The sequence below is a fragment of the Lissotriton helveticus genome, chromosome 8, assembly GCF_964261635.1.
Source record: "Lissotriton helveticus chromosome 8, aLisHel1.1, whole genome shotgun sequence".
NCBI classification, from domain to species: Eukaryota; Metazoa; Chordata; class Amphibia; order Caudata; family Salamandridae; genus Lissotriton; species Lissotriton helveticus.
The window spans coordinates 537,988,796-538,060,884 of record NC_136069.1 but is presented as its reverse complement, the minus strand read 5'-3'; positions in this window follow the sequence as shown (position 1 = coordinate 538,060,884).

Sequence of the window (72,089 nt, the reverse complement as noted above, 5' to 3'; positions counted from 1 at the left end):
AGCGGGGATTTGTGGACGTTGGCGATTCCTCCTCCAGGGCGGGTGGGGCAGTTCTTCCTGGAGATCTTGTATCCTTGGGTAATGGCGATGGCAATGGCGATGCACGGTCCCGAGGTGGTGCTGGTCCAGGTTTCGTAAAGAATGCTACGACCGGGGTAGTGCTGTAGAGGAGGTCCCAGATTTCGGTGGCGTGTTTGTGGAGGAATCGGACATTGAGGAGGATGCATTGCAGGGTCTTCGGTTCGGTTGTATTCTTGCGGGCGGATTGCGCTGGGTTAGTGGTCTTGGCGGTGCTGCAGGTGTGCCGGCAGCGGTGACAGCTGAAGGGTCTGTGGGTGTCGGCTGGTGATGCTAACTTGCAGTTCTTGTTGTGGCCTGGGTTGAGAGTGTGGAGTGCTGCTGCGTCGTAGCATTGGCAGTGCAGAGATCCAGGGTACCTGGTTCTGGTCGCAGTCGTGACGCGGACGGGCGCAGACAGGCTTGCCTTTGGCGCGCCAGCGGCCGCCATTAAGTAGGGGTCGGGGAGGGCTGGACAGCTGGGAGGCGGGAGCAGGGTGCTGGATGGGCAAGTCACACTGTTGGTGCTGGGGGGGAGGGGCCGCGAAGGGCAGCGGCGGCAGGGAAAACGGGTTAAAAAGGCAAAAGGAAAAAGGCAAAAAGAGAGAGAAAAGTACAAATAAGCCAGCAAAAGTGCAAGAAAGAGTGGAGAAAGACCCAGAGGACACAGGAGAGTGAAAGGGGGCGATCGAGATAAGGGTAAAAAACGAGTGAGAAACGGAAGAAGGACACAGAAGGAGAGTTAGGGGGAGCTTGAAATGAGGGGAAAACGACAGAAAAAATGCAAGAAAGAGTGGAGGAAAGACACAGAGGACACTGGAGAGTGAAAGGGGGAGATTGAGATGAGGGCAGAAAATGAGTGAAAAACGGAGGAAGGACACAGAAGGAGAGTGAAAGGGGGAGCTTGAAATTAGGGAAAAATGACAGAAAATGGAGGTTAAGACCCAGAAGGAGAGTGAAGGGGGGAGATAGCAGTGAGGGGAAAAATGAGTAAAAAAGGAGAGAAAAAGCGTAGCAAGAGAATGGAGACAGAGGTTCACTGGACCACCAGGGGTGAGGCGCAGGGAAATAATTAGTTGCTAGGGATCAATCATGTTCCATCCTTGAAACACCCCCTTTATGCAAATGAAACAAGTTTTGCACCAGAAATGAAGTCTCAATTGTACACTTTGTGCCAGTTGGCATCGCTTTTGTGACACAAACCCAGTAAAAAGTCCTAAATCTGCCCCTATGTTGCTTCCTCTTGCCGTGTTCTAGAGCTTGATGGGTTGAGGATCTCTCACTCTAACCTTCACAACATGCTGTAAAAGCATCTCATTTCCACACAGCTAAAAAGTGTTTTTTCTTTGCTCTGCATGATTGTTGTTCTCCAGCTGAAGGCTAGTGTTTTGTCTACGCCCTCAAGTAGTCTCTGTAATGAATCTAACTTCATCTCACGTACAGGCACGGCACACTCGTATGTGTGGCGTGATGCATGCCAGGCTGGTGGCACCTGTATGCAAGCAGATATTTCTACCAGCCTCCATACAACTTGTAAAACTGGCCACTACAGAAAAGTCCAAATTTCTCTTTTTTTATCTCATCTAGCTTTTGTGAGGAGCAGAATAAAATTGTGCGAGTTACACTTAACAAATTAATAATAAGCATATTTTATGTTGCTTCTAATTTAAACATTGCAACTCTGATCTTTACAATTTTGAGGGGGGGAATTTATCAAACAGTATATTCAAAAAGAAAAGTTTAAAAAGGGTAAAAGAGGATTAAAGAATCTATTGCCATTATGTCCCTGGCAGAACCCTACACTGTCATAGCCATATCAAATCAATCTTTACCTCTCAGTCCCTAGTTTAGAAGAGAGCCAACCTAACTTCTAGAAAATACCTGAGTAAACTAAAGAGGACCAAAAAAACAATTAAGCCTGAATGTCTGAAAACCATACATAAGTATGAACAACAAATCATAAAAACTAGTTCTGCATGAAATATTATTATGGACAAAGCTGTCTCTAGGAAATGCTCCTGTGAATGCTACATTTTAAAATACTCACTATTTTAGTCGTGATGGTTCCCATTAATTTATATATTTTTTTTATCTGCTGTCTGGTTAAACTTACATTACCTGAACTTGAGATATATAATGGATGCAGGATATTTCTGTCCATGTTGTTATGTTATGTTAACATGCTTATATAGCATTGCAGCTACCCTCTCGGGATTTCCCAGTGCTTTACCAATAAGTAAAGTTACTCAGGTCCAACTAGTTCACAGAACAGCAACGTTTTCAACTGTCTGCTAAAGGTAATCAGAGAAGAGCAGGATCTCAGATGTTCCAGTAAAGAGTTCCAGAGCTCAGAGCAGAGGTACGCAAAGGAGAGACTTCCCATGCGAGTCCATTTGATCCTGGGGACAGTGCAAAGGGAGAGGTTGCTGAAGCACAAGTGGCAAGTAGACTGATGCAGTTTTATCAGGCCATCGATGTGGTGGAGGGGCAACTTCTGCCCTTGATTTAAAAAACATAGCATAGTGCCTTGAATTGAATGCTTTTACCCACCTTTAACCTGTGAAGGCCATGGATGTGGGATGTAACCAATGCATGTTTAGGCAGTCTGTGAATCAAATTGGCGGACACATTCGCACCATCTGCATAAGTCTCATGGAGGTATGATAATTGCCCAATTGTAATAAGGAGTCACACCATGGAGGTGGGTATACATTAACCACCAATATCTTAATAACCTATTCACAGGTTTTGGGCCAGATGTAGGTGGCCATTTACCGACCGGTAACGGCCGATTTCGGCCGTTACCGACCGGTAAATGGGTTTTTGGTATGTAGGGGGCCAATTTTACCGATTCGGTAAATTTACCGAATCGGTAAAATACCGAATCGGTATTTTTACCGATTCGGTAATTTCCAGATGTAGGTGGGACTCTTATGAGTCCCAAAGCCTTTCAGATTCGGTATTTTACCACCCAATCCAATTGGGTGGTAAAATACCGAATCCAGGTGTGCATGCACACCTATGCCATGTGACAGACAGACATGCCCTTAGGGCATGTCTGTGTGCCACATGGCACACATGCCTGTATTTGGGGTGCTAGAGGGTGTCAAAGTGACACCCCCTGCACCCTGGCAGGAATCGGTATTTACCGATTCGGTAATTACCGAATCGGTATTTCCCATTGATTCCTATGGGCTTCACAGCCCATAGGAATCAATAGGAAATACCTATTCGGTATTTACCGAATCGGTAAATACCGAATATCAACGATTCGGTATTTCTATTTTTAAAAATACCTACATCTCCCACCTTCATATTTACCGATTCATAAATACCGAATTGGTAAAATTCGGTATTTATGAATCGGTAAATACGAATTACCTACATCTGGCCCATTATTTCTTGTATTATAGCTATATAGATGAACAGGCTGGTGAATGCAGAATCCAACATTCCATTAAAAATGTAATGTAATGTCGAATACTTCTGTCTTTTCAGGTAACTCAGGCTTTCTGTACATGTATATAAACAATCTATATTAGATGCACTAATTTCAACAGTTTTATTTTTCAAAGAACCATGACTTATTAAGATCGAAGAAGCGATTAGTAACATTTAAGCAACTTTGATGCGTAACCCGAGAACATCAACGCCAGGCAAGGCACCAAAGACGCTGGATCCAGTAGGCTGTGGGCTAACTTGAGTTCATCGTTAACCTCTGGAGGGAGAGTTAGCATCACCTCTCACCTGTGGTTCCTCTAGGCACCAGGAACTTATGACCCAGCCCACTAGTGGTTCAGCAACTTTTATGCCACTCCAGCCAGGCTCTCAGTTCTAGCGGGAGATTGCTGGATGATCCAAACCTTGAGGTTTGGTTGGCAGAACCATCTGCCGTGGCTACCCATTGATGCCTAACTTCCTGCCCACCAACCTTTTCTTCTCCTACCAACGACTTTTTTTCTAACCTAGAACTTCCCCGGCTGATACACCTTATATTATTGTTTTGGCCAAAGTTCCCATGTTGGTGCCCAATATTGTCGAAAAATACAACCAGCTTAAGAACAAAGTTATAGATTGGTTGTATAAATGTTTAGGCTACAGTTTGTCATTGTTCAAGGAAATTGTAATGGCCAGTAGTGTCCCCTGGGTTGACCCTTAATTTAAATCCATGGCTTGTGACTGTATTGTGGTTAGTTTCAAAAACCCATGTTCAGCTGATTTTTCGTTATCTCAATTGTCAACTAGATTGAAGTCACCAATAGGCATCTCAGTGTTTCCTTTGGGTTTCTTTTATAAGCCATCATGTTTACATTTCAACGGGCCTAACATAGCTACCATTTCTCCCATTACTAATGGTCCTTTAAATTCGGTCCCAATGTATATGCCTGAGGTTAATGTTTCTAACTCTAATTGATTTGCTCCTTTGAGTTCACAACCAGACAATAATTGGCTGTTTAATCCTGTTGAAAGGGGCTCACTTGCTCATCTGACTGACCGTAGGGCTATCCAGATTGATTGTCTCATTTCTTAGCTGGAATGTTGCTTGTCTCACCAAAAAGAAGGGCAAAGTGAGTTTTATAATGTTGTAGCTAATTTTAATGTTATCTGTCACCAAGAGATGTGAGGTATTGCTTCTGTTTTTTTATAAATGTTTTTTCTTCTTTTTCTGTCCCAGCTGTTCCCTCGAAACATGGAAGGGCTAAGGGTGGACTTCTTATTTTTGACTCTTTAACTTTAGAATATACAGTGTCCATGGTTTATACAGGGGCAACTAATTTGCCTGTGTCTTGTTGAAAATTTCTAATTCTTTTAGTTTACTCATAGTAAACTTTTATAACGTTCTTTCTCTGCCAGGAACTCCCAGTTTCAGAGCATCCCCTAAAGGCTTCTTTGATTCCTTGCCTAAAGCTTAATTAGAGAATAGCTCTGTAAGTCAGATTGAGATTTTAATTTATGTTCTTCTTTGAATCAGTGTTTTAACCAGTCGTGTCACATGCTTAATACATTTTTAGATTCTTTACACATGTTTGCACACTTCTGAGGGTGATTTTATCAATTCAATTCTAGCTGAGTACAGCCTAGTTTCTAACTCTGCCTCTGAACCGGATTCTTTTTTAGAAGGGAATATCCCTACTATTACTGATCGAGGTGCTAATAGGGTTACCTATTTATTTTACTTCCCCTTTCCTGATTGGATTTTTATTACAATCTTAGTGATCTGTTACTACTGTTATTGTGAATTCTTTTAATGTTATGTGCTGCTGTAAACACTCTATGTTAGTAAGAAAGTGTAATAATAACAAAAAATCTAACCCTTTAAAATGGTTTGATTTCAGCTGCACTGGAGTGCACAGAATTTTATTACAGGCTGTTAAAGCTGTCCCCAGAGACCGAAAATGAGTCTCTATATGCCGTACTACTCATAAGAGCTCTTTGGAGGAACTGACAAAATTCCTGAAGGAAGAAGCATGGGAACAGCTGTTGGTTGCAAGTTACCTTAGGGACAGTTCCAAGTTCTGGAAAATTGTACATCACCCACTGTTCAAGACGGCTTTCGAACCTGCTCTGCAGTCTACTGTCCTGGCTAATGTAAGGGTTGAACATTTTGAATCTTAATACGATTTGCCAGTTTCTACAAGTAGTGTTGACCCTCTCACTAATGCATTAGCCCATATTAGTTTTACATTGGATGAGGTCAATAAGGCAGATATTTGTAATTCTAACTTTACGGTCCTCGGGGATTTTAACTGTCATTTAGAGCAAATAGGAGATAAGGATACAGCAATTAATTAAAGTTATGGATACTTGTGATCTCAAACTTCTTAGTTCTGATCTCACTCATTGTGTAGGTCATACACTGGATGCGTTGTTCTCAAACAACAAAGATATCTCCAGTCTCGAAGTACTACCTCTGATTTGGTCTGATCACTTGGTCGTCTTCTTTAACATCAACTGTCCTGCTACCCATATAGCCCCAAACAAGAGGCTTCAATCTTCCCAGCACAGATCTTGGGAAAAAATGTTGACCAAGCTCAACTTGAGAAACTTCTTGTTAGTTCAAGTCCCTCTATGGAAGACAATCCCAAACTGGCAACCGAGACGTATTCCACCTGGCTCAATTCTGCCTTCTCTCAACAACATGGCCTACGATCCTGGGACCTCCTTTCTAGTGAACCTCAACGTAGAAAGCCTCCACACCAGCCTCCCACAAGATGACACCCTGGGCGTTTTGGAAAAAGCTCTGGAACAAACTGACTGGACGTACCACACATCCAGGAGATTCATCTGGGAATGTGCCAAGCTCGCGATGAAAGACAACTTCTTCGAATTCGAAGGGCAACTCTACCTCCAGAAATATGGCACGTCCATGGGGAGCATTTTCGCCCCCAGCGTGGCAGGCCTGTATGTTCACGACTATGAACATGACCAAAATGACCAACCATTTTCTAGAGGCAGGGCATAGTACCAACGACATGCGTTAGGTCATTATAGAGACCCTGGACCCTAACATGTCTAACATCCAACAGCAGCTTTTCCAAAAAGAATAGAGATGGATATATCGCTTGTCCAGTCACAAAACAGACTTGAATGACAACATACCCTGGAACAGTCTTAGCAGAGCCTAATGAACCTATCAGTCTATCTCAAAAAGTGAAATCCCTTCGGATCTGCGGTGTACCTCACACGAATGCAGGGATATTGCCTGTGGTAACCCCTACTGTACCATGACAGCCCTGCGTGGTCCTGAGCAATCTAAACTCAGGTAAACTCAGGTTGGCAGTGAATCAACATCTTTCCCCACATTCCCAGGCTGTGCCCATGGGTACACCACTAATTTAAGTTCTTGCACCCTCTGCTGTAACATGTAAACACATTTTTTCCAACAACATATCACAGATCCCGGAAATAAAGTTCTATAAACGGTACATAGATGATATTCTTCTGATCTGGGAAGGAGATACCGAGTCACTTAACACCTTCTGCCAATGGCTCAATACCTGTGACCAAAACCTCAAGTTCACACGCGTGTTTGACCACCAAAGAACCACCTTCCTAGATCTGGACATCTGGGCTGAAAAATGTGCCTTTGAAAAGCAAGACACACTACAAACCTACTCCACGGAGTTCACTACTAAATTTTTCCAGTTTTCACCCCGAGCCCCTTCGGGAAAATCTCCCTTATGGCCAATACTTACGGCTGCGAAGAAATTGCAATAGTTTGACTGACTTTAAAGACCAAGCAAAGGACTTGAGCAGACCTTCAAGACCGGGGGTACCCCAAACACATTACAGACAAAGCCAAAAAACAGGCCAGGAACCAGTATCGTGAAGCCCTCATTGAGAAACATCCACGAGAACCCCAACCTACTCCTCTGACCTGTGTCACGACCTACAACACAGTCTCCACCAAAATCTCAAACATTGTTAGAAAACATTGGCAAATCTTCAAGACTGGCAACCTTAATTGGGACCTCCCCTTGGTATCACACAAAAAAGCAAAATCCATCAAAGACGCACTGGTATCTACAAGGCTGACCCCACAACAAAGACCCTATAATACTATCCTAAACGCTTGGGGGCTCCTGAGAGTAATTGGGCATTTTGCTTGTGGCAATTGCAGTGTTTGTCCCCTGACTGAAACTACAAAAGAACTCCATCTGGAACTTGGAAAAACGAGGGAACTGCGACAACAAACCAACTGCAATACAGCACATGCTATATATCGCATCTTATGCCCATGCAACCTTACCTACATTGGGATGACCAAATGTAAATTCAGGACCAGAATCTGTGAGCATCGGAGCACAATAAGATGCAAGAAGAACGTGACCAAAATGACCAACCATTTTCTAGAGGCAGGGCATAGTACCAACGACATGCGTTGGGTCATTATAGAGACCCTGGACCCTAACGTGCCTAACATCCAACAGCAGCTTTTCCAAAAAGAATAGAGATGGATATATCGCTTGTCCAGTCACAAAACAGACTTGAATGACAACATACCCTGGAACAGTATTAGCAGAGCCTAATGAACCTATCACTCTATCTCAAAAAGTGAAATCCCTTCTGATCTGCGGTGCACCTCACACGAATGCAGGGATATTGCCTGTGTTAACCCCTACTGTACCATGACAGCCCTGCGTGGTCCTGAGCAATCTAAACTCAGGTTGGCAGTGAATCAACATCTTTCTCCACATTCCCAGGCTGTGCCCATGGGTACAACACTAATTTAAGTTCTTGCACCCTCTGCTGTAACATGTAAACCTGTCATGGTCAGACAGGCAGCGACAAAGCATTTCTCTCCACCATATCGCCCATGAGCAGGAACGGGAGAGATAGACCCATCTGTATCCTCAGTCCCCAACAACCTGACCTGGAATGAGCAGGGTGCGCACTTATGTTTTTTACCCAAGAGACTGCAATCATGTTTTGCTGAATTTTCCTGAATTTGCAAGCTATTGGGCTGGTGTACATTTTTTCATCAGTAACAGCGTTTGCCTATTTCGCAGACCAGCACCCCGATTTTGATATTTCACTGCAGGGGCCCCAACCTAGAATATCTCCCTAAAATGGCCACCACTGTAACTGAGCGCTTCTCAAGCGCCAGTAGTTCTAACACTCAGCCGTCTTGTGCATGCGTGCGCACACGTGCACCAGCCTCTGCTGAGTCACTGCCAGATCCGGACGTGTGCATCTACACGTACCGGGCATCACAGTCCATCAATATAAGCCGTTCCCCCTCAGCACTCCCAGCACCAGCCGGGACTACGAGGGACAGAGATAGGTTTGATGCGGAGGGACCTTCCATACCAAGTAAGACCATGCGTGCTCCAAGGGGATCCTCACGCAGCCCGCCTCTAAAATCTTTTGATTGACTGTATTTACCTTGTTCTTGATTACAGATCGGTCACGGGGATGAGCAATCTTCCCTCCTAGCCGCGATTTTCCCGCAGATTATCCCCATACATTGTAACTATTACTTATTTCTGTGCATGCTTTTACTACTGTCCATCAATATAAGCGGTTCCCCCTCAGCACTCCCAAGACCAGCGGGACTACGAGGGACAGAGATAGGTTTGATGCGGAGGGACCTTCCATAGCAAGTAAGACCATGCATGCTCCGAGGGGGTCCTCACACAGCCCGCCTCTAAAAACTTTTGATTGACTGTATTCACCTTGATCTTGATTACAGATCGGTCACTGGGATGAGCAACCCTCCCCCCTAGCCCCGATTCTCCAGCAGATTATCCCCATACATTGTAACTATTACTTATTTCTGTGCATGCTTTTACTACTGTCTCTGCAGTTTTTAGTCACTATTGGTCTAGGAGCATTAGCTCACTGTATACATTGACTCCTGGCCACGAGTGCAGACTGCGCCCAGGACCACTTGCCACAATGCTAGCGGCCCTTTCCTTCTTTATCTAATTACTTAAATTAAATTAATTTAATTATTTTGTCTATCCCGCAGACTGCACATGGTGCTCTTCACTAGTGTATATGGTCTCCATCCACCACTGGAGCCACCCAGCACTAATATGTCAGTCTATGAATAGCGCGCAGAGTTTCCCACTTTGTGCACACACCATTTATTTGCCCTTGCTTGCTACCTATCAAGAATTTTGATGCAGTATGCACAGTACCACCTGCATGCAGCCACACGCATGGGCCACATGCCAAATCACTGTGGTAGTCATAGAGATACCTGACTACAACACACCTTTTGCCACTAAGGTTGCATTTTATTGTTGCGAAAATTATATGTCTTATTATGTCTCTTCTTTTCTCTACAGGTACTTTTTCAAGTGTCATTGAGTACGCAGACACTTCCAACCATACACCTTAGCGCGTGTGTAGGTACCACAAAACGTTTCACATGGCACTATTCACCTTCCCACTCACTATTCACACACTTGGTCCTGAAGAAAGGCCATTTCACTTTTTTTACCGGCTGAAACATGTAGACCGCCACACATAGGCACCTGACTGTAAATAATTCCAGATTAGTTGCACAACACATATCTTTTTAACCATATCCAGAGCCGCCATTAAAAAAGTGTTAGGCAAGGATACTCAGAGATATTTTTAACTGTAAACAATTCACCCTACATCACATTTAAGCACAATGCCAGCTCCGCTGTAATCAGGCATCGTAGCACAACCGGGAGGCACTCGGACGCCCGGTTGGGACCCCAAAGATGAAGCATGACACCAACCAGGTTGGTGTGTGAGGGGTCTTTTAAGAACACCTAATGGGTCTATGTTTTTACTACTCACAGTGGTTTAATTGCACACACATAGTGGGTCCATCCACATTGTTTAAGTCTTCTTTCAACTTGCTCCAATAAATAAAGGTGGCCCTAGCAGAACTCGTCCGTCCATCCCTTGGTTCTCAAAGGCTTTCAGAATAGAAAAACAAAGTTGCAGACGTCAAGAGAGGAAATGGAGAGCCCTATATGACATATATGAGAGATACCTTTATAAACACTCTATAACTAAATACAAAGCTCTATTAGTCACAGAAAAGGCAGCCTATTTCTCCTCACAAATTGAAACCTCCAAAAACCCGGCCAACTACCGACCTATTTCCAGACTCCCTTTCTCAGCGAAGATTGTAGAGAAGGTAATGAACATGCAACTAAATCAGTTCATCAAGTATTCCAACTGTTTGGACCCTACACAATTCGGATTCAGATCCGAACATAGTACAGAGAGTGCTCTGATTAAGGCCACCGACAAGCTCAAATTCATCTTATACAATGGGGGATCAGCAGCCCTTATCCTGCTGGACTTATCCGCTGCGTTTGACACAGTGGATCATTCCACCCAGATATACCGTCTGCAAGCAAAAGGCATAAAAAACCTTGCCTTGAAATTACTTCCATCCTTCCTGTCAAACAGAGAAAACACAATTAATTTTGATGCCTTCTCATCCAGCTCATTTTGCTTGTCCTGCGGGGTTCCACAGGGATCCTCTCTTAGACCGACTCTTTTCAATTTATACATCACAGACCTTGCCCCCCTGGTCGAATCCTTCCGGTTTTCCCTCGCCTCTTATGCGGACGACACGCAAATCGTGTTATCAGCCTACCATGATGCCAACTATACTGATGCTCGCATACATGACTGCATGAAATGTATCAGCGGTTGGCTGAACAGACACCATCTTAAGCTTAATGCAGGAAAGACTGGGGTGATCTTATTCAGCAATAACCCTAACCTTTGGTCTGTCCTGAGTTGGCCTAGGGAGATGGGCCACCTTCCTGTGCCCACCAGGAAAGCCAAGAGTCTTGGCTTCATTTTTGAGGACCACTTACTCTTGGGAAACCAAAAATTAATGCAGTGGTCTCCTCCTCATATAACACCTTGAGAATACTTTTTTAAAATATATTTTTTTGTGCCTATTCCAGCCAGGAAGTCAGTGGTTTCCACACTTGTATTATCCAAAATTGACTATTGTAACAGCCTTTACTATATCTGAATAAGTTGAAGATTCTTCAGAATTCGGTGGCCAGACTCCTTCTTGACCTGCCTTGGCACCATTTGGTTTTCGCTGCTCTCAAGGATCTCCATTGACTGAGAGTCAAACACAGGATCAAATTTAAGGCCCTCTGCCTAACCTATAAGGCTCTCCATGATTCAGGACCCTGGTTTCTCAAGAAAGCCCTATCATGGTACATTCCCTCAAGATATTTAAGATCAGCAGGCTCTTTCAGAGCAAATACCATCAGATTGAAAAAATCTAAATGGGGTGGCAACAGCTTTGCGGCTAGAGCTGCGACAGTGTGTAACCTCCTTCCATTCAATCTCAGATCAGCCCCCTCCCTATCTTAATTCAGGAAGCTTCTGAAAACTTGGCTTTTCAATCAATAGGTCACTCATCCCCCTTTCGCTGCTTACCGCTTCAGCGCAAAGACACCCTCGGGTATTCGCTGAGCTTTACAAATAGTTTAACATAACAATAATACTATTCTTGTGCTCCCCGCTAATAAGGCTCCTGGTTCTGATGGTGTACCACTCGACTTATATACGTCTAATATTGATGTTAGGGCCCCTCTTTTAACCTTATAATATAATTCAGCTGTAGAATTGAATGTCCCCCTCTGTGATAATTCCTGTTTATAAGAAAATCAACCACCAAGACCCTAAGTGTTATAGACCCATCTTTCTGATTAGTTCTACAGCTAAGATTGTGGGCCATATTATATTGGACTGATTAGCTGATTGGGCCATTGACCAGAATGTCCTATCTGACATCCAGTAAGGCTTCCGGCAAGGTCTAGGTACTGTTGATTACGGACTCCATTTGTATATGATTATAAATATACCGTTGAATAAAAAGGGGCTCTACATGTTGCATTTATGGACCTTAGTACAGCCTTTAAAAGGGTCAACAGGGAGAAGCTTTGATCTATCATGTTGGACATGGGGGCAGACCCTCAGTAAGTTTTTTTTCTGGGTAACCTACATTTTCACTTGACAGTTTTAGTTAGAAATGGTGATGAGGTGAATGCACAGAGCACTTTAGGTCAAACAGAGGACTTTGTCAAGTCTGTTTAATGGCTCCATTTTTGTTTAAACTTTATATCAACTGCTTTGCAAAGTCACCATTAGAAATTGATAGAAACTTACCTAGGATTAGTTCTCATTTGACTCCTTCATCGCTTTACACAGACGATGCTGTCCTCATATAACAAACAGCCTTGGGTTTAGATGGGATCGTCTTGCACATTCTGATTGCTGCCTGTACTTTACTCACTGGTCTCTTTAGTTTAAAAGAACCTTTTTGAGTAAATAGGAATCATCTGGGCTTGCAAAGCTAATTAAATCACCTAGCACATGGCACCAATGGGCATTCCCCGATCTTCCTGACCTAAAACAGCTGGGATTAGAGCATGCCAAAATTACCATGTCATACATTATGGCTAGAGGCACCTTAGTAGAGTCAACTTGATTACACTCCACACTTTACTCATTGGCCAGTGTTCCAGGGAGGTGAAGCCACAGGAAATGCTCTGTGCTCGGTAGCAATCGGCTCTAGAGCAGGCAGCTCGAGGACAGCACGGAATAGGGGGGCATATTATCAAGAAAGGCGATACAGTTATCGCCGTTTTAGCGGCAGAAAACTGCCACTAAAACGGCGATAATGGGCTCGATAATATGCTCTATGGAATTCCAATTGAAACCCATGTTAAATGTCCTTCACATTTAACATGGGCTTCAATTGAAATTCCATTGAGCATATTATCAAGTCCGTTATCGCCGTTTTAGCGGCAGTTTTCTGCCGCTAAAACAGCGATAATTTTATCGCCTGTCTTGATAATATGCCCCAGAGTGAGTCGAAATCTACAGGATACAAGAAACCACAATATGCACTTTATTAAACTTACTTTGATTGCAGTCCCTGTCTTATTCCATGGCCTATGCCCCTATATGACTGGAGGGGGTTACCAGCAGCTCCTTCTCTCTAACGATCCTCGTGCTACTGAAGGCCTTATTCACGAAGCAGGACTTTCTCTTTTTCTGTTCTAGAATCGAATTTTAAAGACACACGCATATTTAGGAATGTACTAAATGATTAAGCTAAACAAGACATCTTGTATCGTTGCTGCCCGTCCGAGGATTTTGTCGCTGGAAGGGAGAGCCTGCGTCACCTGAGGACTGCAGAGGATTTAAGAGACTTTCTCTTCGTTAGCCTTGACCTCGCGGTACCCGCTTCGCGGGTCCCGCAGCGCCTCGTGCATAGGAGGCAGCAGACCCTGGACCCTTTGAACAGCTGAGGACAGGAGGCGCGGGCAGGTGAGCTAGCCGGCGGGGCTGCGAGCACGCAGGCAGGGACTCCGATGACCAGGAGCCCCTGCGCGCCCATCTAACACACCTGGGCTGCTCTCCCCGCTGGCCACGCCCCCCGCCCTCAGTCCTGAAAAAGCGGCAGTTTTTGCTTTTCTAATTGGAACCCTTGTATCGTTGCTGCCCGTCCGAGGATTTTGTCGCTGGAAGGGAGAGCCTGCGTCACCTGAGGACTGCAGAGGATTTTAGAGACTTTCTCTTCGTTAGCCTTGACCTCGCGGTACCCGCTTCGCGGGTCCCGCAGCGCCTCGTGCATAGGAGGCAGCAGACCCTGGACCCTTTGAACAGCTGAGGACAGGAGGCGCGGGCAGGTGAGCTAGCCGGCGGGGCTGCGAGCACGCAGGCAGGGACTCCGATGACCAGGAGCCCCTGCGCGCCCATCTAACACACCTGGGCTGCTCTCCCCGCTGGCCACGCCCCCCCGCCCTCAGTCCTGAAAAAGCGGCAGTTTTTGCTTTTCTAATTGGAACCCTTGTATCGTTGCTGCCCGTCCGAGGATTTTGTCGCTGGAAGGGAGAGCCTGCGTCACCTGAGGACTGCAGAGGATTTTAGAAACTTTCTCTTCGTTAGCCTTGACCTCGCGGTACCCGCTTCGCGGGTCCCGCAGCGCCTCGTGCATAGGAGGCAGCAGACCCTGGACCCTTTGAACAGCTGAGGACAGGAGGCGCGGGCAGGTGAGCTAGCCGGCGGGGCTGCGAGCACGCAGGCAGGGACTCCGATGACCAGGAGCCCCTGCGCGCCCATCTAACACACCTGGGCTGCTCTCCCCGCTGGCCACGCCCCCCGCCCTCAGTCCTGAAAAAGCGGCAGTTTTTGCTTTTCTAATTGGAACCCTTGTATCGTTGCTGCCCGTCCGAGGATTTTGTCGCTGGAAGGGAGAGCCTGCGTCACCTGAGGACTGCAGAGGATTTTAGAGACTTTCTCTTCGTTAGCCTTGACCTCGCGGTACCCGCTTCGCGGGTCCTGCAGCGCCTCGTGCATAGGAGGCAGCAGACCCTGGACCCTATGAACAGCTGAGGACAGGAGGCGCGGGCAGGTGAGCTAGCCGGCGGGGCTGCGAGCACGCAGGCAGGGACTCCGATGACCAGGAGCCCCTGCGCGCCCATCTAACACACCTGGGCTGCTCTCCCCGCTGGCCACACCCCCCTGTACGCCAACCAATTAGCAAGTGCCCTTAGAGTATATCTTGAACCACTGTCTCCGCTAAGCGGGAGCGCGCGGGAGCGCGCCCGGGAGAAGCCCGGGAGAAGGGCGGGACCGTCTGTGGCCGTCCGGGGCCGCAGGAGGCCGGGCTGGGCCAGGTCATTTATATCTTGCACTGGAGCTTTGTATTGTGATTATCCTAACTTTTATCTTTTGTTCCTGTTTTGTGATCATTTAATTAACCAGATTTGTCATGAGTCACTCCGCCCCTCCCGGTGTAGGAACATCTGTTCTCGGTCCATTGGACAAATTTTTCAAAAAATCTACTAAGGATTTAGATAGGGACCTTCTCTTAGCAGAGAGGAGAGCAGAACGCCGACGATCAGTTGAGCAGTTAAAGAAGATTTCACTGCAGTCACAATCAGTGTTAAATCTTTCACATGATATGACCACCCAAGGGATGAGCTCAATTGAGGTTGATACTTCTGATATTAATCAAACCCCAAATATATTTAGATTTCCAAGTATTTCCCCGCCTTGTGTTGATGTTTCTAGCGGAGATCACCTGGGTTGTCCGCCAGTGGATCAATCTAGTTTTTTGGTAACGAGTATCCCATCTAATAACTTCATTGATTTGGATTCCTGTCCCATGTTGCCATGTCCCATGTTGCCCAACATCCCATTGGTGGGTATAGACTCAGGCGAGTCTATATCTACAATGAGTAAATGCAATACTAGATCTAAGCCTGATGAGGCCAAAAGGGTTGTGCACTCTCCACCAAGGAAAAGAAGGAGGAAGGGTGGGGTAAAAAGGAAAGGATATAATGGCCAATTACCCACACCAGCCCCGTCCAAGTCTAACATTGAGTTGGGGCCACCATCCTCTGTAGCGCCAGTGGTCTCAGACATACAGGCGATGGAAACCCCGGAGCCACTCAGTGAAGAGGCCCATGAGGTGTCGTATGCCAACATAGAGAAGCTTATTAAATCTTACATGCTTCCTGTGCTGGAACGTGTTAGGACACTGGGAGATAAATTGGACCGCCTGTTGGCAAACATCGAACCTATACACGCATCGAGCGTGGATATGGCCAAAGGTCCATCGAACATACCATCTGGTCCACCCCAGGGTAGTGGCACTAATACTACCTCTTTTAGTAAACCCACTAGAAGCGTTCCTAATAATGCCATTGTTACTACTAATAAAACACCAGTCCTGGTAGCTAAACCCCCTGCAGCGGCAATTAATGCCAAAGCAAATTCCAGGGTAGCAGTAAACAAACCTCCTGGAAAGGGTGTTGTGTCACAGGTAAGGAACGGGATGGGTAAAACAGCTAACCCCTCTGGCATAATCAATAGACCCCTTCCCCATAAGAAAAATGTAGATCTGCCCCCGGATTCCACAAACTATGTCATTGTTATGACGGGTGTGCCACCAGTTGCGGAAGGGGATAGGGAAAACAATGAAAGTTTAAAAAACAAAGTCATCTTCTGGCTGAAAACAAATAGGCCCCTTCCCTCACATCTTAATGGGGACATTGTTACAGTTAGAAGATGTCGGTGGGTAGGGGTTCGCCCCAAGGACATAGAGGGGGACCCAGTCATTATTAATTTTAGGGACCATAAAGTAGTATATCATCTGTCCGATTGGTATGTGGGTAGCAAGGAGGGAGGGTTTTCCACGAGGAATCTTACATACTTTTATCCCGAAACCCTGATCAATCCATCGGATCAACCTCCTGCAAATAATTATAATAACACCAAAAGCCTCCTTAAATGGACCAATTTTTCTACTAACTACCATGGTTTCCAATTCAACCCTGAGGCGCAGTATCGTTCCTACATCCAATCTAACTACAATTGTCCCGTACAGACTCCCGGTTGGGCTAAGATCAATACCCAGCCCAAGGGCCCCCCAGTCTTATCCAATCAACCATTCCCCAATTTGCATCAGTACCCATTGGTCTCTATGCCACCCACTTCTATACAGACACAACAGTACCCAAGCTCCTTGCCAGATTACCCTCTTGTAAATAGGTCTACCCGGCCCCAAGAGCTTTGGAATATCCCCTTGAGAAACTTGTACGACCCACTATCGTGGTTGTCGACGAACGATTGACCAGCACGTTCGTCTGGGGTTGACGTTCCCAACCATGAGTGTTCGAGGGGGGGAGTTGCCCTGGGTACCTCCAACAATGTGCTTGAAAGTCTGGAAGTCCAACTCCATCATCCTGTGGATAGCCGTCTCGCCTACAGAGGAGAGGCAGAAATGTCAATTTTGATATCTACCCCTTCACTGCTTAATGACGTTGATACTGTAGGGGCGAGCTCTGGGTTAATGAGTCAGGCAGGGTCAAAGCGTCTGCTAAAGGATAGTCAGGCTGCCGATGTATTGGGGGGCGTTGAATCCACCTCCCTGTTTAATGTATCTTACTCTAATGTTGTAACCAATATGTGTGATCAAGCATGTAAAAAGGGGACTATCCTGGGATGTTGGAATGTTGCAGGAATTGATTCTTGTCTTTGTATCCCCGACTGGGTTGATCTTATTCGACGGGGTGATGTCTGGTCGTTCCAGGAGACTTGGGCGACCAAATCAGTGTATTTTCCAGGCTTCCTGAATTTTAATAAACCAGCAGTTAGAGGCCACAGAGGTAGGGCCATGGGTGGCCTCACCATATGGGTTCGCCAGGTAGCAGGTGTGTCTGTGAAGGAAGTTTTTATAGACTGCCCTGATATACTGATGATTAGTGTGAAAACCAGCAGTGGGCTGTCCATACTGCTTATCAATGTATATATAAGAGGTACGACGGGTGGCCGAGTGTCACCCACTCTAACTTGCTTGGATGACTTCCTGGGTTCAAATCAACTATCTGGCTATGTGGTTGTTATGGGTGATTTTAATACCTGTTTTGAACCGCTAGGTATCGAGGATGGTTTACTGACAGAGGACGAGGATTTGACCTGGGGGATTCCCCAACTCGACCTACCCCCGATTACTAAGTGGTCCCAGGCAGCTACATTTATTAAAGGTCTCTGTTTAAATTGGGGGCTGCGTGCCCTCAATGGACGCGTAACCTCTGATAGGGTGGGCAATAATACGTTTTTTAATGGTAGACATAGTAGTCGCATTGATTATATCTTAGTTGATATTAAAATGTGGCATTTAGTTCAGGACATGTCAATTAAGCCGCGTCCAGAAAGTGACCACGAACCACTAATAGCGGAACTAAAGGATTTTAGCTTTGCAGGGCTGGTCAATCCCCAGCCTAACCCTGTACAAGAGGCTGTAGTATTAACAAATGATTTGAGGAGGGTGCGCTGGCCAAAGGTTGCTGTGGATATTGAAGCACGTGAAAAAATTAGGATCTTGGTTTCAAATTCTCTTACGGAGATAGACAAATGTGATAACCAGGAAACGACAATTACTAAAATCACAGATATCCATGATGGCTTATTCCAGTCCCTAAAAACTCTCTTCGTTAAGTTGGTTGTTGTCAACAGGGGTAGGGGGAAGGGTAATAAGCTTGCAAACTGGTATAATGATGCCTGTCGAAAGTCCCAGTTGTCTCTGTTTAAGGCCCTGAAATCAAAGAACCAAGCCTTAATTAAAAATTGTAGGAAGGCTTATAAAGCTGCTAAATTTCGGGCTAAAGCTGCCTGGGACGATGAGCGCTGGAGCCTCCTAGCTGAGGCTTGTGGCGCCAGGAACCTTCAACACTTTTGGCACCTCCTTAGGTGGGGCCAGTCCCAGGATGATCGCCCTAGCCCAGCATCCATCGAACAAAAGAAATGGGTGACATTTTTTGAAGAACAATTCAGAAGTCTTGATACCTCGCAAGACTCCATTAGCTGGCCAATTACCAACGATACACTTGTGTTTACAGCTAAAGAAGTAGAATCAGTCCTGAAAGCAATCCCTAGGGGAAAAGCGCCCGGCCCAGACTGTATTCCAGCGGATCTATTCCAACAAGACCAAGACCTATGGGTACCGTACTTAGTACGTCTGGCAAATGCGCTGGTTATGGGCGCCAGGATCCCTGGCTCATGGGCAGGCGCTGAAATACTGCCCATTTTTAAGAAGGGAGATCGGTCGGTTCCTTCGAACTACCGGCCGATCAGTTTAATTGACGCGGTCCAGAAGATCATCAGTAGGCTTGTTCTGTCAAGGGTTCAGGCCTGGATCGAGGAATTTAATATCCTTACTCCCCTCCAAGCTGGGTTTAGACCCCGTGTGAGTACCCTGGACCAAGCGTTTCGTTTCATGCTTCTGCACTGGAAGACGGTTACCTTGGGCAAAGGTAATCTGTATGCCGCCTTCGTGGATCTTCGGTCAGCTTTCGACCTTGTCCCGAGGGCCGGGCTTTGGAATTGTCTCTTAGATATGGGCATGCCTCCAACTTTGGTGCGCCTTATAGTGAACCTCCACGCAGAGACATTTGCGTTTGTCCGATGGGGCAAACCGGGTGAGGTGACAGAGAATTTTCCTGTGGCAAAGGGTGTCAGGCAAGGCTGCGTCTTGGCACCCACTTTGTTTTCTCTATATATTAACAGAGTTACAAAGTACTACGACAACTTTTCCACGGATGCTCCAACCCTGGCAGGTATGAGAATCCCCCTGCTCATGTTCGCTGATGACACTCTCTTAATTTCAAGAACCAGACAGGGCCTGCAAAGTGCACTGTCAAGGTTCGAGAGTTTCTGCAGCGATCATGAGCTGGAGGTGAATGTCTCCAAAACCAAATTTATGGTTTTAAGGGGGCGCAACCAAATAAATGCAAGGGTTTCCATGGGGGATATCCCCCTGGAGCAAACCAAACACTTCACATATTTGGGTGTCACCTTTAGTGACACCTTGAGTTGGACCCATCAGATCGAGCTTATGACCCTGAAACATCACCAGTTGGGCGGAGCACTGATTAAAGAACATAAAGGGTCATTTACGAGGCCAATGTCCCCGCTCATCAAGATCTATGGTGGTAAGGTTCTTTCAGCCATCTTGTATGGTGCGGAACTATGGGGGGGCAGCAATTTGAACTCATTAAAACTTGCCCAAAACAAATTCATAAGACTGTCTACAGGTCTCCCACAGTCGACCCCCATAATACCCCTCCTGTATGATCTAGGGTGTCAATCGGTGGAGGCTCAAGCAAGATTCCGCCCCCTTGCATTCTGGCGCCGTTTGTGGACAACGCCAGAACTCCGCCATTATGCAGCAGCCTGTCTGGAGGTCAAAAATAGTCCTGGTGCCTTAAAAATAGGTTGGTTTAGAGACCTTAAGACTATCCTATCAGCTTTGGGCCATGGCGGTTTGTGGCTTTCGCCTGAGACTGCCAATTTTCCCTCCAAAAAGGATCTCAAAAGTTGTTATTGGGAATGGGTGACCCACAATATGTATACGGAAATAAATCCTAATAGCCTTACTGGATTGTTTATGGTGCACAAGGACATACCCAAGTTAGAGGGGTTTTGGGACATCATAACTAAACCCTTGGACCGCAAACTATTTTTCCAATTTAGATGCGGTTCTCTCCCCATTGGGGAGTTTACTAAAAAATGGGGAACTGAAAGGTTGGGTTTTTGTCCAAAATGCAAAGATATTAGGGAAAGTCTGGATCACTTACTGTATGTGTGCCCGTTATATTCTGCCCCCAGAGCCAAGTGGCTAAAACCTGTATGTCGGCAGCTAGGAACTAGATTGGCTGTAGAAGCAACCAGAATGTTAAAAACTAACCTGGATCCGCTTATTGTGGTTGGGGTCGCTAAATTCCTCGGGTGGGCCTGGGTGCTTAGAACCAGGTTTATTAATATTAATAATAGGTGACTGTTTAGCATTCTTTAACCTGATGATGCATTGTCTCCTATGAGTCTATATGTAAATTTTTGTATAATTGTACAAGAAGCAGATTAGCTTGTCTAAGGATTTAATCATTGTATTATCTGTTTTTATGTATATATTGTATTTTATGTCTTTTATGATGAACTAATCGAATAAAGACTTCTTGACTTGACTTGACTTGACATCTTTTGACTTCATGTAGTTTTAACTGTTTTCCTATAGGCTTTGTTATATTGTGATGGTTTTAAATTACGTGAAACACTATACATGTACCTATCTATTTATCTAGCCGTAATCCTACATGAGGAATTAGGGACGGGTAACTGATGGTCCAGCCCTTACTCCTATGGATCTTGGTGTAGGTAGCCCTGTTAAGCATTTTATTTGCTTGATATTAAAAGACTGTTTGGCCCTTGGCCGAGCGACCAGTATTCCATGGATTAGTTACATTCAGGGCTCGAGTCGGGGTACCACGCGGGTGGACGGCGCCCCCTCACTTATTTTAATGGGAGCTCGATAACTGGAGCAAATGGAGCCACACATTCACTGTTTGGCCTCTCTGGGGCGAGATCGGAGCTCATTCAGAACGCTGCTCACGTGATGGCTTCTCTGATGCAATCGCATCTAAGGGGTGTGTGGGGGAGGCACTGAGTCCGATGGTGCCACCTTTCGTGATATCACTTCCTGCCGTGACGTCAGCATTCCCCCACTTCTTTTTTTAGAACTTGTGCCCTGGTTACATTAAGGATTCTTTTACTAAGCTGGAACTTCTAAAATGTTTAATCATCCTGAATCTTTAGTTACGGATGATTACACCTGGACCAAGAAAGCCTTCGTGACATGGAGGGCTAAAAAGAGGCATTATTGGCCAAGGATGAATCATCTGTAAGAGCCTTCCTTCCACTTCAGACCATTCTTTTAATAAAACCGTCCATCACTTATAGTATGTCTGATTGCCATCGATTTCTCCGGTCACGTTTTCGATTAAACTTTACGCATCATATGGTAGCAGTTCGCCGTAGGTAGCTCTAATGGATCTTCTTCCAGCCCATGAACTTGTAATAATTCTCCAGCTCAGGACACGAAGCGCTTTGCACTTTTTATTTATCAGAAGGCCTCTTATTTACACCAGTGTTTTCCGACAAACATTTTGCCCACTTCCGCCCTGCACTTTTCTATCTAATGTTGTTGCCGGATGTGTGTACTTGTTTTAATCGAGCTCTGTTTTTATCTGGGGCTGTCCGTGTGAGGAAAGCTTGACTTGTGATATGATGCGATGCCCAAAAAAATTCGGACAGTTACAGTTTTTGTATTAACTTGTATTTTACCTATTGATTATGTTTTTTAAACTGTATTTTATGTGTGTTCTTTTATGGTTTTCCAAAAAAGCGAAAAGACTTATGATGATGATGACTAGCTAATAATAACAATTAGGTATGCAAGGATATTGTAATGATACTTTGGGTAAAGATTCCGGCAGTGAAGAGTATGGAGATCATCTGTTTTGATAATGAAAGATGTGGCTCATTCAGGGTACAAGGATGATGTGAGAAACACGTGGATTAATACAGACCATTTGCATGAGGGTCAGATACAAGCCACGAAAAGGGCTTAATTTGGTCGCCTACAAATCGATAGAAATACGAGTCTTTTTCATATTTAATTGAAATAAATTAGCAGTGATCATTACCATTACCAGTGATGACAATTCTAAAGAGTTATATTGCAATCGAATTTTTGAAAGTTGCAATTTAAAAATGATCATAATTCACCATCAGATACTATTTGTAACACTTGTAAATGTTTTTGTGTGTATTCATAGTACTTATTGCGCTTTATACAGACAACTATGAGAAAGAGGGTGGTCAACTTTGCAACACACGTCTTGGCTGTTATAGGGAACTCAACAGACAAGGTGATGTATGGCTGACATACACATTAAGAATAAGAATTCAAATGATGCTCACATCAAGAAGATGATTTTGACACTGCTAAGAACATTATGAACTGAAAAGGAGTTTTGAGAGGAATTTCAAGCACCCAGGATGGATTCTGTACAACATGGTCAATAGTTTTTCATCAATAATACTATTTTTAATGTTGATTTGATGAATATACATGTTGTTTTCTGATATACATATTTTTTTTGGGAGGGGGGGGGGCGGATTACATTGATCGTTTCTAGAAGTTAAGCTGGCTCTCTCCGAAGATACGTACAGCGCGATTTGATATAGTATGCTCAAATAAAACCCTTTCAACTGAACTGACATCTTGTATCGTTTTTTAACGGTATGTTATGCCAAAGGTTAAAAAGTGCTGCTTTTCTTGGCATTCGATTCTCATAATGCACATTCCTGTGTCTGCTACATTAGCTATAACATCCAGTCCATATGTTATAGGAGCTTTCTGGGAATCTCCTGCTCTGAACTGAACGGCAAGAAAGACCATCTTGGTGTAAACAGCAGCAGATGGAAGAGACTATTGTTCATCTGGGGTAGAAGCAACCAATTCCAGGAACAGACCATTTACATCAATCACACTTAGGTGCACATTTATTGAGAATTCACACAACGCAGTGCAGCGAGGCAAGTTGATGCGCTAGGTTCCACGAATAGGTGTGAGCTGAAAAGAACCATATCTAAAAAGATATGGGGGCAGATGTATGAAGCTCAAATGGGTTCGCAAACGCCGAAATTCGCAGAATTTCGGCGTTTGCAAACTCATTTTCGCTAAATGGTATGTATGTAGCAAATTTGAGTGCAAAATAAGGAATCACAAATTTGTGATTCCTTATTTTGCGATTGCATTAAAGGAATCACAAATGTAGCGATTCCTTAAATGCAATGTATGAAGCACCCAAGCTGTGCGATTTCTCATTAAGAAATCGCAAATTACCACCAACTTGAAGTTGGTGGTAATTTGCGATTTCTTTCACAAAAGCACTTTTTTGCATTTGTGAAGGTGCCCTGTGGCGCACATACATGCCCTTAGGACAGGTATGTGCGCCATATGCGCACACATGTGAATTTCAGGGGTGCATCAGGGTGTCCTTATGACACCCTTGCACCCTTGAAATTATTCTCAATTAGCGATTCTCAAATTGCGAATCGCATTTTGAGAATAACTTCACATTCATTCCTATGGGCCTCCTGGCCCATAGAAATGATTGGGAAATTATTCCTTAATTGCGATTCGCAATTTGCTAATCGAAATGAAGGAATTTTAAGAAATCGCAAAAAAAATGCGATTTTCTACATACATACCAATTTGCAAATCTCAAATAGCGATTTCTAAAAAGTCGCTATTTGAGATTCGCAAATCTGGATGTTGATATATCTGCCCCATTGTGTCTTCAGCTCTTTCCCGGCACTTGCGCACTTGAGGATGCCTAGCGCCAATGCAGCCACCCTCGCACCATAGAGGCATCCAAAGAGGCATTTTCCGCTTTCTATGTGAGATGCAGAATGCATCATGCACAGACAGAGGAAATAACAACCTTGTTACGCCTCTTTTGGATAGGGGAACCAGTTTCATGCAATTCCAGCTTTATAACCCTAGTAAATCTGGAATTGTGTGGTATTCATGGGTGGATGCACAGGAATGCCCATGTTCCGTCCACGAAACTCCTACCACTAAGAAATGTAAGGCAACGCATCATATGCTGTCTCATTGCATTACGTTTCTTGAGTCTTGAGGGGCTTTGTAAACCACAAATAAGCCTTGGTGTTGTCTTGATTGATGTAAAGGCGAAGCAAAGGCTAAGTAAATCTGCCAACTTGGTGTTCCTTCGCTCCATCTTTGGCTGAAGTCTGGTCATATATTTGAACTAACAGAGCAGGAGAAGGGTCAACTTCAGGGAAAGTGAATATAGAATAAAGATAGGAGGAATTTCCCAGGAAAATTTGTATGCAAGCGAATACCTGCAAAACAAATCTGTTGAGATTTTGGGCGGTGCAACACTCCTGAACGGGGGATGGAGCACTCCGTAAAAAAGGTTAGGATTGATGCCTGCCCCAAATGTTTTCTTCGGCTACAAAACTTTTAGAACTATTCGTAGAAGATGAGTCCTGTACTCCCTGGCCAAGAAGGATCAGTAAGTTCTTACTCGTACAATTGCCCTCCATGGATTGATGACTATTCCTACAATTCTCGGGGAAAGCAGCATCCTAATTTAACAACAGGGAGTACTTTGTCTGCTGCTGATGCTGTTTCTGGCTTAAGCTTGTGACCCCCAATCCACAAGATGACTTAGTGTTGATATCTGTGGGCTCATGTGTGACGGGGAAGATGCCCACTTGATGCAACCAGTCAAAATGTTGTAAACGGTCTTGGATGGACATGAATAAATATACGTGGGGATTTCCAGAGTGTATGAACTACTCTTCACTGCTAAATCTAGTTTGTGGGATAAGAAATCCACAATATTCCTAGTTCGGAAATTCAGATGCATAGGAATGGACTCAAATAAATATCTTGTCATTTCATACAGACAGTGGAACATCACTGCCACCTCTAGCACTATTTTATGCTGGTAGGTTTTCTATTGCTTCTATCGCTCATCACTGGGAAATTCCATATCCTCAAGACAAAGGCATAGCACTCTGGCTTCAGGCTGTGACCAGTAATTCAAGGCACTTATAGCTTGCAACAGGAGAATGGAGAGAGCTATGTCACTGAAATTATTCTTGTTCTCTGCAACCCCTGCCGGAGGTCTCTGGGTGACATCTGCAGCTTTTGCTTGTTCATGTAGCATCCTCATTCTGGCATTCAGCTCTATTTAAATTGGAAAGAGACTGCTTGAGATACAGGCTGCTGGAGCAGGTTGAGCTCTGAAAAATGTGCCAATTTCTTTATATTACTGGGTAACCTTATTGCCCAATAAATTGGTCTTGGTTTTCAGTTCCAGTACTGCTCGACTCATCATTGAACTGAGCATATTTCTAAATTTTTCCACAATTTCCTTTAGATTTTCATTGGCTCGACACAGAACTAGAGGCAAGATGACGGCTGTGGTTGCAGTCGAGTACGCTGGCTGTCACCCTCTTAATAACTCTGCCCCTCCTACCTTGGTCTGCCTGAAAGTGGCTTACACGTGTTATCGGGCATGATCTGGAGACTGTTACTGAAGTGCTGCGAGCTGCCGGCACCCTCACGACTTGTCAACGCTGGTCCCTTCCTTCTCCGGAGGTGGTCGGCTCGCAGAGCACCCCTATGCCTCCGAAGACGGCGAGAGGAGCAAAAAGCTGCAGACCGCGCATAGTAATGTATCCCACGAATCCTGCAAAGGTTACCGGCGGTGGGACCGGAATAGGCGTCGGAGTATGGTGCGCGTCTGGTGGTGCATCCCCTGATGCTGGTGAGCAGGTTTAGATTGTTGGTGCTCCAGCCCATGGCTGGCAAACAGTGCCTGCGCTCTTCAATGCGCAGACAGCAAGAACAAGGCAGGCCATCAAGATGGTGGTTGGTGAGGGGAATGCAGCCAAAGCCCCTGTGATGGGGAATCCTTTGCCGCACCAGGAAGTAGTAAACCAGGTCACCTCTCCAAGTTCTCTCTATGGTAATGAGGTGAGTGTTGGAAGCAGGGTGTCTGGTGACAATTGTAAGGGGAGCTCAGAGCTTGAGGAAAACCCTGATATGGATGAGGGACCACATGCTGGAGGGGGGTGTAACGCCAGTAATTCCCCAAAGGACTCCTAAGGAGGCTGAATGCCAGCAAATTACCCAGTTAGAAAGGGGGGTTCTTGACAGATCCCATGGTGGCAGATCCAGGGGGAAAGTTAAAACAGGGAGTTCGAATCCCTTGTCAGGGGATCAAGTTAAAGGCTGTGACAATTCAGGACTTATAAAGGAGGGGGACTCTGGGGACAAGTTCTACTAAATGTCGGACCCCTCTAATTCCTCTGGCGATGAGAGCCTGGGAATGGGCTGGGCGGAAGAAGATTTAAGCCACGGTGATGAGAGTGATACAAGCTGCCTTCATGTGGAAGAGGGGGACACAGGTAGGAATTCCACAGACGTCCAACCAATGGTTCGAAAGCTGAAAGAGCACGGAGAGATCTCCGCAACTACGTCTAAGGAGCCTGTTGGGTCATTAGTGTGGGACTACTCTTTTCCCCCCAGTTTGGGAGAAAGCAGAGAAGTGGTTACTGGAGCTGCTGCCACTGAGGTCGGGATGTTTGAAAATCCAGAAGAAATATCGCTCTCCATTATCGGAGTATCATAGCCCATAGGGAGGAAACTCGAACAGAGAGCCTAAGGACCCAAGGCGCATGTCGTAATTTACAAAATTCTACCCTTAGAGTTGCGAAATCTTGTTTGGAGTTCGCAGTAAGGATTGGGGAGGCAGAAGCCCGGATTTCAACATTGGAGGATGAGCTCATCACGCAACGACACCTCACAGACTCTCTAAAAGCACAAAAAGATGATACTATCTGGAAATGAACCGTCTTGCAAAATCGTGCGAGAAGGAATACATTGCGAGTCCTGGGTGTTCCTGAAGGCTTGGAGGGAACAGATGTCTGGAAGTTCATGGTAGAACTTTTCACTGAGGCATTCCCTGAACTCTTGCAATGGGACTGGAAGGTGGCTATGCAGAGGGCCAATAGATTCCCCTTCAACCAGCATAAAAGATCGGGACAGTCCACAACCAAACCTAGAGCTATCTTGTTATGTTTGAACAATTTTCTGGCATGGGAAGCAATTTATCATTTGGCTAGAGCAAATAGGAAAAGTGCAGGAAAGGGATTTAAATTTTTTGTAAGGCCCGATTTCTGTCATGCGACAGTAGAGAAAAGATGGCAGTTGCGGCAATTGATTCCAATGCGCCAGGCAAAGGGAGCGCAGGTTTTTCTGCTCAACCCAGCCAAACTAAATGTTATTTGTAAGGGACAGACGCAGTTTTATACTTCCTAAGTACAAGCAAAATAATTTCTTCAATCAATCTAGAGTAGATATGTATATATAATGTTGGTTTTGCATATGAATTGAAACTGGTTGATATTTATTTCAGAAGTGAAATGCTTTCTTCTTTTCTGCCTTTCTAAGGGGGGTACCAGAGGGTGTGGGAGCTTGCCAGCTTTTCATCTCAGTCCTTATGCCTCATCAAGTGAGGTGAGGGGTGGGAAGGCATGGAGGGTGTGTGTGGAGGGCGGTCTGGGGTAGAGGTAGGTGGGGGCTTTGGGGAGGAAGGGGGTGACAAAACATAATAAAAAAAGAAGTATTATGGAAGAAGGAGGTGCTTCACATCATGACTGAGTACGGAGAGAGGAAGTGAAATTTTGAGATTAGGTGTAGCAGGTGGATGAGAAGATTCTGATTGAGAAGGGACTTGAGAGAATCTATTAGGACAGTCTACGTTTTAGGAATGGGTAAGGTAAATATATGCACTATAAATGTGGGGGGCCTAAATGATAGGGCTAAAAGTGCAAGGGTTGCCACAGTACTGAAAATGCAAGGGCCTGATATAATTTGTCAGCAGGAAACATATACCCCATGGGGAAAGCGGGATATATTGACGATCAGCAGCTATACTTTAGTTGCGTGCTCCACCCAAACTTTCTATACACGGGGGTCGCTATACATGCTAGAAATGGTATGGGGCCTGCTACTCGGGTGATGGAGGATAAATGGGGTAGATGGGCGATCGTGTTACTACCGATGGGATTGACAATCTGTACTGTCTATGGATCGAACCAGGTTGAACTAAAAATTCTTAATGAACTAGAAGTTGAGTTGGCATCTTGGCCAGAACCATTAGTTATCTGTGGGGATTTGAAGATTAATCTGGATGCACATTGGGATTATAGATTAAAATATAATGGGAGGAAGCAATTGGTATATAAAGCTCTGGTTGCACTAAAAATAAGTTATGATTTAGTGGATGTGTGGGGTGAGAAGTGCCCCTCAGATCTAGGCTATACATATTTTTCATATCCTCACGGTAAATATGTTAGGCTAGATTACTTTTTTGTATCGTCATCGATGGGTAATGATGTAGAAATTAAGAAGTTACCTAAACTACTATCTGACCATAAACCATTCATTTTGGAGTGTGCAATACAGTCAGGTGCACAAGTTCATCTAAGTGGACATTCAATAGAAAATTGCTTTATAATGCCTCCTTTATACAACACATTAAGCAATGGATTATACAATAGTTTGATGTGAACCATTATAGCAGTTCTCGAGGTATGGTCTGGGATAGTTTTAAGGCTGGTCAGCGGGGTGAGGTTATTAGTTTTGTCGGGAAGAATAGACGATTGGAAAAGGAGTAAATAGAGGGTTTAATTGGTAGACTAAGGGCCAGATGTAGGTAAATTCCATTTACTGATTCTTAAATACCGACTCATACCGAATCAGTATTTCAGAATCGGTAAATGGAATGTAGGTAAAAAATCGGTAAAAGTTACCGAATCTGTATGACTCGGTAACCCAAATCGGTAATTACCGAATCGGAGAATTCCGAATCGGTAAATTCCGAGTCGGTAAAACCCAAGCATTCCTATGGGCCAAAGAATGGGATTTACAGATCCGGATAAATCCGATTCAGAATTTACCGAATCGGAAATTACCGAATCGGAAATTACCGAATCGGGAGTTTGAAAACAGCCATGTGAGCCTGCCAACCAATCAGGGACCACCTCCACACCCCACAACCAAGGCCCTGAGAATCCAACCAATCAGATTGAAGCACTCCACCCCAGTACCTGGGAGTGGCCACACCCATGCAGGTGGAAACCAACAGAACAAACATTTCAGCAGAGGTGAGAGGAGCAGAGCATCCACAGGCAAGCAGTGCTACAGGATGGAGTCAACTGAAGGCCAAAAGGATGGTGGGGAGAGAAAAAGGATGATCAAGTTCAGCCCAGAGGAACTACAGGTGGCTGTAGAGGAAATTACAAGCCACTACAGCCAAATTTTCGGGAGGCAGTCTCTGCATGTTGCAGAGAGTGTGAAGAGGAACATTTGGATTTCCATACAGGGCAAAGTGAATGCCATTGGTGTTACCCACCGGGAGATTGAGGACATAAAAAGCGGTGGTATGACCTGCGCATCGTGACAAAAAAGAAGATTGCGGACCAGAAAAAGGATGCTGGTGAGACTGGAGGTGGCAGGAGCAAAGCTCCTAAACTGACAGCGATTGAGGAGCTAGTGGAAACAACCATGGAGCCAGAATGCATCCATGGGATAGGAGACCTGGACAGCACAGCAAAAGCTACAAAAAAAACAAGGTAAGAGGCATGTACCCTCATCCACACCCATCACCCTGACCCCATACCCCACTGTGTAGAGTCATCATACTGCATAACAACTCATACTCGCTGTCAGCAATGCATCATGGTAGACGTAGTCATGAATACATAGATGCAAGGCATCCACCACATGACTCTGCAAGGCATGCCACACACATCACCAAACACACAATGTGCACTGGGCAAAGATGTGTAGACTATTTACTTAAGAACTACACACAGATGAACTACAACATTGACCCTATGTCAATTTCATTCCACATGAGAGTCCTCACGCAGTTCAGCACCACCAAGGGAGGAGAGGGCACCAGCACCTATGAGAGGGGAGAAAGAGAAGAGACAATCTGGTCTCAGCGCGGTAGAAGGAGGCAACAACACGACCCAGGCCGCCTCATCACCAGACCGACCCACAACACCTGTCCCACTTTCCCCTCTGTTGTTCGGATCACCTGAACTGACAAACACACCCATTGCGAGGTCCAGGGTGTCCATGCCGGGAGGGCCAAGTAGGCATGAGGAGCCCCCTCAGAGGATCCTGCAAACCTCTGATTCGGAGGATGAGGATGATATCCCCCAAAGGAATGCACCTGTGGCTGACAGGGCAAGACCACCGACAGCAGCAGGCGCTGCGCGCACCAGTGTTCTTGGCAGGAGGGCACGTGAGGGTGGGGAGGAGCAGGAAGGGGAGAGCGTCTTCTGTGGCCTGGAGGGCACAATGGTGAAGGTACAGCGCCAGCAGGCCAAAGCACTGTTAGCCATGCATAGGCAGGTCCACTGCATGAACACTAAAATGTCCAACATGGACAAGGGCATAGGCCACATTGCATCAAGTCTGGATCTAATTGCAAAGGGGATTACAGACATCTCCACTTACATGGGAGTACTGTCTGATAAGCTGGACAGGGATCATCTGCAGCGTGCCAGGGATCGACAGTATATGCGCCAACAAACTAAGGCGATGAACAGATTTGCAACAAATTCCTCACTACTGTGCAGACGCTCCATTTCCATGCAGGTTGCAGTAGTGCACTGCTGCACAGACTTGACACGGGGCATGGGGAGAGTGACGTCTGCGATGGAGCAGATGCTCAACACTAACACTGGCAATGCTGGTGACACGGGTGTGGAGGAGACAGAGGGGTCAAGCAGCAGGAGTGGCTCTAGCACACCAGTTCCGGAGGTGCGCATGAGCGGCAGGCGCAGCCATGCAGAGTCAGGCCCCAGCAGGGAATCTGAAAGCCAGGCACAACAATCGCGCAATGTGGTGCGTGGACGTAAGCACTGACCTATGGTGCTGATTTACTGAACTGCACACAGTGACGGCAACTGAGCAGGAGCAGCTAGAGACATGGACTCTGATTAATGAAGCGTTTTCCGATGTGACAATGATGATGTAGTGCAGATTAAACTACACTTGTCAAACACTACACCTGTCTATGTGTCATACATTACCTAGAATTATCGACGTGTAATTTCTGTCCGTCTCAATCTACCATCTAGTGCTGCTGGTCCTGTTGCCTGGGGCTCAGCATGTTCTTGGTCATCATCGATGTCCTCGTGATGTGTCAACTCCACCTCTGTGCCTTCCTTGGTAGCAAGATTGTGCAAAATGGCACAGGTCACTATTATCTTGCAACACTGGATGGGGGTGTACTGTCGAGCACCTCCACTCTTGTGGAGGCAGCAGAACCTGCTCTTGAGGAGTCCAAATGTTCGCTCCACTACGTTGCGAGTTGACCTGTGTGCCACATTGTATCGCCTTTCTGCTCTGTTGGTTGGGTTGAGGTGCGGTGTGAGCACAAAGGAACGCAGGGCATATGCACTATCACCTGGGAGGGAATGAGAGGTACATGAGTTACAATCACATTGCACATTCAGCTGCCATTCATTACAGGGTGTGTTACACGTATTTACCTAGCAGATATCCATCTCCAAAATCACCTGCAACTAGCCGAGTGTATATTACGCTGTTCTGGAAAATGTAAGAGTCGTGCGTGCTCCCAGGAAATTTGGCCACTATGTCGGTGATGATGTTGCCTGCATTGCATATCACCTGCACATTGATGGAGTGCGTAGACTTACGGTTTCTGTATATGTGTTCGGTGGCTGCAGGTGGGCATAGGGGAATGTGGGTGCCATCTATGCAGCCTATCACATGCGGGAAGTGTGCCAGTCCATATAAATCAGTTTTTGTTTTTGCAAGTTCCTTTGGTGTGTCAGGGAACCAGATATAATGTCCCATTCTTTGCGTCATGGCATCCAGAAAATTCCTGACAAAACGGGACAGACAGCTCTGGGATACACCTCCTACTGCAGCTATCACACTCTGGTAGCTCCCAGAGGCCAGCAGGTGTATGCTACACAGCACCTGGACATGGGGTGGGATGGCGTGGGCCCTGGGTGTTGGGTGGTCCAGGTATGGGTGGAGGTCCCTTATTAGGTCCATGATGGTCCTGGGGTGCAGCCTGTACCTCTGGAGTATCTCAGGCTCAGTCAATTGGAACAGGGTGATCCTCTGCCTGTATACCTGCTCCTCCCTTTACCATACCCTCAGACCTGCAGCCTGTAGCCTTTGCCTCCTCGCAATCACATAGAGTGCCGCCATTTTAGCAACACTGTTGCATTTTGGGCCCATTTTTATAGGCTGCACATGGTTACCACCTGCTTTCAGTCCATGGTAAATACCGACTCTTAAATACCGAATTTCATTGAATTCGGTATTTTTGGCCTTTCCTACATCTCGATGGGCTTTTTTTCCGATTTCTTATTTACCGAATTGGTAAATAAGGACTCGGTAAATAAGGTATCGGTAAATACCGATTCGGTAAATATGTATTCAGAAAATACAGATTCGGTATTTTCCCGATTCATATTTACCGATTCGGTATATTTTGGTCACCTACATCTCTTTTTCTCAATACCGGTCGGTAACGGCCGATTTTACCGATTTTGGGCCGTTACCGACCGGTAAAGGGCTACCTACATCTGGCCCTAACTGTTTTAGAAAAGGGCCATACTCTAGCGATCAGTCAAAAGCAACAGAAGACAGTATCATCCCTTCAGCAAGAAATTGCTATGACTAAAGCTGAAATCAGTAGTTATTATAACAAGAGGTGTGCAGCAGCCTATCAGGAACATAAAAAAGACAATTATGAAAATGGAGAATCTGTGGACAAAACAGAAGTCTGCAAGCAACACTATTTTGGGAATTAAAGGGCAGGATGGGCGGCATGTCACAAGTTTTAAAAGACATTATTAAAGTATTTGAATGCTTTTATCAGGATCTATACCGGCAGGAGGATATACATCCCTCCTCCCCTAATTGGATAGATAGAATGAGGAATCTTCAAGGGATTGATGATGAGATGTGGCAGGAGTTAGAGACAGAGATCACATTGGAGGAGGTTGTAATGCCCTACAATCTATGGCCTCAGGAAAAGCGGCAGGCCCTGGCAGACTTAAAGCGCCGGGACGCCTCTTGGCTGCGGCATCTGAGCGCTATATAAATTAAAATAACATAACATAACATAACTTCCCTTAGAAGTATATAAGGTATTCCAGTCGGAACTCGTGACCTTACTTCTAGATCTGTTTATCGGGGTACAACATAGTGGTTTACCGCCGCTTCATGGCAAGGGACGGATATAGTTATATTTTTGAAAAAAGAGAAACCACCACATAGTCCGGCTTTGTATCTGTCTATATCGCTCATTAACGCCAATTCAAAGCTTTATTCTAAAGATTTCGCGTCGCAGTTAAGTATGATTATAGCCTATACTGATTCCCCCTGGCAACATGGCTTCATTCCGGGGAGGAGAACCACCGACCATATTAGGCAAACTATTGCCTTATTAGACACAACAGAAGTGTTAGGGGAGTAGTTGAAGATGGCCTTGATTCTCTTGGATGCAGAAAAGGCCTTTAATCATGTAGTCTGGCAGTATCTTTCGGGAATTTTGCAGTGTAAGGGGTTCGATCTGGGTCTCATTACAGCAATAAGATCATTGTATTTTAGACCCTATGCTAAGCTGCGGGTCATGGGCCAAGAGTTAGGCGGTATCCAGGTCTCCAGGGGAACAAGGCAGGGTTGCCCCTGCTCTCCAATCCTGTCCGCTTTATACATAGACCCGTTTATTCAGCAATGACTTCAAAATCGGTGTATAAAGCCAGTAACCTTCAACGGTTTTGACACCAAAGTAATGGCATATGCGGATGATATCGATATCGCGGCTTCAGATCCTGAGATGGCGGTGTCAGAAATGGAAAGGTTGGCTGAGGAATATGGTAAGACCTCACAATATCTCCTGAATGCAAGGAAACCACAGATTGTCTGCAACTCTAATACTTTGTGTACGGATGTTCATAGGTCTGATGTAGCAGTTTATCTTGAGATTAGAGTTAGCAGTAGGGTCTGTCAAGTTTGGCCATTAAATCTATGTCCCATGGTTAATAAGATTAGTACAGACCTAAAATGCCTGGATAGGCTACATCTCACTATAAGTGGTAGATGTAACATTCTCAAGATGGTGATTTTGCCTAAGATTTTGTATCTATTTCGCTCCATCCCTTTGGAGTTTGAAGGGCATTTGTTAAAGAAATCAGGAGCATATCATCAAGGCCCCGCGATAAAATGATATTAGCTTTAGCATCCGTTTTTGGGCAAAAAGCGGCGATAATTTTATCGCACTATTAGCATGGACACGCTAACCCGTGTTCCAAAGCATCAGCGCCAGTTTCTCTAAGGCTCATATTTGCATCTCCAATAAGATGCAAAGTGGGCGTACCCTGGCAAACTAACGTGGAGAATGTCGCTAACCGACATTTCTCCAATTAACAATGCATTTGCTAACCTGCTTAGCGATCATAAATGTAGCACTAACCGCGCTTAATGTAGGTTTCTTTACGCCTGCTTACAACCTGACTAAGCCATAATATCCAATGGAAGGTGGATATTATGGCTAAGTCTGCCCTGCCCTATCATCAAGCTAGCGCCGTTCCCTGTGCGATTATTGCTGGATTTCCAGCGATAATCGCACAATCAGCAGCTATGGCTTGGATTCTTATCGCTTTGGAGATAAGTGTCGCTGATAGCACGCCATCTCAGCAATAGAATTCGGCGATAGCCAGCGATAATTATCCTCGCGCTAAGCGCGCTGAGGGATAATTATCACCGGCCCTTGCTGATATCTCCCTTAGACTCTCTCTTTATTAATTTCATGTGGCGGTATAAGAAAATCCGCCGATCTTTAAGGATTTTAACACTACCACAAGATCGTGGAGGAAGGGCGGTTCCGAATATGCTCTGTTATTATTATGCTACCTTTTTACAACAGGTGGCGGAGCTGTTTTTGGTGGATAATGCTGGTGTTCATATTAGGGGTCAGGAGTATGATACAGTTATTCCTTCTATTTATGAGCTGGTATGGGGCCGATTGGCCCGTGGTATGATTCTTAGATAAGCTGAAGCTAGGTATTATAAGAAAACACTGTTTAAGTGTGTGATTGCAGTATGGAAAGTGTGGTCTAAAGTGGTGAAAATTATGAAGATACCTATCTATAATAGATAATCACCATTGTGGCGCTCCTCTTTGTTTCCTGCAGTGTCTTATGACGCTGTGGGTAACTAGTGGGAATGAAAAGGTATAACCAGAATTGGCAATTTATGTCGGGCTAATCAAACGCAATCGTTCTCTGATCTTCAGGAGGGGTATGGTGTAATGGGCGGATCATATTTTAAATATATCCTAATTACCAGCTATCTCTACCAAGGCCGTAATAAGCAACTTTCTTTAATAAAAAATCCACTATTGGAGGGAGTTATGTGCCCCGGCTCTAGGATCAAACACATTTATAAAATGTTACTAGATACAGTTCCTTATGACCTAGAGAAGGTTGAAGTCAATTGGACTCGGAAGCTGGGAGATGGCGATCTAGACTTATATCGGTCAATCGCATTTGGATCGGAAATCTTTTTTGCTGCTAATCTAAAAGCCCAACACTATCAAACGATTTTTAATCTTTACTTTACAGCGGCTAAACTTTTCCGTTGGGGTAAGAGGGAGGCTGATCTATGCCCGAGATGTGCTCAGGGACCAGCTGACTTGATGCATATGTACTTTTTTGTGGGAAACTGATACATTTAATGGAAGGGATTGAGTTGTTCCTATATGAAACACTGGGTAGGAGAGTTGTCATATCCCCATTACTGATGTCATTGGGCCATGATAGTACGGTGGAACTAGATAATCGTCAGGTGAATTTTGCATTTATTGTGGTCGCCGTTGCTCGGCTGCTTATTGCCACTCAGAGGAAAGATATAGAGCCCCCTACTTACCAGGCTTGGTTAGGCCACTTGCTCACTATCTATAATCTTGAATGAGCACTATATAATTGCAAGGGTAGTCATATCAGTAAAAAAGGCCGGAAGATCTGGGCACCTATGAACAAATGGCTTAGAAGGCGTAGTGGTGGCAGGTACTGAGATACTGGTTAGACTCTGTTCTGTAAGAAAGTGTTGACTATTCCAGAAGTATGGACAGAGCTTTGGGTATCAGATTTTGTGGAAAAGCTTTATTCACTATTTGCTGTTTGTTACCCGAACTATTCATTTTTTGTTGTTCACCTCTTCTTGTGTAATGAAAAGTTCAAGGGCAGCATATCTTATTTATTTATGTTGAAATATCTGTACATATTAATTTGTGATGCTCCAATGTTTGGCTTATAATTAATCAATACAAAAATAAAAACATTGATTTGCATTGGCTCACACTGATATCTATATTAATGCAGCTCTAGATTAACTTTGAATAAATAAAAAATCCGTTTAATTTTTTGAACTTTTTCATTGTTTAACACATTTGTATATTTTCTAACTTGGTTTGTATCTTACATTCCTTTAAATGTATTGCTCCTACAGTGTAGGTTCATATTCCCATCCCCTCTGAACGGCTTAGGGTGTCATTTTCAGTGGGTGAATGTGACATATCCACAAAAAAGTGGTAACTATCCCATCTGACCTTTCTAGAGTATATGCATGTGTATTCACCCTAAATAGGGGGGAGAGGTTTGCAGATGCAGGGCATCCACCACACATTAGCAGAGGTTCCATTGCCCTATTTAGAGTATATGCAAATGTGTACACTCTAAATAGGGCGATCAGGACTTGTACCAACTTAGCTAGTGCACCATATTTCCCTTGTCTCTGAATTACCTCTTTAATTACCTCTTTAATCATGAGTTCCTTCTAAGCCACTGAAAGGTGATATAAGGATAGCTTAGATTGGCCAATTACTTGACTATTTGGAGCCATCTGTCAAGAGTGTAGAGAGTGTTAGGCTAGATCATGTATAAAGCTCTCAGTTTGTGCCCCATTCTGAAAATAGCTATGAATGTATGTCTTGACACTTAATGGACGTGTTCCCCTGTGTCGGCCACTCCGCCAAACATAACATAGGAAAAACACATTTCTGTTCAATAACTCTGTATAAAATGCTTGCTACTTTTGTTACAGTCTCAAAAATCCATGAATCAAATAATTTTCTGTGCATAAGAGGTCATAGTCTCTGTTAATGCTCTATAGTTTAACGACACCAAAGAAACAACATGTTGTTAAATGGGTGTGGAGAATACCATCTGGACACCGTACAGATGGGGGCAATGGTATAAGTATTCAATTACACATTTATTCTTGAATACAGGGTAATATTATGACATCCCATAGTTCCAAATAGACAGGTGTCCTGACCTAATGAAGTCATGTTTATCCTGAGACAGTCCAAGGTATTGAAAAATAATATTTCCTCCCTTACATTTACTTCTACTAAAACACTGTGTTCTACTCATAGACATTTAACATTTACCTATGCCTCTCATTCATGTTTACTCCTATGCACTGTACTATTTTATGATGCATTGAAGACATCGAAGACATTCTGTTTCAAATGTATGAATTGAAATCAGCTTAGAATGCATCTCTTATCATCACTGCAAACTAATGAGGGTGCTAATAACACATATGAACCAAGAGTCAAGAGAGTGTGCCTGGAGGGACGCTATGACTGCAGCAGATGTACTGCAGAGCTGACCCAAGGCAAGCCCCAATTTTGTAGGCATTAATGATAGTTACAGGGTGGGGGCATTACAGCAAGATACTGTGTGGTGTGTGGTCATTATAGCTTTCTTTACAAACAAAACTGTGGTGTTTGTCCATCACCCATGTTGCTTCACTGTAGAAATACCAGACCATTGTAGAATAGACTAAAACAGTGTAACCTTGCGGTCACAGAGTTCTAGAATGTGGAGTGAGGAGCATAATTATCAGTTGTTATGTTGTGGCTGAGGTGCATGGAATAAATCGTATGCTTCTCTTCACTCTCTGGTCTGCTTATTGAGTAATCCCCTTTTCTTGCATTAGACATTGACGATAAGGACGGGATACGTCCAGGTACACCTCAAGATGCATTTGGTGCAGCAGGAAAACGGAGTGTGGCCACTCTCAGGAACTGAAGTGCATTAAGGGAAGTACCTTGGTCAGTACAACTGAGCCCAGGATCATTGTGTCAAACAGATTCTAGCATGCAGTGAGTACATATGGGGATGTGCTGGCTGTGAGCCTGAGCAGCGAGTAAGGGGCTTCCGTCGGCAGTCAGTGTGGTGACTGTAGGATCATCCTGACATGAACCCTGTTCACTGCTATTGACTTGGGAGAAAACTGTGTGCAAGAGGGATATGGTGATTTTATCCTCCATCAAGCGTGTTGACATTTTGAAAGAAAGTTAACTATATGACATCACTCTCCACTCCTGATGTCAGAGAGAAGGGGCCTGGCGCTTCCTAATGAGGGTGCACACAGTACATAAGGAATCTTCTCCCATTGTACCGCTGAACTTAAGCGGCTGCAAACTTTTGGGAGTGTGTTAGATGCTGCATACACAAAACAATGAACTGTTGTGAGTGCAAAGGGTTTGCACTGACCACAAGAATTCATCACAGTTAATTTTCCTTGCTCTCTGGAGGTACATGCTGAACATGAGAATCAGTCACACAAGTGGCTACAAATAGATGTGAGCATGATTGATGCCACACACAAGCAGCGAGAAACTGGTTTGAGCATGAGGGGTACACCACTGTGAACTCCTTCGATCGCAGAACAATGAGGAGAATTAGGTGCCCAAGAATTCAAAGTATTGTCTCACTCCAGTAGGACCACTCATCTTCCATAAATCTGCCTTCTTGGGTGCGATTGGCATCCTTGTTTCCGTAGGGTTCTGCAGGGACCCGGAAGGAGGAGCATCTGTGAGGAGTCTTAGGAAGACTTTCTGTAGTATGCCACCTATTGCCTGGCAGTGGCTATGTTTTGTCCTAAGCATGCAAGGAGCACTTGCCTCATTGATTCCAAGCTTCAGAGCCCTCTCCTGTCTTAACAGAGCCAGCACCTGAAGGCAGGTGAGGAACACAATGCTGACGTTGGAAGTGAGAAAAATAAAGCAATAACTCAGTGTGTGAATACATTGTGCTTTGCTATATTCCGTAATACTTTATCCACTACTTGTTTGTGAGGTTGTAGGGGTTGGACAAAGTGGGGTGGGGATATTATATGTGACATCAGAAATAAGAAATGAGTATGCAGAGTGTTACTACTCCCCCATTCTTTTCAAACGACACAGTGGAACCACCAATGAAATTGAACAAATGGATAAAAGTCTTGAACAGTTATTCCGTTGTCTATGGGCTCAATTTGGGTCTAGAGAGGAATATTAAACTATTATAACATTGTCAAGGAGCAGAGGGACAAGAAATTTGAGAGCATCTACCTGATCTGAGTGCTGATGAATCCAGGGGGAATATATGAATACAAACTAAGCATTAAGAAATTAGATAATCATTTCCTTTCTAGGTTCAGTACACTCATGGAGAATTATCATTTTGGGAAGCAATCACAGGAAGGAGAAACAGCAGAGGAATTTGTCTCTGAGTTGCGTAAATTAGCAGTCTAATGTAAGTTTAAATCATCAAGTGATGAGTGCATCAGGGAACAACATTTATTGAATCGTAAAATTGAAAGGATACGGGAGGAACTTTGGCTAAAAGATGATCCTCGTTTGAGGGATGTGTTGATTGTGGCAAAACAAGTAGCGCACATGATGAGATGTATGAAAGAAATTAGGCAAGACACAAATAGTAAGCAAAATGTAAAAATTGTTGAGGATGAGAAAAATGAGGTGCAAGTAGTTAACACCACTCCTATAACAAAGGGCGGGAGAAGTGTTAGCATCTTCAAGGGGAAATGTTATAGATGTGAGAGGGTTGGCCCAATGGCGAACAGTTAGGAATGCTCAACAATAAACCCTGCATGTACTAAGTGTAGGAGGAAAGGACATTTTATGTAATTCTGTAGAAGTAGCTCGGGTAACAAGAAACCTAAGAAACATAGTGTGTCTGAGGTGTGTGAAGAAATTGTTCTACAGATGACTGATGGTCTTGCCACCCCGAAGATGTGGTGAGTATAGAGGACTTTGAGGTTGAGATCATGTTTGATTCATGCTCTAGACTAACAATAATATCAGAAGAGGTATTTATTAGACTGTTTGAGAAACAAATGCAGCTACACAAAATGGATATACACCTGGGAGGGTGTGGTGGCCAGCCAATTAAGAGGATATGATTCTTTGTGGGAAAGATCGAGTACAAAAGCAGATATACAGGATGCAAAGTTTATACCTCATGTAAACGCCATAACATTTTAGGATGGCCATCACAAAAAGACAAAGGAGTTTGTCTGAATCCCATTGCTGAACCTCAAATATTGATCCAGATGGTTAACATTGATGTAGAGGTGGAATCTGATTTTGAGAAAGAATATGCTGAAGTCAGCACAGAAAAGTTAGGATGCCTCAAGCAGTATGTGAACGAGATAAAATTGAAAGAGCAAGCAGTTCCTGTGTCAGCTAAAGTACTTAGACTTTCCTTATATGTACAGAACGCAGTGAGAGAAGAGTTAAAAGAATTGTGCAAACTGGAGGGAATTAAACCAGTAGAAGCAAGTGCATGGTTGGCACCCATTGACTTGGCAAGAAAAGCAGACATCAAGATTCACCTGTGTGTTGACCTTAGGGTCTTTATCAAAGAGGTCCCGCATGGATTTGGCTTGACTGTGCTCTATACTGCGGGAGTCGCCGGAACCTCCATCTGCCCCTCCGACATGAAGCCGCCGCTTCCCTGACGTGGCGAGGACCCGCACGGATTCGGATCAACACTGTGGGTGACACCGGAGCCTCCGACTGCCCCACCGACCCCGAAGTCGACATCCTGCACGTGAGGGAGAAGGGAGCTTTGCGTCGACAGCCTCATCCCACGAGGAATGAGGTAAGGGTGGCCCCCTGCCCCCCCGTTCCGCTACAACAAAGATTGTGTCACCCGACTGACTGAACTCCAGCGACCCGCCCGACCTCCACCTCTCCTGGTTTCCTGTTTAGCCTCCCAGCATCCGGACCCCACCGACCCCTGCGTCGGTATTCGCCCGCAATCCTGGGGCTCAGCAGACTTCTGGCGGGTGCTCTCCTCCCTCCCGACAGAATCTCTACCCCGCTGCAGCCACCAACCTCACAGCTTCTCTGAGGTCCCTGGGTAGATCGGCGGCCGACTTTAACCGTCGAGCATTGCCCTAACAAATCATCAGCTGTGGCCTAATCATCCTATGCGCATATTATAGCCTCCCCAGCATCGTGCGCTGTGATCCACCGAAATATAAATAAAAAATAAAAAAAGAAAAGAATAAATGAATGAATAAATATTTATATTACGATGTACCTAACCTCACTGGTTGCTGTTGTAAACCCCAAAATGGCAGCCCCTGAACAACATCCATGGAAAGAGGACTGCTCTTTCTGTTTCCTCGAAACATTCAAGGTTAAATCTCAAAATGGCACCCCCTGGTCAGCATCCATAGAAAGAGGACTGCTCCTCGAAACTATCAAGGTCCCCTAACTGGACCCCAACCAAGCTTGCCCTCAATCAGCTGTAATGGAGAGAGGACTGCACAAATCCAGTCTGTAACAACAGAAAGAGGACCGCACAACCTCTATCCACTGAAACAGAAAGAGGACTGCTCATTCTTACAACCCTGGGGCGGCCATCTTGAAGTGGCACCGACTGACGGCATTTACCTTCAACAACCAAGACAAGCCTTTTTCCCCCCCTCAAGCCCCACTATCCTTACGATTATGTCCACATTGACTGACGCCCACTGATCCAGGTCTCCATAAGTGTGCCCATCCCAAGCCACCTTGGTGGGCCCTGGTCTAACTGCCTATGGGACAATCGCTTACACCCTGGTCTACCCCCCTAACCTCTCAAAAACCGCCACAAAAGCCTTCAAACATCTCACCCTGAAAAACCATCCTGAGACTCTGATCGTGGACCTACGTTACTGTGCGGACATTGGCACCATCACTAACGACCTCGTGTTCTACTCCAGAAGAATCCCCGCTTGGCACAATACCTTTTCAATATTCCTTAATGTACGCTCATCCAGGAACATTCCATATGGCACTCAGCTCACAACAGTGCCATCAACAACCCTTCAAGCTGTCCTCACTATCACCCTCTACAAAAGCGGCATTGTACTGATCCAAGCCTCAACAAAAAACCTCAACAAATTCTCAGATCTTTTTACCACTCTCCGAAACCACGTGCATGACACTGGGACGCCGACCTACACACACGGCCTGACCCTACTCCAACCCCCTGCCCTTTTTTGAATACCTTAATCCCCTCACTACTCCCACCAACCTCCTTAACGCTTTGGACCAGAGACCCATGATTCCACCCCTCCTTGCTCCCCACTCGAAATCCATGGCCTGCATCTCAGCTCACCTTAACCCCACCAGGCCTCCTACAACCACCCGAGCGAAATAAACCCTGAACCTTTGGTCTCCTCCCTCCACGCTCCCCACTCGGTCTCTAAGATCACTATGTCATCAACATCGTTCACTGTGGCAGGTCAAGCCAGCCCCGCTAACACTCAAGCCACCCCCTCTTTGATTCCTAACTCAGCCCACCCTTGCCATCCAATCCCCCCTCCTCAGCGTCTCCTCCTGTAGCAGGTCATGCCAGCCCCGCCAACACTCAAACCACCCCCTCCACAACTCCTATTACAGCCCTCCCTTGCCCTCCAACCCCCCCCTCCCCAGCGACTCCTGCTGCTGCAGGTCATGCCAGCCCCGCTAACACTCAAGCCACCCCCTCCACGATGTCTAACACAGCCCACCCTTGCCCTCAAAACGCCCCCTCCCTAGCGACTCCTGCTTTTGCAGGACTCGCCAGCCCCGCCAACACTCAAGCCACCCCTTCCACGACTTCTAGCACAGCCCACCCTTACCCGCCAACCCCCCCTGCCGCAGCTATCTATTCTCTGCACTCCAGAGCCTCCAAAATAATTTAGAGCCCCACTCCTCCATCCTCGATCTAACAAACCTCCTCCACCTCGCCGAACTCTCTTTCGCAAACCTCACACCTCAGGTGTCTTCCCTCCCAATCACAGAGCTTCCCAAACGCCCACTACCGACATCTTTGAGACATCTTCGCCCCCGCAAGCACTCTAGCTACCTATCAGAGGAGGAAACCCTTGACCTCGCTCTCTCCTACAACCTTTCTCTCACCCCAACTAATTCACAAGACCTCACTGAAAAGGAAATCCTGGATCTTCTCAAAGACCCTAACGCAGCCCTTACCTCTCTACCTTGGCTACCAGGCGCGAGTGCCGCACACCCCATCTGCACGGTCACTATTAACCCATACAGGTCAGCCCCCCTCTGCAATAGAAGGGTGATCATAAGGAACCTTGCATCCGTACCCTTGTCGGACCCGACCCCCGCTACGACCCCCTCCCTGCTCTGAAAGAGCTCCTAATCAACTACCGCTCCGCAGTAAAGCATGCAGCCGATGTCGCTGCTCTCATTCTGAACAACAACACAGACCTAGCCATTCTAACAGAATCATGGCTTAATGACGCATCATCCCCATGCCTTGACCTCTTAATCCCCCCCAACTTTAACATTGCCAGACTAGACAGACCACACAACAAAAAAGGTGGTGGGATTGCCTGCATCCATCGCGCTAACCTCCTTGTCACAGAGCTTCTAACGGATACCAATGATGCCTGTGAATATCTAGCCCTCTCAGTCTGCAGTAGCACCACCCTCCTTTGTAACCTACATATCTTTTACCACCCCCCAGGCAATAACGAATCCTTCACTGACTACATCATGGAAGTTATCACGGCTAAGAACTCCCCCAATACCAAAGGCATTTTCCTCGGTGACCTCAACCTGCACTGGAATTACCTAAAGGACCCTCATGTCAACGCCATTAAAGACCTCTTGACCGACCTAGCCCTGACCCAAGTGTGCCCCCTCGCAACCCACTCAAAAGGGGCCACTCTAGACTGGATCATCTCCAATGAGGCAACCGTCAAGCTCATTTCGATTGACCCCTGTGACTGGTCTGACCACCATGCCATCACCTTCCTGCTACCTGGCACCCGCAGGACAAGGACACCACAAGCGGTGCTCCCTAAACGTTGGGCCAGAGACACCAAAAACCTGGACCTCAATGAACTTGAGACTCGCTGCAAATCCGACCTCCCCCCTCCACATCACCTCAGTCAGTGACCTAAATGATTACTACTCTGCTACAATGTTGAATATCTTGGATGACCTAGCCCCTCGTAAACTAAAAAGAACACAAGTCAAAGATAGAAACCCATGGTTCACTGGTTCCCTCAACAACGAGAGGAGATCCCTCCGACAAACTGAAAGAACCTGGAGACAACACCCCTCGGCAGATCACCTAAAACGTCTTCGCCAGGCCAGAAATACTTACAACAAGAATATCATCAACTCAAAAAAAGAGTTTTTCAGAGCGGAATTAGGAAACGCCCAGAACAGACCACGCAAACTCTTTGAGTTGGTCAAACTCCAATCAAACAAACTGTCCAAAACAGGGAAGAAACCCCCAAGTCTCTCATCTCATCCGAGGATTTCTCCTCGTTTTTCACAAACAAAATCAAAACCTTAGATATCGCACTCAAGGCTGCCTCACTCCCCCCTCCAATCCTCGACCTTCCAACTCCTCTCCCCTTCCCGCCATGGTCCTCACCAAAGAATCAAGCACACTGGTCCGAATTCACACCTTACGATGAAGACGCTGTCACAAAAATCCTTTCCACCCTGAACCCTAATAACCATTTCAACGACCCGCTCCCCTCAAACTGTCTCGCGACCGTTGCCAAATACATCATTCCCAGCTGGACTGTGATAATCAATGCCTCTCTCCGACAGGGATCAATTCCGACCTCGCTGAAATCTGGCCAAGTCCTCCCCATTCTGAAAAAAACATCCCTTGGCGTCAGCGTCCCCAGACAACTTCAGACCAATTTCCAACATTCCTCTCTTGGCCAAAGTGCTGGAAAAGTGTGTACAAACACAGCTTAGCCACCACATCAACAACTTCCATCTTCTCGACGACTGCCAATCTGGCTGCCGACTGGGACACAGCACTGAAACAACCATGCTCCACATTGTCGATGACGCTCTTCAAGCCCTTGACCAAGACAAAACCTGTCTCCTAATCCTCCTTGATCTATCCTGTGCCTTCGACACGGTCAACCACGAGATGCTACTCGAACGCCTCAAATTGAGGATGGGATTAGATGGCGCAGTCCTTGACTGGTTTAGTTCCTACCTCCAAAACCGTTCCCAGAGATTCCTAATCAATGGCGATCTGTCTGCTCCTTCCGTGGTCACGGTGGGAGTCCCGAAAGGATCAACGTTGTCCCCCACCCTCATCAATCTCTATTTAGAACCCCTTGCCAAAGTCCTTCGCACTGCAAATATCTCCTTCCATATGTACGCTGATGACACTCAGATCTATATAAAAATCTCTTCTCTTGCGGAGATCCTCACCTTGAATGAGGCCCTGAAGCTGACCCTCAGATGGCTCTCCTCCAACCACCTCAAACTCAATGCCAAGAAAACTGAGTTCCTTTTAATCTCCCCGCCCAAGAGCAACCCCAAGATCCAGTCATGGATTAAAGCCATCACAGCCTTAAACTGTTCCCCAACCATTGTGGACTCGGCTAAATCGTTGGGAATTACCTTGGACTACAACCTAAACATGCAAGGCCACATCAACGCAATGGCCAAATCGGCCAGATTCCACCTGAGCTACCTATGGAAACTGAAACCCTTTCTTGACCCTCCTAACCTAAAACTAGCAGTGCAATCACTAGTTATCTCTCGACTGGAATATGGTTGCTCCACCCTCTCCGGCTTACCCAAGATCTCGCTGGTTCCCATAAAAGCCTGCCTCAACGCAGCCGCCAGACTTCTTACAGGCTCCAGAAAATTTGATCATATCACTCCTCACCTGAAAGCTTTGAAATGGCTTCCCTTCGAGGCTAGGATCCACCTCAAACTGGCATGCATCACGCACAAGGCCTTACACTCTAACTCCCCGACGTATCTTGCACAGAAGCTGGTGATATCCGGTGGAAGCAGAAACCTACGATCGACCAATGCCCTCCTCCTCCGGCCTGCACGCTTTAGGAAAATAAAAACCTATAATTGGGCTTTCACCGCGACTGCGCCAAGAATATGGAACTCCCTCCCCCCTGATATCAGAAGAATCCCTTCCCTGGCACGCTTCAAAAAAGAGGCTAAATCCTTCCTCATGGGTAAATTCCACCTGAGAGACTAATGCTTAATCCTGCGACCCTGTACAGGACTCGTGTGTTATCCTGCCTATTGTATGACCCTGTTCTCTGTAAAATGCCCTGAGGTATAGTTTTCCCCTATCCCTATTGTACTGTACTTATGTGATATCCTGCCTTCCCCATGACCCATCGCTGATGTACAGGTCTTCTCCTTCTGTATTACTCTATGAATATGTAAAGCGCTCTGATACCCTCACGGGTCAAGTTCGCGCTCTATAAAACCTTAAAATAAATAAATAAATAAATTATACTGTCTGGAATCCTGGGGGTGTTCTGTTATCAGGACAATCTGCTTATATCCGGAAACTCTCAGGCACAACATATTGAAAGACTTACACAGGGTGACGACAGATTCAAAGAGTATGGGCTTACTGTTAGAAAAGACAAATGTATTCTTCAATGTACTAAATTAAACTATGTTGGGCATAAATTCACTTCAAAAGGGGTACAATCCAAAGCAGATCTGTTGAATACCAGAGTGAAATTAGTGGCACCCAAAAACCGAAGACAAGCTTCGATCCTTTTAAGAAATGCTAGAATTTTATAGTAAATTCCTCAGCAACTTTGCAAGACGAACGTGCCACATGCGAACAATTTTGACAACTATGGTGACCTTTGAGTGGGATGGGCATTGCAAGAGAGAATTAGAGACATTTGAGAATTCCCTGACCACTGCACCAGACTTTAAAGTCCAGGGAAAAAATCATAGTTACAACAGATGCCAGTTCAAAGGGGGCTGTACTTTTACAAGAAAGTGGAAAAGGTTAGGAATTTATTGCATTTGCGTCAAGAGCACTTAGGCAATCTGAGGTCAACTATTCTGTAATCAAAAAATATGGATTGGTAGTGCACTAGGCACTTAACAAATTCAAGAACTTTAAATGGGGGACTGTGTTCAAGTTAAGGACCACCCAAGGAGGAGTTTACAAAAATAAAACTAGAGGCAATTTCTACAACAATACACATTTTACGAATAATATATCCCTGGTACACTTATCTTAGCAGCAGATTGCTTGACCTATTGGTTGATGACAGAGAGAAGGAAAAGAAAGTCTTTGAAAACCAAAGTGAGGATGTAGAATTACACAAAGAAAATGTATGTGTGATTACCAAAAGGGGGATTGAGGAAGATAATTGGAAAAAATAGTTAGAAACAGATTCCGTTCTGAGTAAAGTACAAGATTTGTTAATCCAGGTGTGGGATATGTAGAAAAGAATGAAGAACTGCTGAGGCCATATTGGATGGTGAGAGAAGAATGATCAGAAGTAGATGGATGCCTCTTTAGAGACACAAAATTGAGCACATGAAGGCCATCTGGGAATCACCAAAATCAAGCAAAGGTTGAAGTCAGAGTTTTGGTCACCTGAGATGGATGTACTGGTGGAAATATAAATCAGGAATTGCAAAGCCTGCTCCACCATGCCTTTTCGCACCCTACCTGAAGGTTCTTGGATGGCAATGGATATCATTGGGCCACTGACAGGAGAGAGGAATTCCCCAAACATTCTAGTGTTAGTCTAGTTGAATTTTCGATGGTCAGATATTAAATTTGGCACTGACACCAGCACAACCTCAGTTTTAAGCTTCCTGGCAGGGGTCTTCCTACGAGAGGGAGTACTCAACACCCTTTTAACACTCAATGGTGTTCAGTTTGTTCCTGAGAAGAGAAGGAATTAATGCATGTAATGGAATAACACACATATATAGTGCCCTGTATCACCCAGAAATGAGTTGTGCAATAGAATGATTTAACAAAAACACTCAAAGAGGGCATTCAGCTGGCAAGAGCTAATGGGTTGAGCTAGAAAGAGGTGGTGTGTAGGTGAATAGAGGCTTATCTCTTAACTCCTCATCAGTCAATAGGTATTGCTCCCTTCCAGTTGTCAAAGAGTAGGATTCCCAATTCTAGACGGGTACCTGGGTGGATGAATTGGTACAAAGGCTGGGGAGGGCTGATGTAGGCCAACATTGGAGAAAAAAGGTGTTTGACAAATTGCATATGACCAATCTTCTTGAGTTTAAAGTGGGTAATTTGGTAGGAGTGAAAGCTTCAACTGACAACAAACAATGGTCAAAATTTACAAAACCCATGAAAGTCATAAAGCTCTTTCACAATGCGTTCAAGACACAGGATGGTAGAATATGGAATCTGGGGAGGGTGGTGAAGCATTACTGGCTTGGATACAATAGGAAGACGCATGAAAACAACAATGAAGCAAGGTCAGAAAGCAGGCATATGATTAACAGTCATGTGATACAAAAGGGGGAAAACACTATTGTTCGAGTGAGATCGAGTAGACAGGTAACTTGCTCCCTGAGTTTCTTAAAATATTACTTAGTCAAGTAATATAGCAACAGTTATTACATTGTTAACTTCCCCTTATCTTTGGAAATGTAATGTGGTACTCATGTCTAGTTTAAACTCGTAAAGCCATGAAACAAAATACTTTCTTAACTTATTTTCATATTCCGCTTGTCATTTCAAATACACTATTGATTGTTATATGTTCCCATGGTTTCTGGGATGGGAATCTAAGGAAAATATATTTTGTGAAAAAAGGGAGATGTGTGGTATCTGTCTGTCACCCTTGTCACTATGAACTGTGCATTTGAATGTAGCAGTGCTAAAATTGTATTAAAAAAGTGCCAGGGCCCTTCTCAGGAGGCCACTGCAGCCTGCACAATGCACTGCCCATGCCAACACTGTCAACAACAGTACTAACACAATTGCTAAACATCGGACTCCTACAAGTGTGACAATTCAGACTATTCTAGGCCACCCGAAGCTATAAGAAGGGAATGGAATAGTTTGAATTGTCATTTTAAATGTGTTTTATATTATTAAACACTGTTGTTGGTCTCATCTCAGAAGTAAATGTACAGTGTCACCATATAGTGGACTGTCATCATTAGAGCCGATGTTGAGAATTAAGTGCCAGTGCCGAGCACCGGAAACCACTGGCTCATAATAAGCACTGCCTCATAAAGACATATTGAATGCAAAGAGTGTCAATAAGAGAGGAGAGGGGTTGGGGTTGGGGAGAGGGGTTGGCCTAACGGCTAAGGCGCTCGACCTCGGACCTGGGGATCTGGGTTCGAGTCTCGGTAACGACGCCAAAAACCCCCTGTGATTCTGGGCAAATCACTTAATCTCCCCGTGCCTAAAATGAAAGTGTGTCCTCATGTAACGTAACTGGTGCTATGTAAAGCGCTCTGATAACTGATTTGGTTCGGTTCTAGTTCGCGCTATATAAAACTCTGCAAAAAAATTTAAAAATAAATAAATAAAAAATAAGTATCAACTGAAGAAAGGTGGCTTCCCATCAGAAGGCAGAAAGGTAATTCAGTGAGAGTTCAGCGCCAGTGAGAGGTACTGGACCTGATATAATATTTGGCAGCCTACTCAGCAAACCCCAAAATACAACACTGTATTCTCTACTGATGACAGTTAATAAACCAGAAACACGTGTCTAGAGATCAGCACTATCTGTGCCAACCTTGGCGAAACACTCGAAAAAATCAGAGCGAGCTACAAGAGACTGCATTTACCAGAATGCCAGGGGCGAACCTTGCCTAAAAGGTCAGCGGTGTGCTCCCACATCCTGTTTTCTAACTTGCTCCCTGAGTTTCTTAAAAGATTACTTAGTCAAGTAATATAGCATTGGTTATTACATTGTTAACTTCCCCCTATCTTTGGAAATGTAATGTGGTACTCATGTCTAGTTTAAACTCGTAAAGCCATGAAAGAAAATGCTTTCTTAACTTGTTTTTATATTCCGCTTGCCGTTTCAAATACACTATTCATTGTTATATGTTCCCATGTTTTCTGGGATAGGAATCTGTGGAAAATATTTTGTGAAAAAAGGGAGATGTGTGGTGTCTCTCTGTCACCCATGTCACTATCACTGTAGAAAATACCAGAACATTGTAGAATATACTAGAACAGTGGAACCTTGCAGTCATGAAGTTCCAGAACATAGAGTGAGGAGCCTGCATGTTCCTGAATTGGCAGTTAGTATACTGTGGCTGAGGTGTATAGAATAAACCTGACACTTCTCTTCACTATCTGGTCTGCTTATTGAGTAACCCTCTCATCTTGTATTGGATAAAAAACAGTGGGCCTGTTGTTAGTGTTAGCCATAGCAGAGTAGCCGATTGGGAACATTTACTTTAGTGTAGGAATGGAGTTTGTGTCAAGTCTTGTTCAGCATGCATAGTCTGATCTACACTTTCCTGACTGCCCACCTAGTTTTCCCCTTTGCCCCGTTTATTCAGCAACCTGGACTGTAAATTGACCCCCTAGACCTTTCAATTTCTTTCCCAGGCAGTTTAGTGCATTATATTGATTTCCCACCTCATTATTCTTATGTTTCTTGTTATTAAGCCTCCACTAGGGCCTGGAACCTTCCTTTGACCATGTCCTGCAACGCACTTAGGTGTGCTCCTATAAAGATCTCACCCTTCTGCCTTGGAACATGCCCTGTCATGCTCTTGGGTGCATCCTATGAAGATCTCAACCTTCTGCTGCTCCCCTACTTGGCTTTGTGACTGTCGAAGAGAGAGCATCTTTTCCTCTTAGCTCCTGAAGATGCTTCAACTTAAGATCTTACCTGCATGATCACATTCTGGTGCCAGAGTTGAAATGCCTTCTTCTGCTCCACCAGCCTGTGCTCCAGACTCCATACTCTGCCAGCCTATGCTAAAGATTCCCTACAAAAGAAGAAAAAACAAAGACAAGTACAGAACCCATCATAACTCCGGTACAGTAGATTACTGCTATTTTGTGCAAAATCATTCATAAACAAAATTTGCAGTTATCGCACTAATCAATAAGTATTGAAAGACATTTCATTAAGGTACAAGGACTTGAATTTGGAAGTGAATGCATCGATAACAAACAATGGACCATATGCACAAAGTGACTAAAAGAGACTAAAACAGCTTTTTATTTTTTAAACTTTGCATTTGAATATAGCAGTGCTAAAATTGTATTTAAAAAGTGCCAGGGACCTTCTCGGGAGGCCACTGCAGCCTGCACAATGCACTGCCCATGCCAACACTGTCAACAACAGTACTAACACAATTGCTAAACATCGGACTCCTACAAGTGTGACAATTCAGACTATTCTAGGCCACCCGAAGCTATAAAAAGGGAATGGAATAGTTTGAATTGTCATTTTAAATGTGTTTTATATTATTAAACACTGTTGTTGGTCTCATCTCAGAAGTAAATGAACAGTGTCACCATATAGTGGACTGTCATCATTAGAGCCGATGTTGAGAATTAAGTGCCAGTGCCGAGCACCGGAAACCACTGGCTCATAATAGGCACTGCCTCATAAAGACATATTGAATGCAAAGAGTGTCAATAAGTATCAACTGAAGAAAGGTGGCTTCCCATCAGAAGGCAGAAAGGTAATTCAGTGAGAGTTCAGCGCCAGTGAGAGGTACTGGACCTGATATAATATTTGGCAGCCTACTCAGCAAACCCCAAAATACAACACTGTATTCTCTACTGATGACAGTTAATAAACCAGAAACACGTGTCTAGAGATCAGCACTATCTGCGCCAACCTTGGCGAAACACTCGAAAATATCAGAGCGACCTACAAGAGACTGCATTTACCAGAATGCCAGGGGCGAACCTTGCCTAAGAGGTCAGCGGTGTGCTCCCACATACTGTTTTCTAACTTGCTCCCTGAGTTTCTTAAAAGATTACTTAGTCAAGTAATATAGCATTGGTTATTACATTGTTAACTTCCCCCTATCTTTGGAAATGTAATGTGGTACTCATGTCTAGTTTAAACTCGTAAAGCCATGAAAGAAAATGCTTTCTTAACTTGTTTTTATATTCCGCTTGCCGTTTCAAATACACTATTCATTGTTATATGTTCCCATGTTTTCTGGGATGGGAATCTGTGGAAAATATATTTTGTGAAAAAAGGGAGATGTGTGGTGTCTCTCTGTCACCCATGTCACTATCACTGTAGAAAATACCAGAACATTGTAGAACATACTAGAACAGTGGAACCTTGCAGTCATGAAGTTCCAGAACATAGAGTGAGGAGCCTGCATGTTCCTGTATTGGCAGTTAGTATACTGTGGCTGAGGTCTATAGAATAAACCTGACACTTCTCTTCACTATCTGGTCTGCTTATTGAGTAACCCTCTCATCTTGTATTGGATAAAAAACAGTGGGCCTGTTGTTAGTGTTAGCCATAGCAGAGTAGCCGATTGGGAACATTTACTTTAGTGTAGGAATGGAGTTTGTGTCAAGTCTTGTTCAGCATGCATAGTCTGATCTACACTTTCCTGACTGCCCACCTAGTTTTCCCCTTTGCCCCGTTTATTCAGCTACCTGGACTGTAAATTGACCCCCTAGACCTTCCAATTTCCTTCCCAGGCAGTTTAGTGCATTATATTGATTTCCCACCTCATTATTCTTATGTTTCTTGTTATTAAGCCTCCACTAGGGCCTGGAACCTTCCTTTGACCATGTCCTGCAACGCACTTAGGTGTGCTCCTATAAAGATCTCACCCTTCTGCCTTGGAACATGCCCTGTCATGCTCTTGGGTGCATCCTATGAAGATCTCAACCTTCTGCTGCTCCCCTGCTTGGCTTTGTGACTGTCGAAGAGAGAGCATCTTTTCCTCTTAGCTCCTGAAGATGCTTCAACTTAAGATCTTACCTGCATGATCACATTCTGGTGCCAGAGTTGAAATGCCTTCTTCTGCTCCACCAGCCTGTGCTCCAGACTCCCTACTCTGCCAGCCTATGCTAAAGATTCCCTACAAAAGAAGAAAAAACAAAGACAAGTACAGAACCCATCATAAATCCGGTACAGTAGATTACTGCTATTTTGTGCAAAATCATTCATAAACAAAGTTTGCAGTTATCACACTAACCAATAAGTATTGAAAGACATTTCATTAAGGTACAAGGACTTGAATTTGGAAGTGAATGCATCGATAACAAACAATGGACAATATGCACAAAGTGACTAAAAGAGACTAAAAAAGCTTTTTATTTTTTGAACTGTGCATTTGAATATAGCAGTGCTAAAATTGTATTAAAAAGTGCCAGGGACCTTCTCAGGAGGCCACTGCAGCCGGCACAATGCACTGCCCATGCCAACACTGTCAACAACAGTACTAACACAATTACTAAACATCGGACTCCTACACGTGTGACAATTCAGACTATTCTAGGCCACCCAAAGCTATAAGAATGGAATGGAATAGTTTGAATTGTCATTTTAAATCTGTTTTTATATTATTAAACACTGTTGTTGTGCTCATCTCTGAAGTAGGTGTACAGTGTCACCATATAGTGGACTGTCTTCATTAGTGCCGGTGTTGAGAATTAAGTGCCTGTGCCGAGCACCGGAAACCACTGGCTCATAATAAGCACTGCCTCATAAAGACATATTGAATGCAAAGAGTGTCAATAAGTATCATCTGAAGACAGGTGGCTTCCCATCAGAAGGCAGAAAGGTAATTCAACTGCTGGAATGTACACAGAGAAAGGTAAGGGCTAAAAAAAATTGTACATTACATTAATGTTCTTCCACCTTCACTTTTCACAGTACACATCTGACTGGTGGCCTTCAAACTCCCCCTGCAGAACCTTGGGAAGAGAGGTCATACTGAGAAGAGGATCTACTCCCTAAAGTTGTATAAACCATCTTCCCTCTCTATTTCTCATACCAACCCCTTTCCCCTGATGCCTGTTGCCATGACACAGTCACATATCTCTATGTGTAGTGTTAAGCCTGGCCATTTTTGCAGGGTTATCCCCAGACCTTTTGCTTTCCTCCTGCATTTTTTCTGACCTGTTTTATTGGCTTTAGGACTTTGGGCACTTTACCACCGCTAATCAGTGCTAAAGTGCATGGGCTCTTTCCTTTCAACTTGGTATGATTGGCTTACAACTATTTGGCATATTTAATTTATCTGTCAGATCATTGTACAGTGGTCTCCCATATACCCAGGGCCTGTAAATTAAATGCTACTAGTGGGCGCTGCTTGCGCCACCCACAGAAGTAGCCTTTAAAACCTGTCTCGGGCCTGCCACTGCCGGGCCTGCGTGCACAGTTTACTGCCACAATGACATGGCATTTAAAGTTACTTAACAAGCCTGAAGCTCTCTTTTTACTACATATAGCTCAAGATAGACCCTAGGTAGCCCTATGGGCAGGGTTCTGTGTAGGTAAAAGATAGGACATGTGCCTTTATTGTGTTGAATGTCCTGGTAGTGACTCACACCCCATTTCGTTTATCACTACAGTGAGTGCTGCTCCTCTCATAGGTTAGCATTGGGAATTCTCCTTTATGTTTCTAAGTGGTAAATTCTGACGGAAGGAGTACCGTTGCCATGTTTGGTATGTTTGGAATAGTGGTGGCATATCCTGCTCATTGGTGTAGGTGGATTTTTCATTACTATTTTCGAAATGCCACTTTTAGAAAGCGGGCATTTTTTTGTGCTTATGACTCTTTGTATATATCGGTGTAATGAATGGCCTTACTGGACTGGGAGTAAGGGAGGCGGGTTGCACTTATATTTGTATAGGCTATGTCCTACCTTCAGACACAGGGCTCGTTTACCCCCCTACTGTACATCTGGAGCCTGAGCTGGGTTGAAAGGGGGTGTTGTGCACTTCTTAGTTTCTCTTGAAGTCAACCTCCACATCAAATACATTTTGAGTATATGTACAGGGCCTCTGACCCCACGATTTTAGACACAGCTTGGGACTTGTAACCAGATGCTGCTGGCTCTACAGACTGCACTTTGCTAGAAGGAACTGTTATGCTGCCAGGAAGAACTGCCATTGGACTCCCTTGTTTGTTGTGCTGACCTGTGTCCTGCTGGGCTGCAAGAAGGATTGCCTCTTTGCCTACAAGGGCAATTTGTGCTGGCCTGCTGCCTACATTCCTGCTTTGGTGACCTCAGTTGTTCTCCAGGAACTAAGCAACCTGTTCCTCACCTTCTCTTACCATCTGAAATCGGGGAAGCTGCCGGCCTCTCTGCTTTCCTCTGTGTGGTGAAGACCCTCGCTGCTCCTGTCCACGGCTCCCGCCCCCCACCTGACGCGGACCACCGCCTTTCTGCCAAACTACCATCCCCAGGAGGCAGTGCGGGGCAGTCTTGCGGGAAGATAAGCGGGCAGGGCTAGAAATTGATCAGCGGGCTCCCGCGGCGCGGGACGCCCTTACCTTTGCTGGGGTGACTTTTGACTCTTGCTGCCGGCATCTCTGCTTTCCTCTGTGTGGTGAAGACCCTCGCTGCTCCTGTCCATGGCTCCCGCCCCGCACCTGACGCGGACCACCGCCTGTCTGCCAAACTACCATCCCCAGGAGGCAGTGCGGCATGGTCTCCCAGGAAGAGAAGCGGCCCGGGCTAGAAATTGATCAGCCGGCTCCCGCGGCGCGGGACGCCCTTACCTTTGCTGGGGTGACTTTTGACTCTTGCTGCCGGCCTCTCTGCTTTCCTATGTGTGGTGAAGACCCTCACTGCTCCTGTCCACGGCTCCCGCCCCGCACCTGACGTGGACCACTGCCTTCCTGCCAAACTACCATCCCCAGGAGGCAGTGCGGCGTGGTCTCGCGGGAAGAGAAGCGGGCCGGGCTAAAAATTGATCAGCGGGCTCCCGCGGCGCGGGATGCCCTTACCTTTGCTGGGGTGACTTTTGACTCTTGCTGCTGGCCTCTCTGCTTTCCTCTGTGTGGTGAAGACCCTCGCTGCTCCTGTCCACGGCTCCCGCCCCGCACCTGACGCGGACCACCGCCTGTATGCCAAACTACCATCCCCAGGAGGCAGTGCGGCGTGGTCTCGCGGGAAGAGAAGCGGGCCGGGCTAGTAATTGATCAGCGGGCTCCCGCAGCGCGGGAGGCACGCGGGCTCGCCCGGGCAAAGCCTGGGCCAAGGGCGGGCCTGTCCTTGCCCATCTGTGTCTTTCTGTGGCTGGGCTTGGCCTACTCTCTTGGCCTCAATATATTTTTCTCCCTTCTAAATTGTATATTTGCTTGTTCACTGTAAAACGTGTCTCATGGAACCTAGCTTTCTTAGTATTTGCTAAGAGGTAGGGCCTTTTTGGCCTCCACTATGAGAAAAAGGAAGCTAATTAGTCCTAAACCTCCTAAAGGTAACAAGCCCACTGTAGATTCTCAGTTAACCCTATTGAGCTACTTAACTGGTGCGGTAGGAGCATTGGACAAACAGATATTGTCAGTCGAAGAGTCAATTGTAGGGACCTCTTCTAGATTAAGTCAGGATTCTGCTCACCAAGACGATAAAGATGATCCCAATACAGGGAAATTAGCAGATAATTCACACAATGGTTGTATTCAATCGAGTCCAGATGAGATTATATCTCTTGTAAGCGATTCACCACCACAACCCCCACAAAAACGGCCAAAAAATCCTAGCCCAACGAAAAGTAAAAGTATCGAGACAGCAAAAGTCACAGCCCCAGCTACGATCCATCCCCTGCCCGACGTGGAAAAAATAGCTAAATCTATCCCATCAGGGAAAAAACGATCAGGACAGAAAAAAGGCCAATTGACCAGAAAGCCTTTACCTAGCTGTAACCTCACAACGCAAACCGATATTAAGAGTCTGGTCTCCCTAGAAGAGCGATTAGATCTTTATGTGAGGGTCAGGTTGGATCAGTTGACATCCAGAATGACCAACATTGAGGAGCTCCACAATACAAAATTAAATCAATCTGTAGCAGTGACCCAAAACTCTAGTGGTAATGTGAACTCCATCGGGTCTACTAATATCGGCGTGGGGAACTCACATTCTCTTTCATACAAGACCACAGCTATTAGGGGGGCACCCAATGTGGTAGACAACAAAGTTGTTAGTGACAACAGATCCTGTATAAATGCAGACAAACGGGCACAGCATCAGCCCAATACTCAGGCGAATGATGCTAGTGGAAGGCCCTTAGGACCCCTGGCTGCTACATCTCAGGCGCAAATAACTGCTTTAAGTCATGTCCAACAAGTTTCCCCAAACACTCATCCCCCTGAAATATCTACCGTTGTAGATTCTCACTTAGACCTCCCCCCGGCAGCTACTCCTTATATCATTGTTGTGGCTAACGTACCACAAAAGTATACTGTTGAAGAGGAACCATGGATAGCTCTCAAAAACAAGTCATTACACTGGTTGAGTATGAGGGTAGACCTTAATAGACAGCTATTCCGCGAGTTTAAGATGATTAGAAGAGTCCAGTGGGTGGGATTCAGGGAAAAAATGCTCATGGGAGACTCTATAGTCATGACATTCGCCTCCCCCCTCTTTGTAAACGAAATCCTACGGTTAGGTGCTAGCTACACCACAGATCCTGTCGGGATCAATATTTTACCGTTAGGATTCTTCTACCCTCCGAGTAGGAACAGTCTGAATACTATTAATTGGAGGAACCCATTCAGCCACAAAAACTAACACAGCCAATTCCTACTCAGAATAGATTTAACGCCCTTTCAGGTTTGGAGGACATTGAATGACTCAAAACTATCGATATCCAAATAGGGGGTTTACCGCCAATCGCTCCCAACCAGGCCACTAGTCAATTAGTAATGCCAACATTAGATAAGCCTGCTGGTAGCCATTATGTACTCAATTTCCCGGACTCGAACTTTGAACCTCCCTTGTCAATTGGAGCACCAGTTGCTGTGGGGTTCCATTTAAGAGCGGTAGAGTTGCCTATAACTATATCTAATCCTGATTCAATCTTAAATGCATCATCTGACCATTTAGAACCAGAAGAACTAAAAACCCCAAATGTTATCATTTTATTCTGGAACGTAACAGGGTTACGCCCAAAAACGAATATCCTCTCCTGGCTAAAATTGGAGAGGAATCATAATATCGTGTGTCTTCAAGAGACCTGGCTAACCTCCCCAATTCACGTCGAGGGCTATAAGACCTACATTTCATACGCCCAGCCTTCTCCTTCGGGAAGGCCTAAGGGAGGCTTAATAACATACATCTCAAATAATATAGCACTCAAGGACCCAGTGGAGGTGGAGGGTGGAGAATAATGATCAAATCCTCAAGTTAACAGTAAATCAGTCGTTCATTTACTTCTTAGTAAATTTTTATAATAACCTAAACTCACCTGATTTAATTCTTCTCTTAAATGATATTTCTTTTTTATTATTAGAAATGCGTAACAAGTACCTGAATAAATCGTTTAATTTGATATGGGGTGGGGATTTTAACTTATCACTTTGTAAAGATAATAGTTCTAATAAGTGCGGAATCCAGGATGAGTGTGGGAATAACTTAACACACTTTTCTCACACTAACACTGGGGACCGCTTAAACGAGATTCTGTTTACCCTGGAGTTGGGCTTTGCCAATGAACTAGTAGCTCCTCCTGTTCCATTTTTCCAACATTTAACGGGAGGGGGCTAATTAATAATTGATTTTATATTTATATCTCAAAATATGGAATCCTCCGTGCGTAAGTTTGCAACAATCAATAACCCTATAAGTGACCACTTTCCTAATAGTGTTACACTGTCTTTGGCAAACGTCTTTAAGAAGCCTAATCTATTGAGTCTTCTGGACCAACAAACCTTGAGTCTAGATAGTCTGAATGGATATTCCATAAAATGGGCAAAAGCTGGCCCAGCTCTAATTACAGCAAAAGTGGTTAAGCAAGCGTTGCCCCTCCTCGAAACATGTCTCAATTTAGATTCTCCCCATTACACGATACTGTCCAGCTACATAAATATTACGACCATCGTAAGAGATGAGCTATTTCGAAAACAAAATAAAAAAGGGAACTGTAAAAGTGGTTGGTTTAATTCGGAGTGCACAAAAGCGTATTCCAGATTAAAAACTGCACTCTGTAAGACCAAAAGAGAGAAAGCTGAAATTACCAGACTTAGAAAGGATTATAATGCGGCCTTAAAAAGAAGAAAAATTAAACTAAGGAATGGCTTATGGGACCAACTCCATATGAGCTGTTCAACGAATGATATTGCTACTTTTTGGCGCATAGTTAAATCCCCCTTTCTCTCAGACCCAAAAGAAGCCCCGAAGATTGACGTAGCGGTGGATGCTAAAACATGGGTTAACCATTTTTGCCAAATTTTTGGCATAACCACTGGCGTAAATCTTGGTGTAAACTCTGATCATACTGAGGAAGACGGGGGGGATATTCCTCTAACCAAACAGTCTACCCGATCCCACTAAAGTTTGCGCACTCGAGGTGAGCAATGCTTTGATGGCCTCCAAAGGTGGCAAAGCACCGGGCCCCGATGGGGTACCGGTGGACTTTTTTAAATATAATCTGGGTCTATGGTCCCCCGTCCTTACTTGAGTGCTCGGAACTGCAAACACCAATGGCTTAGTTAAATCTTGGTCTACTTCAATCTTGGTACCCATTTTCAAAAAGGGCGACCGAAATAACCCAACGTGTTATAGGCCTATCTCCCTTTTAGATTCCCTTGTTAAGGTCGCTGGCCGTCTCCTTTTAGAACGTTTGCAGGACTGGGCCAACGATAACCACTGTTGGACCCGGCCTCGTGGCGCGGTCCGCTGCTGTCTCTCCACACCCTGCAAGCGCAGGCCTGCACCCTGAGTCCCCTGCGCAGCCTCCCCGTTAGCGTAACCTGCACCCCGAGCCTGGTCGTCCTACTCCCGATAAGTCCGACCCTCGTAACCAACGACCAGGCCTGACTACCCCGTCCCTCTCCCGGCTCCGAGCGCCTAACCAGTGCATGCCCCACATGGCCCGGCTGCCATTTTCCCCTTCCCGAGATCCCTGTCTCCCTGGGCCTAGCGTGACCCCGGCCCCAGCCAAACCCAGACTCCAAAGGCGCGCCAGTCCCGGCTGGGGGGTAAAGGGCTCCCCGAGTGAGATAAGCCAGGGAGTTTCGATTGCACCTCCGGCCTCCCCTGAGAGACCGGTATCTGTCACACCTCTGGCCTTCCCGTGTGGGCCAGTTTCGTTCACACCTCTGGCCTCCCCCAGTGCTGGCTCCAGACCCGCTGGCGTCTGGGACCCATCTTCAAAGGATCAAAGAACCCACCGCCGGACCTCGCCAACGACCAGCCCCCAGGGCATGAGACCTCCGCCTGCGAGGGTCTGGACATCAAAGGGCCAATGGACTATATCTGGGCCTGCCCGACAACTAGCGGGCAGTTGTATCTTGGACCTGAAGCCCTGCTGATCTGATCGCGGCTGACCCTGAGACGAACTCAACTTCGCATCCTTGAGCCCTGCTGACGCTGTCGCGGCTCCCTCTTCGCAACACGGAACTGAACCACCTGAGCCCTGCTGACGCTGTCGCGGCTCGAGCTGAACTCGCAACCATCGGAGCCCTGCTGGCGCTGTCGCGGCTCGTCCTCTCTAAGACCTCGGAGCCCTGCTGACGCTGTCGCGGCTCGAGCTGAACTCGCAACCATCGGAGCCCTGCTGAGGCTGTCGCGGCTCGACCTTGCAAAGACCTCGGAGCCCTGCTGACGCTGTCGCGGCTCGACTTGCAAAGATCTCGGAGCCCTGCTGACGCTGTCGCGGCCCAAGCTTGAACTAGTGACCACCTGAGCCCTGCTGACGCTGTCGCGGCTCCACAAGACTTTCTCCGGCCCGAGCCCTGCTGACCTCGTCGCGGCTCGAGGAGTACTCTGGTCCGGCTGGACCATCGAGACCACCATCACGACCCGAGCCGACTCGACGTGAGTGAAGCCGCCAGTACAACCATCATCCCGTATCCCCCGGCTCGAGGATTGAGAGCTGTGCGTAGGGTACGCATCGTACTGGCCCAAAGGCTAAAGACTGTCCCGCTTCCCTCTTCCCGAATCCTCAGAGACTCTGTGATCCCTCGATCATTCTGTACATAAGAGTGCTTCCTTCTCGTTACTGTATATAACGAACTTGTCATTGAAATTCAACGTTGTGGTGTCTGTTCGTAAGTGTGGTGTGAGCTCAGTGTGTACGATCCTAGACTCGAAGTCCTCCCCGGTGAGGACCTCACGAAAAGACTCGGCAAGATCTGTGGGAGAGGCGGGTCCCGGGGTGGTTGGGTGAGTACAACCTGGCCCTCTGAGATCGCCCCTTCTAACAACCACATAATATCTGATTTGCAGTATGGGTTTCGAGAGGGCCGAGGAACTGTGGAGCAAACGCTAAATCTCTCCTTATTAATGGGAAAATATATCGCAGCAAAAGGAGGGCATTTACAGATGGCCTACGTCGATTTGACTATGGCGTTTGATTGTGTCTGTCACACAAAACTGTGGTCAATCCTCTTGGCAATGGGCGTAGACCCCCCCATTGGTCGATTTTCTCCGTGAACTCTACTCCGATGCATCAGCTAGAGTTAGGTATGGACATGGGGGGGAACTCACTGAATCATTTGGTGTGGAGAAGGGGGTCAGACAGGGCTGTGTTCTGGCTCGCTTCCTTTTTAATCTTTACACCAATGGGTTGGAACATGCAATGTTGGAAGGGGGTCAGGACCTGCCTGTAATCTATCGTCGTCCAATACCAGCTTTACTATATGCTGACGACGCTGTGATTATGGCAAGAACCCCCCTGCAGCTACAGTATCTCTTAGATAAATATCGCACTTTCATGGCAAGCCTAGACCTTATTATAAACATAAGAAAAACTTATGTAATGCATGCAGGAAACAGAACTAAAAAGACAAAAGGTATTTTTATCGAGAATATTAAATTAGAACATACTAATTCTTACCCTTATTTAGGAATTCTAATCGACAACAAGTCACGGCGGACCCAGGCTATTACAGCGAGGAAAGTAATATTTATCAGGGCTACCACTGCTCTTGTAGCTTTTGCCCAGAATCTTGGGAAGCGGTCCGCCACAGAAATGATTAAGATCTATCAGGCGAAATGTATCAGCGTAGCAATATACGACGCCGGGGTGTGGGGCCACGTAAATACAGACCTCTTACAGAAGACCGAGAATAGCTTCCTGAGATACCTATTGGCAGTCCCCCAGAGTTCCTCGACATGTTGCTGTCACTTAGAACTAGTAATGGATTTCGTTTCCGATATTAAAAGAATCCAGCCAATTCTTCTATGGCATTGTGTCTGGACATCGGAACACTGCGATTTGACACAACGCCTTATTAGTGACTGCCTTAAGCTAGACAAAATATACAAGATCAGTTGACTTGTCTATGTGAGAAATTTTTTGAACGACTTAGACTTACTGACATTTTTTACTCACCCATCTACTGTCTCTGAAATCACGAGAAAAAACCTAAAAATATCGTGCTTATCCCATCTCCGAGAGCTACGATTAACTCAAGAGATCAGTAAAAGCTCAGTCCAGCATATTTTAGCCATCCAGACCACCTTTAAGGTGCAACCTTATTTATTGTACAACTTAAATATGTATGAGAAGTATTTACTGACTCGGTTCAGATTTAATATTTTCCACCGTCTAATAACGTTTCCCAAACAGAACGACTGGTCTAAGAACCTCTCTGTGTGTCCGTGTGACGGCGTTTCAGTACAATCTCTAATACATACAGTGTTATATTGTAGATTCTACGTATTTCCACGAAGGAGATGGATTATTCCCATATTGAGATTGATGGGTTTACGATGTTGTCGTCCAGTCTTCCTCGCGCTCCAAATTTTGGAAAATGAACTGTACGCTAAATCTATAGCCTGTTTCTTGAAGGTCTGCATCAAATATCGCTTAAATTATGATTAACTTCTGATGCACTTGCATTTTAAATCAAAATATTCTCTTTTAATCCCCCCCTTGAAATAACTATTGTACTTATGACTTATTAAGTTTACTGAACGTTTTATTGTATGTATATGCTTTTAGCTGTACTTTTATGGTTTCCTACAAATTATGGCAACCGAATAAAGAATTTGAACTGAACTACCATCTGAATCAACTCTCAGTGTGTGGGGCAAGCTTTTGTTGGGAAGGTGTGAGTGGAGCACTTTCCCCTCTTCCATAAGGAAGTTGCTTGCAATGAGCATGTGGAGAACACTTAGTTTGGGATTAGATTTTTGCTGTAAAAAAAACCAAGGGGGAGTACTGTGGTGAAGATCGTATTAGCGAGATTACTTGATCCTCTTGATGCAAACTAGGGCATGGTGAGCACTTGACACTACAGCGGAGCTGTGACTTGTGCTCCCTGTGTTTTGCAAAAAGCTCCATACATCTCCCCTGCGACTGGTTGCGCTCCACCTCCTGAGGAGAACTCGAGGAGTGATGCCCGTCTCCATCCCGAGGAGAGAGAGACCCTCCAGTCCAATTCCAGATGAGGACTCCAGCCAACTACCACTGGGGACCGTACTTACCTGACTTGGATGGCACGGGTGCCCCAGATTGTGCAGCAAATGGCATTTTTACATGAAGTGCCCTGTGGGAATGTTTTGAGACTGCTGCATCGCACGCTCGTTGGCAGCTGGATCATGGGAGGGAAAGCGGGTATCCAAACTCAGCTGCTTGAAGCAGAATGCCAGTGTTGGGGTTGCTGGAGCTTGGGATAGGCTGCTGAGTCTGCTGGTCAGCCACCCATCGCAGAAGTACAGAAGGTACTGGGTTGGGACCAGTAGTCCAATGTGATACCTGCAGCTGCCTGCAAGTCGTATTCAGTTAACCTGGCTCAAACCCTCCATCCCAGGGCATTCAAGGGGTAAAGTGGGGCACTGAGAAAGTTAGCTCCCTTCCTCTCTCATTCCATGATGCGCTCAATTGTAGCAGCAACCGTCATTTCGCGGGTCGATTATGGGAATGCCCTGTATCTTGGCCTCCCAAAAATATTGACAAACAGACTTCAGGTCGTAATGAATGACGCCGCACGGCTAATCTTCGGATTGCCCAGACGAACAAAGGCCTCCCCCCTTCTCCGAAACCTTCATTGGCTCCCTGTTAAAGAGAGGGTTGAGTTTAAGAGCCTCTGTATAGCGCACAAGGCGATCTACGGTCACGCGCCGGCCTATATCAAAGCTCGCCTGGAAGTATACAACCCGAAGAGAATACTTAGATCATCGGATTCTCAGTTATTGGTCTGCCCCCGCTACAAATTGGTGACTAAAGGAGGGAGAGCCTTCTCTGTTCTGGCCCCCCAGCTATGGAACAAACTGCCTGAGGGGCTACGCAGGGAGGTGAATCTCCTACGATTCAGGAAATCCCTGAAAACACTGCTGTTTGGAAGAGCCCTGATCGCAATATAGTCCTGCAGCTGCGTCTCTCTGAGGAGTGAGCCAAGTTATTGTAATTACATCGATTTCCAAGCGCTTAGAGACCTGCAGGTGATTGGGCGCGCTATAAATCTAAATTAACAATAACAATAACAACACTGTCCTGCGGGCGGCTCTGGCTGTCATACACCCCACCCCCTCTTATATCTACTTAGGGAAACTTGAGGCACTGAATCTTGAGGATGTATGATGGGTGAGTCCTCCATAGAGGCCCCAATTCCCCAGAGAAAATTGCCACATTGCTTTGAAAAGCAAGTTGAAGCTATAGTACCTCCCGTAGTAGGTGCACAGGTGTTCCAGTAGCCTACAGTGTACAATTGCATTTATCTCAAAATGTGGTTCATCGCATACTGCAAATACTGCATAACATATAACAGAAGTGCATGTGCACTGTAACCAGGGGCACCCTGCCCTGTTAGTAGATTGGCACAAGGTCTATATGGTGTTATTTAGTGTTGGGTGTACAGATGAAGATACCTGGTGATTTATATATGGCTTCTAAAACCTAAACTGCTGCATTTCATGCCCTGGTTTATGGTTAATGTCATTTATACTTTGCATTATCAAGATAACGAGTAACATATAATGTGACTGCATATTATGCCCAGTAATGGTGTTTTGATGACAGGTGCAACATAGAAACGTTCCTCTTATTGCACTAATTGTGATGTTATGAAAATTGCCGAGTTGGCAAAGTAATTATTGGTTCATGTTGTTTTGGTCTATGCTTTTATGCAATACAGAAACCTATTTTTATATAATCCTGTGTGGTGTATTTATGATGTTACTGGAGTAAGTGTGTTGCACAAATGTGCGGTGCGGTTACTGCGAAGAAGCGTGACTTTCCCTGCACACGACAAGGTGCAGACAATAGGAAAATGACGACCCATTGAGAAAAACCGTCCCTAGAACGCCAAATACTAGAACGCCAAACGTGAGAAGTAGCGTGACAAACTCCTACCGTGATCCGGGGGAAAGATAAGCTTTAAGTGTGCATTAAGTGCGCAAGGCGGACTCGGCGGCTAAACCGAGAAGATCCGTCCTCGGAAAGATATATTCAAGAAATGCTGGTTCTGATTTTCTATCGTGACACCAAGGAAAGAAACCCGAAAGAATAACGGGCTTCGAGCGCGAACTGACGATTGATTAAGACTAGCGCCCAAGGAGACACGAGAAAAGATATATAAAGGGCTACAGAAAGCACCATATCACCTAGGAAATTTTGAAATGCACAAATCAAGGACTACAACGAACAGTTGTGTATTAAATTTACAAAGGGAGACAATCAAGAATTTGAGTCTTGAAAAAGATGGGTGTATAATCAGAGAATACCATCGAAACGCGTCGATGCAGGGTCTGGCACAATTCAAGGAAACACCAATCCTAGTAGAATGTTTATGAAATAGATACATCAAGCAGGAGGTGTTAGATTATCCTTTGAATGTGTAATAGTACTTGACAAGGGGTTACATCACACTATTGTATTGTCTCTTCTGTTTATGCTGGTCATAATTAGAAATTGTGTAATTTTTATTGTTTAGGAATTTCTATCACAATAGTACATGAGGTACGGTGATGAGAAATAGTAATTGAGTGTTTTTTAACCAAAGTTTATGATGAGATTTGTTTTTATGTACAATTGTGCTCTATTGATTATTTTGTGTTTTAAATATCCTATGTGTAGAATAAATGTACCAACTGAATATGTATATTGTTTATTTTCTTTTTAAAAGTGTTTATCCAACTACTTGTCACCACATTGTATTTTGCCAAGGGAATCGTCTTTTATTAAAGCACAAATGCTTTACACATTGCCTCTCGGATAAACCTGACTGCTCGTGCCAAGCTACCAAGGGTGTGAGCAGGGGTTATCTTGGGTGTGTAACTCTCTTACCCTAACTAGAGTGGTGGGTTTTGCCTGGCTCAGGTGCATAGCCTAGCCAACAAGAAACCCCATTTTTGACATGTAGGTATCAGGATATCAGAGGAATTGGTGGCTTCCTCTTCGAGTAAGCAGACGTCTGCCATTGGCCAGGTGAGTGGAGCCTGGCCTCTTGATAGTTTGCAAGGGAAAAGGTGAATGGTGCCGACAGAGGGCAACCTCACCCCTCACTGTTCTTTCTCCCTTAACTGTTCTTTGAAGAACTCTGTAAGTTATCTACCCCAGAACCCTCGCTTATAAGGGAACAGTGCCTTGGTAGGAGTTCCTTAATCTTTGATTAGTAGAGGGCATTTTCCCAAATACTTAGCTTTGAGTGCACTGCAGTTATCTGTTCATCTTTTGAACTTGTTCAATCATTATTCCTGATGATAGATTAGATATTAGTGTGGCAATTTAGCCCAACTGGGCAGTCAGTTCCACATGAAGAGTTGACCAAACTGTAAAGGTTAGCTTACTTCTTACTCATTAGGATGTATGCATGAAACCAACAGACCATATAGAGAGTAATCAGTGATGGTTGAGCCTATTTGCACTCTTTTTCATTCAGAATTGACAATCTCAAAAGGCACACATAATAGATAAATTCAGATCTTGACTGAAATAAGCAGAACTTGAATTTATCCATTCTTCTTCACTTAGAAGAGTGAAAAAATACACATTGATATCACCTTTACTAAATGGATGCTAGCAACACTGCAGCTATTCCCAGATTGGCAAATCCCCGACTACTATACCATAGTGTGCACGTCCCTAAAACACCTTGTTGGGGCATATGATGAGTAATATTATGAGGCATTGTGTTCTATAAGGATTACACAGGGACACAACAGTGCGTGGCTTTGCCCTTTCAGGATATGGAGATACTGATTAAGGGAGTACTGAGAAATAGGAGGCTCGGGTCCTGCAGGTGGCCATCTCCTAGAATTATTTGATATATAGATATGGGATTAAGCCAATACCTGGAACAATAAGCAGTATAGAAATAAATAAGAGGATTCAACAGGTATTTTGTTGGCTCTCTATAGGACAGCATCAGAGGATATAGAATCAGTAATGTAGAGGGACTGGACCTCTTAAAACCCAGTAAGAGCAAGCAAGCAGGACAATAGTGTCCTAGATATATCCAACCAAGGGGAAAACAAGGAGAGGAGAAAAACACAAAGTGGTTGATACGCTGGTGCCTGTGAGGAACCTGGGGTGGCAGATTTGCTAGAGGCTTGCATTGCCCTTGCATCATACAAGGTGACTCAAGGCAATGCAAGCCCTCAAATGGGATTTCCACTTTGCATGGCTCTACATCAGTTAGGAAATACAGAGTGTCACAAGGAAGCGCAAATCACTGTCTTGCAATACTCTGCATTGAGAAGGTTTTGCATGGGTACTTCCATGCATCCACCCATGGATATTGAAACAATCCCAGATTTACTAAGGTGAGTAAACCTGGGATTGCATCAAAAAAGTATACCCTTTCAAGTGAGGCACAACAACAAGATAGATATTTATTTCTCCTTATTATTTCCTCTTTCCAAAGAGGAACATGCCTCTAAGGATTGTATTTATGAAAGACGATATCTCTTCCTGCACAAAACAATCCTGAATGTAACCCAGGCACCCTTGCACCTTGGCGCAAGGGTGCCTGCATTTAAGGTAGGAAGCACACAGTGCACCAGCACACAGAGAGAGCAGAAATGCATCATATCTTAGTAGATATGGCACATTTTTTCTCTCTCCCTTTTACACAGCGCGGCAAGTTAAATTGTTGTGTTTCATTGCATGACTTCTTAGTAAATATGCCCCTGGGTGTCAGTGGAAGTCGAGTGAAGCAGCAAAAAGTGTTCAAATGACTAGGGAGTCAAAGTGGGGTTCTACAGCCATTTCTGCCAAAAATGCCTGTATGTACAAGTGTATGATACAGACACTTATTATGACAAATCCCATGAGAGCCACTATCCCATCCACCACAGACTCATACTTATTTGCCACTAGGAAAAAATTCTTATCATTCGCTGGAAAGTGTGGTAAGAGAATGGGTGAATGTGAGTTGGATACCTAAAATCTGGCATGAATGTTAAATTCCTTCCCCAAGTCCTCCGCCTATCCCTTAAAAAGATAAAGCAGAACATATCAATTTGCCAGTAGAAAAACAGAATACTATGGCACGTAGCTTTAAACAGGATCATGTGAGCTGATGTAAGTGCAAAGGTAAGAAGTGTGCATCCACATTAGGGTGCCTCTGGCATGTGGGAGTACTGGGACAGATCACGGTGAAGCCAAACAACGTAATTTCTTATGTGCACTCAGCCACAATGTACAGTGCAGATCCAATAGCAGATATCCATTGTCAATTGAGGTCTGATAGAGCAACTGCAAAAGTCAGATAAAACCCAAAAAGACAGCACTATCTCAACTAGTGGAAGGGTTTAAGCATCTGGTGTCTGTGCCACTAGCTGGCTAACATAGAGTTGAACTGTAAGAAATTGAATAATTAATTGGGATAAATGGAAGCCCTCCTCAAGTTATACTGAACTTAACCCTTAGTAGCTATAGAAGAGAGCATATAGACTTAACCTAATGAAATAGTGTAAAGCATTTAGAAGTACCAAAACAGTTAAAAAGCCAAAGACATAACACAATACAAAACGTACTGCAATTTATAAAATAGAGAAAAAAGTTCTCAGCAAAATTACACCAAAACAACAAAAATTCAGTAAGGGCAACCGGGTATATAGATTCTCTAAAATTAAGTGGAAAATGGTCAAGAAATATAAATCACTTAAAGCAAATCAATGGTTGCAGTAGACCAGCACCAAGGAACAAAATGAGGCCAATTTCGACCGAACCCAGGTAAGATACACCAAGAGAATACGTTCAGATGAAAGTCTGGAAGGCAAAAAGTTCCACTTTAGTAGAGTAGGTTGTCACTTTATTGAATAGAAGTGCTGGAATTTTTTTTACGTCCCAACATCACTTGTTGAGAAGAAGAATCCTCCCTGCGTGGGTTGTCGCTGAAATTGTAGCTGCCGCTGTAGAACTGAAGGCTGGATACGTGAAGCATGTTGGTCCCTCTAGAGCTCTGGAGATTTCTTGGAGAACATTTTCCAAGTCCCAATCATTGTTTCAGAGGTGCATTAACTTTTTAGTGGGGGCAAGTTGAAATCCAAATCAATGCTGTTGAGCTACCTGTAGGGTAGTTTTTCTGGTGAATCCTGTTGAAGTTCTGCAGGTCTGGAGAAAAAGATTTGAAGGTTTCAAAACTTTTTTCTGGTGCCCAACCAACCACAGGAGTATACTTCTAAGGTCAGGGGAAACACTGCAAGACTTTCAGGATATCAGGCAGAGGCCAACAGCAGGGACCAGTCCAGATCCAATTGCTGCTGGTCAGCTGGGTACTTTAGGAAAAGGGTTCTTGAAGATTGTTGTCTCCCTGCAGCCACACACGAGGTCAGCCAACTGAACCTTAGAGTCTATTTCGTAGTGCTGTTACAAGTGGCACAAGACTGAACCTTTCAGGTTGCTTTACAGTTTTCAAACAACAGGTTCAGTCCTTCTTCTGTTCTTCTGAAACAACCTTTCCCTGTATCTCCGAACACTACCCTCACTCCATGAATTCAGAAAGAGATTCAAAACCTGGCTCTTCCACTGATCCTAGAAAGAACTCAATGCCTGGATAAACCCACAGGTGACAAGCCGCACTCCACAAATCCAAGTTGATTGATTGATGATGGCTATTTTAATGATGCAGCTGATTTCAAGATGGTGCAGGCCAGCATGAGGCGTCAACCAGGATGGGGGCCTGGAGGAGGAATTTTGTGGCTTGCAGGATGCCTTTAAGAGGTGCTAGTGTGGAGTCTGTGAGACCAAGGAGCAAGTCACTACCACCATCCACATGAAAGAGTAGAAGGACTTGATAAGCACTTCTGAAGTTACTTTCGGAGAGAAACTGTTTACCTTTCTGTAAAAATAAAAATAGCTTGTACCAGGCTATCTTTGCATTTTTAGGCAATGTGTTATTGAGGGAGTGATTGATGTCCATAGTAAATACGATTGACATGGTGTTGGACTTGGCCCTTTTTGCAGGGTCATCCCTTAACATTTTGCCTTTCTCCTAGCCTTTTTTCTGACCTGGTGTTGGTGGTCCTAGGACTCTGGGCACTTTAACACTGCTTTCCACTGTAAAGTGTATGTTCTCTCTGTGTTAAAAATGGTAAGGATTGGTCTACACCAGTTTGGCCAATTTAAATTACCTGTCAGTCTCTTGTAAAATGGTATCTCATATACCCAGGGCTGTTAAATTAAATGCTACTGGTGGGCTTGCAGAGCTAATTGCGCCACCCACCATAGCAGCTTTTCAAACCCATGCCAGACCTCTGCCATTGCAGGGCCTGTGCGTGTAGTGTCACTGCCGCTGTAACGTGGCACTTAAAGTGTGTGCCATGTCTGTGACCCCCCCTTTTTACTGCATGTCACTCACCCCTAAGGTAGTCCCTAGCTAGCCCTAAGGGCAGGGTGCATTGTAGGTAAAAGGTAGGACATGTACCTTAAGTGTGTGACATGTCCTGGTAGTGAAAAACAGCCATTTTGGTGTCTCACTACTGTGAGGCAGCCCTTCCATGGGAATGCATTGGGGAATCCCTGATAAGTGTTTCAGTGGTAATTCCTGATATGAGAGGAGCGGTGTCGTCAAGTTTAAAATGTTTGGAATAGTATTAATAAATGCAGTGCAATGGTGAGCGCAGATTTATTATCACTATTTTAGAAGTGCCACTTTTGGAAGTTGGCATTTCTGTGTGCTATGTGTCTTCCTGCCTCATGTGTTTTGCATGTCTGGCTTTGGAGTGACAGGGGCTGGTGAAGTGTGTGTGGCTCCAGGGAGGGCAGGGTGAGTCAGTGCTAGGCTGAATAGGACATCTGTATTTGGAGTAGGGGGAGGAGTAGTCCCCTGACCCTGAATAGGTTGTGCCTGTCTGGGTGAATGCTGGCTCCGCCCGCTGTGGTGTGTCTGAGGACGAGCACC